Genomic DNA, 72,089 nt, shown 5'->3' on the forward strand with positions numbered 1-72,089 from the left:
ATTAACATGGCTACTTGCTTCCTGGGTGAGTGAATCGCTCAAAGAACCTATCGCTCTCTGACATGCATCACGGGTCGTGATTCGTATTTTCCAGCCTGCACTGTTAAATCTTCTTTTTGTATTACCTGCAAGCCCGTCGGGTACTGCGCAAATCCGACACCAGTCTCACTATGAGATCCCGAGACATCAGATTTAAAGAACAGGATTCCGATAACAGAAATGAGAATTGGAATGTTTCCCCATTACTGGTTTCGCACAATAGGGGTGCGGTAAATCTCTCTCGTGTCACCACTCCTGATGCACCCATTAAGTTCAGGAAGCTTCCGTTCATCTTTATTTGCGTCGACTCTCTGAACTGCCTTGATTTATGAACTGAATATGTTGCCCTTGTATCTTCCAAAAAAGTAAGAGGTGCCCCTTCCACATATAATATAGATGCAAACATTGACTTATATGCATCATCGTTGTACTGAAAATATAGTTCACGCTTCGCAAACTCAGTGCTCAGTATTGGGGTGGGACATGTTTCAGTGCCCATAAGGTTAGTAGTAGAGATGAGCATAAGCGAGTATTCGTTGCCAAGCATAAGGCAAAGAGGCTTACCTGTACCTTGTGGGCTGCCCACCGCCACGTTAGCCTGCCTCCATTAGTCACCCTGCTGCCCAGCCTCCAGGGCTGATTGAGGCTGTCTGGGCGTGCACTGCCTCACTCAGTGGTCCATTGCTCTGCAAACAAAGCACCCGCCAGATTTACCTCTGCCAGCTCTTCTTTTCACGCACCACCTCCTTCCAATGGCTGGGCGACCATTTGCATCATAGTAAGCTGAGCTTTATGTGTTTGCTGTTCCATCTTTAATTTCCGTTTTTCCTTCTCTTGGGCCAGAAAGTTTTCAGCATGTAGCGCGTGGAGTTCCATCAAATTCAGGTTTCCCGTGTCCCCGGTAATACATTGGCAAGACGCCTTATGTAATGGGTGCCTGATAGCTTTCACATATTCCCTTTAAAGTACAATTCGCTTCTTCTTAACAACACTTCAAGGTCAGTGGCCTGAAACATTCGAGTTCCTTTCCAGATATTGAGTTGTTTTTTTCTAATTCCTTGGCTGTTGATATGGTAGTTTGCTGGCCTTATAAGTCTACTATTAGTTCGGTTTAAATAAACATAGATTCTCTTTCTGTCTGCATGACTGGCCCTCTGCAAAGCCAGGCCCTTACTTTTTTTTGTTTCCCTGTGCTTTTATTGGTTTCAAAAGAAATTTTAATTTTCCATTGTATTGGACATCACATTATTTTCACAGGTCGGTGCATAATCGAGGGCCGAAGTGCCTGTACTGCACCGTAACGTTCTATGTGTAAGATACATTTCCTGCTGATTTCCGATGTCTCTCCTCACTGTGGAAACTTCCAGGCACATCTTCCAGTGATCTGTCTGCACTTCATTCAATCCAGAAAACTGTAGTTCCTGCTGAGAAGATCCTGTTGCGATCTCTCGACAATGGAGAGAGGAAAACAGAGTCGGTGACAAAGCTGAGATCACTTACGTTCTGTCCGGAATCAACAAAAATTACCCCGGTCTTCCAGTGTCCTGTCACTTTAACATTGCATTGTGTACCCAAGCCATCACACCAGTCTCTGGTCTGCTGCAGTTCTCCTTCAAGGCACAGCGCAAGCTGGAAGATCGGCAACTCATTTTCCACTGAAAGACCATGCAGATTTCAGGACCCAACATCGAGTTCAATCATTTTGGATCCTGTCCGCCCTCTTCCAAATTTTTCACCCACCCATACATCCCATCAGTTCCGCACACGAATCATTGGACTCGAAGCGTTCACTGTCCTTTCTCATCATAGATGGACAAGAGCTGCTGATTTTGTTCAGACATTTTGGCATTTCTTCAAAGAACATTTCTTTTTCCGTTGTAATCGCAAGACTGCAGGAACCGTCTGGTTGCAGGAGGAGAAGTTCACAGGAGATGAAAATAATGCCAAGGGCTGGACCATTCCCATTGTGAAGGTAGATGAGCTAAGCTGGGGCTGTGTAACTAAGCACAGAGAAGGCTGAGTGAGAAACTGATTAACATGCACATATTATGAAGAGGATAGATATGTATGACAAGGATGAGGCTTTTCGGGAAGGAATAATAACCAGTGATATAGATGAAAAGCAGGAGAAAAGCGGTTTAGAGGAGATTTATGAAGAACGCTTTCACTCATAGAGTGTTGTTAATCTGGAATTTCTTATCTGAACGTGTGGTAATACTAAGTGTTATGAGGACATTTCAGCAGTATATAGCCGAACACTTGAAGATCCAGAGCACACGTGGATAAGGACCAGATACAGGAAAGTGTGACGAGGTCAGACAGACGTGAGATGAGTGTCCCGAACGAAATCCTTCTAAGGCAAACTTTTGTGCTGAAAACTGGGTGAGGCCGCGACTCTGTGGTGCAATGGAAAGCGCGTGGAATTTTTACGCCTTTCTTAATACTGCCATTCAAAAGTTGTGGATGCAAATCTCATCAGAGTCGAGTTTTAGGTTTGGAAGGTGTTCAGACCAGACTCGGCTGCTCATTTGCAAAACCTATAACATTCATGCAGAAACCCAACTGTCTCGAAATGCAACATTTTCCTCTCAGCGATGAATAACTTCGATGTCTATTTATGGTAGAGATCGATAAATATGTGTTCGCCACTTAGCAACACGATGATATGGATACGCTGGAAAAATACATATAAGTTCTGTGTGAGCTATAATGGTACAGAATGGCGTGGCCGGGCAGGAGCGGTGTTAAGAATGGCCTACTTCTGCTCCTTTCTGCTTGAGTCTTTTCTGGCCCAGGTTTTTAATCAATCACAATGAGAACAATGTGAATCTACACCAATTAATATTTTCTGTCTCACCTCCACTTCGCTACCCTCTAAGGTAATGAACGTGAATTTCTGACATTTTGAAACTTACTCTGGATTCTTGCGACTTTACTAATGAAACTAAAATTCAATTTGCCCTTGCATAACATGATTAATTTTTCACAATTTATAAAAAACCATGCCACGTGCCCTTGGATGTAGTAATGCAGAGGATTGTTGACGTTGTGTACAGTGTGGGTCATTGTGCCGTATGAACATTCCAAAGGATGCTGGTGAAGTACCAGTGAATCGAATTCTCTGACGAATTGATACCGATTGAAGGAAAATCCCAGTACAGTGGCGACATAACATTGCCTGTGATCAACGCAGGAAGCCACGGTAAACGAACACAGAATTCAATCATGCCTATTTTCATCACATTTAATATGAACCTGATGCTCCATAATCGATGATCCATTATCAGTATAACCTCCTCTGCGCTGTGTTTCATTTCAGATCTTCAGCAAATAAGGAGGAATTGGTTTGAGGGGCCCAGTGGTAAGATCAGTAGCCATTGGTCATCAGTACACAGCAGCTCCTGGGGTGCAATTCGTCAGTTTGATGTAATTGCACGACAGACTGGAAGTGCGAAAGGTGCCAAAGTTGGACATTCGGTTCTCGCCAGGTGTTGGTTTGACTGATAGTGACCAGAGATGATTGCAACTTCAAACTGAAGAACAGTTCAAACACCGAATATTACACCGCAATAAAGTTCATTTTGGCCCTAACGTTGCACCGACCTGTGATACCAATCTGACTAGTATTTTACCATCATACTCCGCAAGTTTATACAATGACCATTTCATTACCCTGAAAGTTGTTGAGTCTACGAGTGTTGAAGGCAAGGCATTCAGCACCCTTACTACTCACTGATAAAGCATCCTACCTCGGTATCTATCACCCTCAATTTACATCGATGTGCTCTTATGCCAAAATTACCATTTGAAGAAAAATGCCTTCACTGTCCACCTTATGGCAACCTCTGATCATCTTCTATGTCTCTCTAAATTCAGCCTTCAAACTTCTTGTCGCTATCAAAAACCGCCTCAAGTCCCTCAACCTTTCCTCGTAAGACCATCTCTCCATAGAAGGCAACATCCTAGAAAATGTCCTCTGCACCCTTTCCAATGCTTTCACATCCATCGTATAATGTGGCGACCAGAAATGCACGCAACTCTACGTGTGCGGCCACACCAGTTAATTTCTGGAGCTGCAAAGTGATAATTTCGCTCTGAAACTCAATCACTCTCCCAAGAAAAACGAACACACCGTACTACTTGCAAACAAACCTGTCAACGTGGGTGGTAACTTTCCGAGTTTTATATGCATGGGCACCGACATCGCTCTGCACATCTACACTTCCAAGAATATTACAATTAGCCAAAAACTCTTTATTCTTGTTGCTCCTTCCGAAGTAAATTATCTCACACTTTTCCACATTAAAATCCATTTGCCACTTCTGAGGTCATCTCGGGAGATTATCCGTGCCCCTCTGTAACCATCAGCAGATATTGGCACCATTGACAACATCGTCGATCTTAATGTCATCTGAAAACTTACGAATCCATCATTCCATGCCCTAATCCAGGTCATTTATAAAAATGACAAACAACAGCGGACACAAAAAGGAACCTTGTAGTACACCATCAGTTACTGAACTCCATGATTATCATTTCCCGTGAACTGCTACACTCTGTCTTCTTTCAGCCAGCCAATTTCTGATCCAAACCGCGAAACCTTCCTCAATCCCATGACTCTGTATTTCATGCAACAGCCGACAGTGCCTTACTGAAAACCATATCCACCACATCAACCACTTTACTCTCATCCACCTGTTTGCTCACCTTCTCAAAGACCTCAATAAGGTTTTTGAGGCACAACCTGCTATTCATAATATCGTACTCACTATCCCGAATCAACTTCTTCCTTTTTCGATGATCATAAATCCTATCTCTCATAATCTGTTCCAAACAGTTAGCTGCAAGAAAGCTAAGGATCACTGTTCTATAATTACCAGCATCGTCTCTACTCCCCTTCGCGAAGAAGAGGACAATATTTGCTAAACTCGGGTCTTCTCGCACTAATGACATAAATACTGACGAAATAAAGCTTATAGTCAAAAGTTCTGCAATCTCCTCCCACGATTCGCAGAGAATTCTCGGATACATCTATGGGGACAAACCTATTTTTAGACTTTCATGAATTGCTAACAACTCCTCTTTATGAATGTCAATTTCGTTTCTTCTAATAGGTTGCATTTCAATACTCTCTTCGACAACATTGTCTTTTTCATTTTTGATATGATAAAAAATACATTCAGCGTCTCTGCTATCCTTGGACTCCGCTGACAACTTCGTACTTCTGTTCTTGACAGGCCATAATCATATCCTCGACATTCTTTTATTCTTGAACTATTAATTGATAGCTTCAGGATTCTTCCTGCCAGACAAAGACTTCTCATGCCTCCTCTTCCCTCGAAGTAGCTCTTTCTTTAGGCCCTTCCTGGTTAGCTTTTAATTCCCAAGCGTCCTACCTCAGCCTTCATATCTCATGTTATGTACGCCTCCTTCTCCTTGTTCTCAAGAGTTTCAACTTCTTCAGTAAACCCAGCTCCCTGTGTCCACCTCATATTCCCTGCATGACGCATGCATTCCTACCAAGGGCAGGCAGTAGCTTTTCCCTCAACAAGCTCCATATTTCAGGTGTGCACAACCCTTGAAGTTACTTTCCACATCCAGTGCATCTTAACTCTTACCTAATCGTATCATAATGGCCTTTCTCCCCGCGATACCTCATGCTCTACAATAAATACCTATTCCTATCCATCACTAAATAAACATAACCGAATTGTGGTCAGTACCAACAAAGTGCTCACTTACCTCCAAACAGCTGGCTAAAGTTCATACCCATAAGCAAATCCAATGTAGCTTTCCGTCTTGTTGGCCTGTCTGCATGCTGCGTCAGGAAATCCTCCTGCACACATTGGACAAAAACTGCCCGATCCGATATTTGGAAAGTTAAAGCTCCCCATAACAACTACCCTGTCAGTTTTGTTCCTATCCAGAATCATCTTTGCAATCTTTTCCTCCATATATTTAGAACATTTTTGTGGTGACCTCTCCATTCCTGATTCTAATCTCAGTCCATTCTCCCTCAGCAGATTCAGTCGCGTCCTCACCAATATCCTTTTTGATACCATAATACTATCCTTGACGAATAATGCCACATCTCCCCCTCTGAAACGACCCTCCTGTTATGACTGAAAAATCGAAGCTGAGGTATCAGGAACAACCATTCTCTTCAGTCCTCCGTTCATGTCTCTGAAATGGCCACAACATCGAAGTCCCAGTTAACAATCCGTGGCACCTACCTTATCCCAGATGCTTCTGGCGTTGAAGTAAACACACCTCAAGCCACCTTCAGCCTTTCCAGGACACTCTTGTAAACCTGAAACGCTATTTATGCACAAAACCACTCACAACCACCTGCAAACTGGAGCTACAATTCAGCTTCCCACTCCGCGGCTGAATTCGTTGAAACCCTTATGAAGAGCTTTGGCAAATTATCCCCTCAGGGTATTGGTACTCTTCTGGTTCGGGTGAAGACCATCCTGTTTGTAAAGGTTCCTCGACTCCAGTATGAGCCCCAACTATCCAGGTATCGGAATCTCTCCCTCCTGCACCATCCTTGCAACAACATTTTCAAATGCTCTCTCCCTACACTTCACCTCACTACGGCGGAGAATGGGCAACAAATCAGAGAGAACACCTCTGTTTATTCTAGGTTTAAGATGTCACCCTCGATCCCTGAAATTCTGCCATACATCCACATCAGTTTTATTACCGATGTTGTTGGTGCATATGTAGACAATGACTTGGGGTTGCCCAACCTCTCCCTTAAGGATCCTGAAAACACGATGAAAGACATCACAAACCCTGGTAGCTGGGAGACAATACACCAATCATGAGTCTGCCCTATATCCACAGAATCTCAATCTGTTCCCATCGATATGGAGTCCCCAATAACATATGCTCTCCTCCTCTCTCCCCCACCCTTCTGAGAAAAATGGGCAAACCCTGTGCCAAAGACCTATACCCAATGGCTTTCCCCTCGTAAGTCATCCTGCCCAAAAATAAGAAATATGGTGTACATGTTACTGAGGGGCACGGCCATAGCAGATGCCTGCACAGTCTGCGTGTTAGCTTTTCGGCTCCAGACTGTATCCCATCTATCTATCTCTTGTACCTGAAGTGTTACTGCCTCCCTATAACTTTGCTCAATTTCACTCAGACTCCAAATGATCTGACATCAAGCTACAGTTCCCGAACGCACTTGCCGAGGAGCTGGAGTTGGGTGCACTTCCGCAGATGTGGATATCTGGGACATTATTGAAGACCCTTACCTCTCACTTTCTACAGAAAGAAATTTCAAATATCCGGCCATCCATTCCCAATATTGTTCACATACACACACTCACAAACAGACACACACACACATATATATATATGTATATACACACACGAACATATATACATGTATATAAAAATGTGTGTGAACTTGCATGTATGCGTGTGCGCATATATATTTAAAATTTGCAAAACAAAGTTGATTGAAATGGCATTTATTTTAAAAAATGATTTTGTGGAGTGTTCTGCCGTTGGCAAATACCTCAGTAACTTACAACCAGCAGAAATACTCCCTGAGTGAATATTCATCTCTCAATAGAGATACAAAGGTGACGTTTGAAGATGTTGACGTTTCTCATATTGCTGATCCTGTGCTGTGTTAAATTCTGGTAAGGATGTTTAGTTCGTTTCATGTTACTTATTTTGTTGCAACCTCGCACAGGCCATTAAAACAATCCAAAAACTATTAAATTTATCTCATTGGACAATGTTGTCGGCAAAACTGGAACCGAAATGATAAAGATGTTTCAAGTACTGCTTTAAAGAGTATAGGATTCAAACAGGAACATTTTTCGAGTCTTCTCACTGGATATTTTGGGGGAAGATGGGTGAGCAGCAAATGGTCTCACTCCCTTCTCTGTGATTGCAGCCCAATGTCCAAGGCAATAGATGACAAAAACATGGTGCATTCCATCGACAGGTCAGTTCCCACTCACTATAGTATACTTTCGCTTTGATTGTTGCCATCGTATAAAGGGTTAGGTGAGTGGGGAGATCGTGATTCTGGTGGTAAACTGAGACATTGCGATAATTAATCCCACACTGTTGGCATCACTTTATATCATAAACCAATTATCCAGCGGACTGAGCTTACCGACTTCCCTTTAGTGCTGAGCTAACAGAAACAGCTCAGTTCTTTTACAATTTATGGAAGTTCACGTATAACAAGCTGCTAAACCTTTCTTCACAACCAGCACTTTCTACACTTAGTCGTAATCAGTTGGAGGTGATATGTGGTATATTTCCAATTAACCTTAACCAATTAGAAATTGTGCACCTAACGCTTACCCGACCCGGCCGACCAGACTTCCTGTCTTGGTGAAATTCACTCATTATGTTTCTGCACGTATTTTTACAAATACTTTAGAATCAACTTCTGACACATTTTTTCATGAAAAATAATCATTTTCGATTTCAATTACTGTAGAATGAAAAAAAAAGCTCCAAACTTTTCCTTATCATTCATTGCTGGTTTTGAAGTTCGGAAATTTAGTTATAGATCCATCTGAATGAAGGATTTTCCCTCCTGTTTACTCTCAGCAAATTCACCTCATCAGGGAAACTTCCATATGGACGCAACTCAGCTTTACCTGGTTTCACGCCACATGATCTATTCGTCTGTTCCACCACCCCATGAAAGCCCGCCTTGTCTTTTCTAATGGCGTTATGCCTCAGTACCGTTGGTTTCCTTTCCATTCTTTTTTGTTTCCCAGTAGACGCTGTCCATTCTTCCTGACGTCTTTTGATTCCAGTCATCGCCATCCATGTCTTTTATTATCTCTTTTATATTCCAGGGAAGTCCATCTTGAGAAAGAATGTTGTTCCAATGCATCACATGAAAACCCGCTCGAATGGTGTATACTGTCATTACCAGTATAGGGAAGATGGGAGCTAGTACAGTCACAGGTGAATCGGTTGGTTGTCACACAATGGATCAACCACTGACTGGGAAATTACTGTTTTTCTTCACTTTTCTCCCCTCTCTGAACATGTGCTAAAACAACACAGTAAGGTATCATAGAATGCCGACAGTATAGAAACTGGCCATTTGGTGCAACAAATTCACACCGATCCTCCAGGGATTAACCCTCACAGAACAATTCCTTACCCTATTACTCTTCATTTATTCCTGAATAAGGCACCTTACTGACAGTCGACCCATTTGGATTCATGCCATGTCTCAGGCTCTGTGAGGCAGCAGTGCTAACCAGTGAGCCACCTTGCGGCCCTGCAGCAATATTTCAAGGCACATGCGGACGAGTGTAAAATGCGTTTCCTGTCAAAGATGCTCCGATTTTGTTGTTGTCCTTATCAGGAACAATAATCCTGCTTCCCTGACCAGGCATTGAAACCAAACCACAGCGGAGATAGTGCTGAATTGTAACCACTAGCTGACATTTAGGACGGCAGGTGCAATTGCATCTTCTCTTCACAGCATAGTTTTTTTTTCCAGCGATGAGACGTTTCTTCCAAAATACTATTCGTGACACCGAGATTTTACAGCACAGAATAATGCATTATTTCAATGCCAGTCCATCAAACATCCATCCATTCTCATTTCCAGCTTCTAGTAGCCCGCAGCCTGACTTCTGAAGTGTTCATCTCAAAGAGACGTTCCCTGCAAAGGTTTAATCTCAAATGAAGAAGCGAATGAGACTGAAGTAAGATTCCATTAAATTTGATCATGAGCTGCGGGAGAACTGAACCGCATTTTCCACCTAAAGAGGGAAATATACAGACACATCTTGTGAGAATGACAAAGGCCTTAGGAGAGGCCAACATTCAGAAAATGAGGAGTTGAACTGTTTGCCTCTTCTTTCTCCACTTCGGGCTTTAAAACGTAATTCTGTTTGCATAAGCGAAGGGGTAAACAGGCAGGCGACTGTCCTTCGAGGACTGGCACAGTCGTGAATAATTGGTCCATGCTAATCGTTGAATTCTCCACCTGTTGAGGTAGCCTGGCTAGCTATGCTCTTCCAGCCTCCAACCTGTTTCATTTGGATTCCAGCAGATTCCTGCCTCGACATAAGCACTCAGCCGCTTCGCTGTATGTTTTCCTCCCCCACTATTTCACCGTTACTTTACTGCTTCGACTGTATCGCGTTGTTCTTCCCGCTAAACTAGAGCATCTTGGCACCAGATGCTTGTCGTCCGAATGTTCCCAGAAGTAGAAACACAGATGGGGATTTCGAAAGTCAAGCAGATGAAACCTGGTCCGTGGGGGAAATCACTTCACGATGTTCCCTCAGAAATAATTCCAAGCAACACAGAAAGTGCTTTTGAGAAAGATTGTTGCAACCAAATTCAGCAAGGCCCAAGCGAGATTCGAATACACGACCAATGGTTGATAAGACGAATGCACTAGCCTCTGAGCTATGGAGCCACTGGCAAAGAAAATGTTTTTTTCTGACTAGCAGAAAATGATGAACTCTAGCACAGCAAATTCCATCGTCCGAGGTTCGTGATGCAAGGTTCGTTTTCTGTTTTAAAATATGACATGAAACCCATTCCTTTGATCAATTGTTTGACATAACACTTTGTCAGCTTCCCAATATTTCATAATGTGACTGGGATCAAAATTCGATTGAACTCCCTCCAGAGGAACAGCTTTGAAGTTTCCATTATGTGAAAGGCACGATGTAGTATTGATAGCAATTAATTGTCCCTCATTTCAACAAAGATTACAGCTTTCTTCTTCCGTTGTTGACTAATTCGTTTCCTATAGCATTGTGCGATTTACGTAGTGAAGTGATTTCAGAATTTATGACCTTGGTAGATGAAGTTTAGGCACCAAATGTGGAACAGTTCAAATCGAACTGCTCCTGATGCAGTCTACCTATATTGAAGAAACAGGATACCTAATTACAGTTCGCTTCAGAAAACACCCAGAACACCCGTAACAAACAACATCACTGACCAGTGGCCGAACACTTCAGCTCTCCCTCCAAATCAGCCAAGTTCATGCAGGTCCTGGGCTTCCATTGCTCTCATGAACTGTCCTATGTATCACTCTTCCTTCCCACCTATCCGCTCCGCACTGCTCTGCGACCAATCACCACTACACCCACCTCCAACCACCTATCACACTCTCAACTACCTTGCCCCAGCTCCATCCACACCAATTTGTCTCTCTACCCCCTCGGTTTACAAGCTTATTTCCTGATGATAGCTCTTGCCCGAAACGTCGATTCTCCTACTCCTTGAATGCTGCCTGACCTGCTGTGCTTTTCCAGCAGCACACTTCCGACTCAGGAGCGAGGCAGTGGATTTTGATTTCGGGACTGAAGACAGAGGCCTCAGCTTCGCCATGATGCAATTGTGAGAAATGCCTGCTCCAACAGAACTGCATGTCAGACAAGGCAGGACAGCGTTTGACCTGGAAGGAACAGGAAGGTGATCGTGTTGATATCCACCTGCAGATCGATTTGTTCTCTGTGGTGGATGCAGTGTGCATGAAAGATTCTGACGAAATTCTGGTCACATTCTAAGTGTCGAAAATCCCTCACCCTCAGACCATATCTTAGAAAGTATCCAGAGTCTTGTGAAAGTTGCTTTCCCACTCTCATTTTTGGATAACTTCAATTTTGCAGGATATTAGAAGGGGGAGATTTACAAACCAATCTCTCCGCCATGATCTGATAAAGTCGCACGTTTTATCACAAGTATAACTTGCTCAGCGAGAGAACATTAAAGGAAAAAAACCCTCTGGTTACAGTGAGAGAGAAATCGTTCTCTTATTGTGTGTGTGGACAATGGTTCTACCCATCATCAGAGCTCACAAACCACAAATGCAGTCATACTAAGGAAAGTCTATGTAAATGTGCGTATTCATTTCCTTGTCTGAGCTGAATTCCAATGGAGGCAAAGATTCCAGGAAAAAGCGATTCACCTGCTCAGAGTGTGGAAAAGGATTCATTCTGTCTCTGACCAGCTGCAGCACCTGCTCGTTCAAAATGAGGAGAAACCATTTCAAAGTCTGGACTGCCGAAAATGCTTTAAAACGTCCAGCACAACGCTCATACTAATTAGAAATATTTCATCTCGCCAGACCTTGGAAAATATTATCAAACCTCTCTGAACTTCATCTCTGAGAAATATGCTCACATGAATGAGAGACCTTTAAGAATTCTGGAGACGTGACGTCTGATCTACATGCTCACCCGGGAGGAGACATCTTCGTTCCAAATCGATGGGACCTGCTGTAAAAGTACGAGTGACTGGATGGCTCATCACCTTTCTCACAATATTAATGTGTCTTTCTAAATGCCCTGACTGCAGGAAGCGCTGCACAAATTCCTGGAGACGAACGTGTTATCAACGTGTTCACACTGTGGAAAGACATTATTCACTCTAAAAGTTCCAGGGGGCAGTTTATCACTAACGTCTTCACATTGAAGAGAGACCCATCAAATGTATAGTCTGTGGGATGTGCTTAACAGTCACTGTAGAACTGATGTCCCTTCGACATTTTCACAATGTGAGAGACGTTTCAAAGTGTAGCTGTTCTAGGAATAGGTTCAGCGTTCACTTCAACTCTCAGTACACCAGCAAGTTTGCAGTGGGCAGAAAGCATATACTTGCTCCAAGTGAGAAACACAGTTAGCTCACTCATCGACCCTGCTGAGACAAAAGAGGGATCCCACGAAGGGAAAGAATTCACTCACTCATCGACCCTGCTGAGACAATGCAGAGATTACATATCTCAACAGCGATTTAACCTTGTTGTTCATCATATTCAGATCTGAAAGCAAAGTTTTGATATTCTGGAGAAAAATCAAACAAATCAGCTTTGTATTAAATTCATTGTCAAATGTCATTGGAAAGATAGGTTTACCGAGTACTTGAAGCATCAGCACAGGTTCTCAAAGGGAAATAATGTCTGACAAATATATTAGACATCTGTGAGGAGGTAATGAGCAAGTAATACGAAGTCTACCCTGTAGAGGTGACCAGCTGGAATTTCCAAAAGGCATTTGGCGAGGTGCAGTATGACAAACTGCTCAATAATGGGCAACTTCTAATTTAGACGACGGTGTGTTTGGAGTTTCCGCATCCTCTCCGAATCTGCCTGGATTTCCTCCCCAGATGAAAGATGCGTCGGTGACCTTCTTTGGCCATGGGGAATGCAGAGTTACAGGAATTGGGTAGAGGTGTGAGTTTGGGTGTGATGTCCGTTGCAGGATTAAAGGAATCCTCCTGGGCCAAATGGCCTGTTTCCAAGCGAGAATGTCAGATCGCCTTGGCACGTAAAGTTAAGGATATAATCTAAAGAGATTCCACAAGTACATTAAGAACTAGAGACGAAGTAGGACCACTTTAAGATGAAAGAGCTCACTTTTGTTTTTAATCTCAGCAGATGGAGAGATATATAATGTTCACTTCGTGGAGAACGAAATGGACCCTACAACTAAATATTGATGTTTATAAAGTCGTTTCCATTGAAAAGGGCAAGTGCTGGAGGACTTGGAAAATATGAAGATGGATATTTCTCTGGGATTTGATCTCATGTATCCCAGAACTTTGTGGCAAGTTAGGGAATGAAACTGTTGGGCCTTTCGTAGGAATAATTGTGTAAGCTATTAGTATGAGTGAGGCGCCGAAAAATGGGGAGTGGCTAATTTTGTGCTTTTGTTAAGAAAGGGTTACATGGAGAATCCTGAGAACGATAGACCTGTGTTTCTGACGGTGGTCTTAAGTCAGTTGTTGGATGCAATTATAAACGATAGGATTTAAATGCATTTGGAGATACAAGGAATAAATAGGAATAACCAGAATGCTTTTGCGCGAGGGAAGTTGTATCTCACAAACATGACTGAGTTTTCGGGGGCATAACTAATATGATTGATCCGGACAAAGTGGTAGATATTGCTCACTTGAACTTTAATAAAACCTTTTTCAAGGTTCCACATGTTTGCCTGATTCAAAAAGTGAGATCACAGAGAGTTCGGCGAGATTTCCAATTCGATATAAAATTAGATTAACAGCAGGAGGCTGGGAATAGCCGTGGAAAGTAGCTTTCAGATTGGAGGACTATTACCGATGGTGTCCCACGAGGATCGATGCTTAGCCCACATTCATTTTTTCATTTAAATAAATGATTTAGGTGAGAAGATAAAACGCATGGTAAGTAATTTGCAAAATTTGTCGGAAAAGGGACAATAAAAAGATGATGGAAGATTGTGAAGAGATTTTCTCGTCAGGTCAATTTCTCTCTCTGTCCTCGAGTTTTTAAAGCGTGGGGGAGTGGGGTTGGGGCGGGACAGTGAAGGGCCATCCGTCCATCGTACAGAGCAGGTTATCAGACGTCCATCTATTCTCGTCCCAGTTTGCAGCATTTGCCCCATAACTTTGAGTGTTCTGATTTTCCAGGGAAAATGTCAATGAGATTCGCTCTGTGAGCTTAAATGACACAACAATGGTACTGACGATTGACATGGGCATACTGGGTTTCAACACCGTTGAGGAACATATTCTCATGTTCACACACAGAGGCAGACACGCAGGCACATTCCCCGACAGTGATAGAGTCCTCATCATTTTCCACACTCCATGTGCTTTACGTCCGCAAGTTTCTCTGGTGAAAGGCGGCTTTCAGTGGAATACAAGCCACTTCTCCAGAAAATATGAACCGTTGCTGTGAGCTGCGATATGAAATGGATACTGAGCTGAAATAGTCCCACACGCTTCGCATGTGTAACTTTCAGTAACACGAATCCCACTAAATCAAGGCACCTTGCTCCTGGGATCTGACAGGATAGCGCCCAGCAAACATTCCTCACAAAACTACTGACACATGGCAAACTCTAGACACTTTCACGTCTCGTCTCGTCTCGTCTCGTTGTGTTTCTGTCCCTCTCACACCTCCAGATTCCTCTTCATGTCTAGTCCCGAGATCATTGAGCTGTTTGATACAAATACAGACACATTGAGAAAGTGATCTTTGTTTCAAAAGCAGAATCAGGGAATGTAAGCTGCGAGGGCTTGCTCACGGCAGAGCAATAAGGCACCACGGTTTCATGTCCTGATTATCTTTTAGACTGATTCCACCAATGGGCACCATACCAGTTATTACCAATTAAAATCTTACAATGAATACCGTGACTGACAGAAAGTAGCTTCGAACCCTTCCTCGCTGAGGGGCATTTTGCAAACAATGTCCTGTTCCTTCACAAACTGAGTTTTTCTCAGCTGGCCATGGATGCGTCGAGCACAGAAAATACCCTTTAGCCCACTAAGTCTGCACATTCCAATACAATCCCCTGAACTGTTCTTACCCCATTTGGCAGCATTTTGCTCAAAGGCTCAAAGGAATTCAGCAATGTAAGTGTTCGACTATATGGGTCTTTCATGCTTTGGAGGTTTCTGCCTTTTCAATCATGACATGCAGTTGCAGTTTCCCAAGCTTTCTTATCTGGGTTATATGCATTTTACTTCATCGTGCGATTTGAATTTCAAACAAAAAAAAAACAGAGAAAAAACACACTTCTAGTTCACTCTCGACTCTCAATCACAGTCAGCAAAATGCTTAACTGCATGAGGAACTCACAGTGGATTTAACGCCCATCGCCTCAATCACTTGGCCACACCTGCAGAAGTACGCTCCTAAACTAGTTTCAAGTTCTCCCTCCCTGTGGAGTGAGGGACCGGCAATCATTATTAGGTTTGTTTGAATTGAATCACCACAGCTTCGACAGGGTAAAATGTCAGGATATGTTTGGTCTGTGTAATCAATCTCGATATTTCAAATTATCATTCATTTAGAAGCAAAGACAGAGATTGCAGGAGAAACTAAGCATGTCTGGCAGCATCTGGAGATAGAGAAACAGAGACAACCATTCAGAGCTTCTTCAGGAGTTTCTCAGAAGTCTGCTTTTTCTCACAGGGTCTTCCATTCCTGCCGAGTTCCTTGAGCAGTTTTTGTTTTTTGTCAGAGATTCCCAGCATCCGCAACACTTTACTCGCCATTAAACAATAAGGATTTTCTTATCAACCTTAAATTTGGTTTCAGCCATTTTAAAACTAATTATTGCTAATGTCTAACTGGTAATCATTGTTTAAATGCAATATCTCCAGCTGTCGATGTGGAACAATACATCAACTGACAAACAATATTGCACTCTACAATCTCTTAATCTTAGCAAAATAATTTTCAGTGTGGAAGCTTAGTTGGATTGAATTGGCTGTGAGCAAAAATACATTCTGAGGAAGGGTCACTGGACCCAAAGTATTAACACTGAATGCTCCCCACAGATGCTGCCAGACCTGCTGAGTTGGTTTCCAGCAATTACTGATTTTGTTTCTGAGTTCCAGCATCCACAGTTTTTTGCGTTCTTGTACTGATTGTATTTCACTTCAATGCTAACATTTCTATATTTCTGATTATTACAAAAGAGCTAACCATTTTTCACATTAAACATTATTTAAATTTCATGTGTTTCTTGTGTACACAAACCAGAATTAACAACTGTTTGATCTATTCTTTTACAATAAATCTTGAATTCTTAGAAATCACAATTTTGTGAAACGGAGGGAAGTTGTCTTTCGCTGAGTAGTCACATTGAATGACCAACGCTTTATTTCCAAATCATGTGCGTTTACAAAACAGTTTAATTTTAATTTATGTATGTGAATACTGCTTCAAACATATTGAATTAATTGATTATCATGAAACTTATATTTATTTAAGATCATTGTCGCTTCGTTCCATCATTATTAGAAATTACTAATTCTTTTTATCCATTACACACTGGAACTGTCTAATACAATCCTAGTCCAATTATCACAATAAATATCTGAGCAGATTTCCCTGAGAGTAACCACAGTAAGTATGTGATTATAGTCCTGCCCTTCCTGCATGGGAACATTATGGAGGGCTCTGGTAATGACTGTACTAATAGACCAGGAGGCAGGCGTTCAATTCCTACCTTAAACAGAGATGGGTCAAAGCACCTCAGAGTTGATTAGAAAATATCTAAGTGTCAATTGAATTACTTTTCAATCCAATATTTTCTCAACTTGTATCTGTTGTTCATTATAATGATCACAATATCTTGAATTTATTTGCTTGAGGTCACTGATTAAAGTATGAATGTTATTAAGGTGAGGGGGAAAGTTTTAAAAGGGATCTGAGGGGCAACTCTTTTCACAACGCGTGTTTGGCATTTTGAGATGAGCTGTGAGAGGAAAGGCAGCGGCTGGTACGATTACAACATCTAAAAGACATTTGGACAGTTACATGGATAGAAAACATCCAGAGCGGTATGGGACAAACACAGGAAAATGGGACTAGTTTAGTTTCAGAAACCTGGCCGGAATGCCAAGTTGGGCTGAATGGCCTGTTTCCGTGCTGTATCAGTCTAACTTTTTACAATTCAACCTTGACTGTGCTGGGTAAAGGAAAGCAAAAACGGGTGTTAATTCTATTTTCTGTCCATTAAAAAGTGACATAAATTTTAAATAATTGTGTCACATGAAATAGTTCACTCTTATTGTGATTAGAAATACAATGAATCCGAGCATTAAAGTGAAATATAATTAAATTAATTCAACTGTGTTTCCATGGTTAAAATAAAAATTGATATTCACAATGATTGAGAGTGTGCACACTGCAATATATTCACATCAGTTCACGTACTGAGCTATTATTGCACATTTATACCCCTTACTGAACTGAACAATAATTACATATTAGCAACACATAGATTTTTGAAAATGTGTCAGTGCACTTTAAAGAAGGAGATATTTAATGTTACTATGTGACTGTGCAATGTGTAGACATGAACAGCAATCATTGCAGTGAAAAGTAATTACAGTTCTCTGAATTTATGAGGCTGAGATTACTGTGATTATTCAAATGAACAAAAGTCAGTTTTCAAAGTGTGTTGGATGCAAAATCATTGGTTCCACTGTGGGATAGTTGACCTGAAAACAATAGCATTGCTGCAATGGATTAAATGAAACAATGGATTAAATTAAAATATGGATCTGACTATACACGTTAGAAAGACAAACAAATTATTCTGTAATTATTATAAGGATAATGAATTCATAATAAATGTTGTAATCTGAACAAATAAGTTGACTCAATATTTTAAAAGCACTTTGCTCTGATGTTGATTAGACATCATTAAGATCGGTAAACTGAAGACTAAAATATAACAGCTAGATTGATGGATTGAGGACAATAAATGAGCCATTCAGTAATTATTGAAAAGAAATGACTTTTGCTCAAAATGCAGACAATACAGAAGTAATGCATTTCTTTCAATTAGCTTACAAGTAGAAACGTATGTTTTTAATTCAGTTAATTTTATCCTGATCGATGTTCAAACATTTGTGTCTGAATTAGGAAGAAAATAAGGAGATAATGAAAGTGAATATCAGAGTGACCACAAGATACAGTCCATGACATTTGATGGAAAAAGGAATTTGCATGATTTTGTAATTATTGAACGTTGATAAATAATTAACTCCTCAGGTACTGAAGCAGTCCAACCCCAAGAACTACAAAATCTGGACAATATCCAGGTTTGGGCTGACAAGGGGCAAGTAACATACATGCCACACAAATGCAGGCTGCGACCATCACGTATAAGAAATGACCTAACCACCATCACTTGACATTCAATGCTGTTACAATCACTGAACACCCACTATCAACACTATCCTGGGGATAATCATTGATCAGAAATGAATTGGTCTCACCACATAAACACAGTGGCTACAAGAGTAATTCAACTCCTGGCTCCTGAAAGCCTGCCCAACAGCTACCAGGCACAAGTCAGGAGTGTGATGGAATACTCCCCACTTGCCTGGATGAGTGCAGCCCTAACAACACTCAAGGAACCCATGGCCACTTCCATCTCGAAGGACAAGGGCAACAGCTATATGGAAAGACAACTACCTTCAAGTTCCCCTCCAAGGTACTAACCCACCCTGACTTGGGAATATATCGCCATTCCTTCACTGTCGGTGGGTGAATGTCCTGGAAATCCCCACCCCAATGGCATCGTGGGTCATCCCACAGCAGCTAGACTGCAGCGGTTCAAGAAGACAGCTCAGCACCAATTTCTCAAGGGTAACTAGGGATGGGCAATAAATGCTGGGCCCAGCCAGTGACAACCAAATCACATCAAATAAATATTAAAATAATGTCTGCAAGATCAAAACAGCTCCAACTCTGTCCTAGCTGAAATCTCTGCCTCTTCTTATTGACAAAGATAAAGGGTTACCCTGCTCAACTTTCTCATCAGTACAGTATTCACCCCAGCCTTCTCTTATACCAACCAGCAGCATTTCCATCACCAGCAGCAACTCCACTTAAAATATTTTGTCAGTAACTTTTCATTAATTGGTTACTTCAATTACAATGCAATCTCTACAAACAGACCAAGTACCTTTTAGGCGACGACAAATGTTCTAACAACTTTTCTTGATCTCTCTCTGTCATTCGTTTTGGCTATATGAGGTAGGGAGGGATGGGATTACCACAGTGATGTAAGATATATGTAACACAGTGAGACAGGAAAGCTAGTATGGCTCACGTTGACTCTTAGAACCCACAGAGTGGAACAACACAATCACTGCATAATAAACACAACACAACATTTCAACCCGGCGTGACAGTAATGAAATGTGGATCGGTTGGACAGGCTGGATTTGTTTCAGCCGGAGTTTGTGAGAGTGAGGGGTGACATGACTGAAGTGTCTAAGATCCTGAATGGTTTGTTAAGGAGGACGTGGAAAGGATGTTTCCTCTTGTGAGTCATACGTGAACTCGAGAAAAGTGCTTTAAAATTAAATTCACCCTTTCAGGACAGAGATGAGGAGATTTATTTCCTCACAGAGGGCTGTGCAACTTTGGAACTCTCTGCCCCAGAAGGTGGGCTCAATGAATATTTTTAAGACACAGGTTGATAGATTCTTGTTCAGGGAAGATGGAACACAAATCACTAACACATCAGGCCTGGCCTTATTGAATGATGGAGTGGACTTGAGGGGCTGAATAGTCACCTCCTGCTTCTTTCTCACATAACCCAGGACTAAGAGCTTTGTTGAAAATTCATTCACTGGATGTAGGTGCCACTGGCTATGGGAAGCATTTATTACCCAGAGGGCAGGTAAGAGTCAACCATATTGCTGTTGGTCAGGGGTCACATGTAGACTAGATCAGGTAAGGATGGCAGCTTCCTTCCCTAAAGGACATCAGTGACCGAGATGGATTTTTCCTGACAATCGAGAATAATTTCATCAATAGACACATAATTCTAGATGATTATTGAATTCAAACTCCTGAAACTGATTGACCATGTGGCTGTCAGTAAATCCAACACAAGTGAATGGTAACATTGCTCAGTGTCTGGTTCTGGAACATTCAACACAACCAGGAAATGGAAAGTGAATAATTAGCTGAAAACAAGGCCACTGCTCTGTTAGGAAAAAAATCATTCAATGTTCAGTTATTGACCATTATTGACTCTCAGAATATTCTAACCTACAGACTCACAGTAAAAGGGAAAAGTAAACAACATTCTTGGCAAAGACATAATGAACCAACTGCTTGTATAAAACAGCTCTGAAGAAAGGGGCTGAATCCTCCACAAACTGACAAATCAGATTTGTAGATAGAGATTGGAAATCTTTAGAAAAAACCCTTCCCTGCTGATGGTGTGTGCTAGAAACCATTCTCAGAGTGATCTGCCACTTATTTCCTTTGAAGAGAATCTGTTTCCCCTCACAAAAGGAGGTGTGTTGCTCACTTACAGACTGACTTACAGACAAAGGAAACCTGATCAGGGACTCGCAAGTTAATTAAGCTATTAGTGACAGTCCACTGCACACAACAAGAGCTCAGACCACAACAGATTCTAGTGAAACCAACAATGCAATGAAAATGGCGAATTGGTCTTTATAATCATGCAGCCTCTCTCAATCAAATAATCCCAATCAACTTCGAAACATTTTAAAACTATTAATATCAATGAATATATATTTATTTCAATTCCTAATTTCCTCCAAAATGCATCTCATTATTCTCTTCAAAATATATTTTAGATGGTGAATTCCAAATCACAATTCATTTCCAATTATTCTTAGAGCAAAACAACTTGCAAACTAAAATAGTTTTCATGTCAATAATGACACTGGAAACTTTGTTATGTAGTTTAACCGTATGTCCAAATATTGTTTTGGTTCATTATTGCAGTGAAGCTAAAATTAATGTCTATTTATTTTCTCTGATATCCTTCCATTGCTTTATTCCCTAATAACAATGCATGACGTAATGGGTGACAAGTATTAAAATAAAATCGAATTTTCAATGCAAGAACTGGTACAAATAATCACATATTATTCAGTTCATTCATTCTCGTTGATTATCAGTGTTATTTTCATTATATGATCACGTTAAATTCACTTAATCACAGTACAATTTTCATCTCTATAGGTAAGTAAAGTGAATGTCAAATTATTAATATTTCAAGTCAAACCAAATTTACATTTTGTTCTGTTTTATTCAAGGAATGATGGAATATATTACATTATTATGAGAAACAGGAACAAGTGAAGGTGGTGGCTCTCAGATGTGAAGCCTTAAAGCCAAAGGGCCAGGTCGTAGTTACAGTGGGGGAGGTACCTAGTCTCCCGCTCTCCTCAGAAGGCAGTGAGGATGGTGACACTGGCAGGAACGGGTTAGATGACAAAGCGCCTACGTATGGACAGAGAGACGGCAATGGGTGAGATGACCCACAGCCCTATAAGGCCCAGAAGGCCGTGTCTATGGCATCGCTGGGCATCAAAGCTCAAACTTGGACAGACAGGAGGGGGCAACAAAGGGAACTGACAGAAACCAAACCTGAACCGTTTACCCACTGAACGACAGATGTTGGTGAATGAACACACAGCCTGATAGAGAAATGGTAATAATGGGCCTTATTGGGACAATATGGATGAATTAGTAGAGGTACACAGTCTCGCCGAAGATGATGTATGGACCCTCCCTCGGGCCAAGAGGCCCTGAAGTGTACAACAGAAACTGTCCCTGCAATGAGAGGATGGGGTGCGAGCCGGTTCCCCCCAGAGTACAGCTGACCAGTGGCTCCAGACATTTACAGATATTACAGGGACACACTGGGGACGGGACAGGCTGAATGGGCTAGAATAACCTTGGTGACTCAGGGGCCCAAGGGTAATATCGAGGATTATACAGAGAGGAAGCCTGAGGTTTGTAAGTACCATGGGAGATTACCAAACCCCAACCTGTGATGATGAAATAGGTTTGATGTATTTAAAAGATGACATGGGACCCTATTTAACTATAATTATAAACATGGGACTCCCAGTGGGAGATAATTCTAACCACATTTTGATTTGGGCCATGAGAGCTGAGGCAAACTCAGAAACATAGGGGAATAGCTGCAGTACAGGGAGGGTAACCAGACCCACAATGTTACAAGGGAAGCAGAAAAGGGCACATAGACAAAGAACGTATGCACAGAGTGGGAGATAGGTGTTCATGTTGTGAGTGGCCTGTGTTCATGCATAGCCTATGAGTATTCATTGACGCGCTGTTGAGGGACCAACACTGCATGATTCTAACACCGGAGCATCTTTGTCAGTTACCGATAAGCATTTACCCCTCACCACCTCAATTACTAAAATGAGAGCAGTCGGAGAGGGAACCTAGGAAGCTGGATGAAGCAAACCTGCCCCGATGTAGACCGCGAGTATGACAAAACGTATTCAGATATGGAGGTGTGAAACTCAAGAAGGGACCTTTCGGGAGTTGCTCCTATTTATTCTAAAATGGCAACTATTGACATCAACATCTGAATTTAAACATGGGGATGCTCCGGCCAGGACTGGGACAGAAAGAAAAGGAGAGGCAACCTCTCCTGAGTAGCTACATTGCAGGGAGACTGGGACAGTAAAAGAATCTGGTGGGTTATAGCTCGGACGAACTCAGCGGGGTGCGTAACTCAAACAGGAAAGTGGGTTGTTATCTATCGACCCTGTCGAGATCGAGGGCCCTCTCACTCCCCACACAAACAGGATCTCATCAAAGCTGGAGCTGAGGAGGCAGTAATTGTGACAGTGATAGATTGACAGAAGCAGGAAATAGTCTGGGTCCATACCTGTGGACATTGAATGGCAGATGAAAGTGGTGTTTACTGACTGAGAAGAACAGGCCACCAGGATACTATTACCTCAGGGATCCTGCAATATTCCAGTATATCCCACCGATGTGTGTTTGATGGATTTAGTCACACTGATCTTACCAACACCTCATCACCTCAAACAGTGAGAAAGAACATATCCAGATATTATACAGAGTATTGGATCAGGTTAACCAGGCCAGGCTTAAAATTAACGCACAGAGAGTGCAACTGGGAAGGTCGGGAGAGACGGAACTGGGACATCATATTGGGGAGATCAAATCAGGAAGGGAGAGGGAACAGTCCCAGTGGGAACAAAAACTATGATTATAAAACTATCCACCCACACACCGTAAAGGGATCAGGCAAACTTTAGGATTGTTTAATTATTGTGGGAATTTTGTGAGGAATTATCCAGAAATAGAGACCCATCACGAGCCGTGGCAGAAGCGCGTACATTAACCAGGGGTGAGGGAGGCAAAATGCACACAGTCAGCATGCCTTTGGTATAGTTCATAACTGGGCTCGGTGAAGGTATATCACCCTGTCTGGGGGCCACATTGAGCATGGAGAACAGGTCAGAGAGTTAGTGGAAGCATCTAACTTTCCCAGTGAAGCAGCAATAATGAAGATTAGAGCTCACAAGAAAGTAGAAACCCCACACCAACGGGGTATTTGGTGAGCATGGGTGAGCATACTTACTGAAACAGTGCAGACATTTGAGGAGGATGCAGTGGCAGCAGCTTCAGAAGCGAGGAAGGAAAGTTTAAAGACATTTCCAGAAACAGTCACACAGCAGGAGAAACAGGAATGGGAAAAGGGTGAGGCAGTAATAGGACAAGACAGAGACTGGATGATCCAGCAGTGCCACTGTATAAGACAAACATTATGAAAAACATATCATGGGCTGGCCCATATTGAGCAGGATAAAATGCAATATTGGATGATCAACTACAGGGGTGTTCTGGAACAAGAAGGTTTTGTCGAAGGGGTGTAGTCTGTACACAGTGTGAGCCAGGGAAACCAATCAGGATAAAATGGAGGAAGCCACAGGGACCCAGGGGCCCACGGGAACAATTACAGATGGAATTTACGTACTCCCCATCCCAATCCCAGGGAAGGAAATCCTGCTGGGTCTTAATAAACAGGTTTACTCAGTGGGCGGGAGCATTCCCCTGCAGATTCTGACCAACGGACACATGTTCCAGGAAACTAAGTTAAGCAGCTCTGTGGCCTGTTTGGTAGTGAGCAGAAATCCCATCTCACATACCACCCCCAGAGCTCAGGGACAGGAGAAGGAATGAAGCAGACACTGAAAGCTAGTCTGACTAAGGCCCTGACAGAGACAGGCAGGGATGGGTTAGTGTACTCCCCACAATACTAATGAAACTGACGTCAACCCCAGCAAAGGGAACCGAGCAATCCCCCTTTGAATTAGTGACCGGATGGACTATGCAGCTGCCAGAGGGTATGGTAGTGGGAGGGCAGGAGATGTACAATGGCAAGGATAGGGTGAAATAATTTGTGAAAGAACTGACAAAGCAACTGCATGAGCTGAGAGGGGAAGTTGCAGACGGACAGAGAATCAGAGACTGGGAAAGGGAGCTCATAAACATCCGAGCTGACATCCCGAACCCAGGCGATCGGGTCAGGGGGGAAGTATTAGTGGAACGTATGAAAGAAACGCATCAAAATGCTGGACTTGGCTGGGACAACCACAGAATTCCAGAGAGGGAACTCTTCCATCATGCATTAGTAAGGAGCTCTGAATAAACATTGGTCGTGCTGCTCAGCACAGAACTCCATGCTCCTTCTTGATATTTCTCCCAGCAACAGATGTGCAGGGGAATGTTACCGGCTGGAGGTCTGTGATCAGTGCCTCTGTTCTACAAGGGTCAGAGCTGGGACATCTGTTGTTTGTAATACATATAAATGATTAGCCTGAAAATGTAAACGATTTAACTAGCAGGTTTGTAGATGGCACAAAGTGAAGAAGTTGTGAATCGTGAAGAACGTTGTCAAAGGAAACATCAAGGACGAGATCAGTTGGAAGGTTATGCGGAGAAATTGCAGATAGGTTTTAATTCAGACAAGTGTGACGTGATGCGTTTTGGGCGGCTCATTGTAAGAGGAATGTATGCATTAAAATGAAGTGCCCTGAGCAGCATTGATATACAGAGGTACAAGTTCACAGCTCCCTGGATGTGGTGAAGGAGGTGGATGGCAGGCTTACCTTCTTCTGTCAGGGGACTGAATATAAAACTGTCATCAGGCCACCTTTGCAGTATTGTGTGCTGTTTTGAACACCGCATTATAAGGAGGATGTGGAGGCTTTGGAGAGGGTGGAAATGGGTTTACCAGGATGTTGCCTGGATTGGGAGAGGTTGGAAAATCTTGGATTGTTGTCTTTGGAAAGTCAGTGGCTGTGGAGTGATCGGAGAGGCACAGACAGAGTGAGTAATCTGAATCTTTTTCCAAGTGGAAATTACCAATTCCACAGGCCATAGATTTAAGGGGAGAGGGGGCAAGTTTAAAGGAAATCAAAACTGTAAGAACAGCAGATGTTGTAAACCAGAAAGAAAAACAGAAGTTTCTGAAAAAGCTCATCAGTTCTAGCAGCATCTGTAAAGAGAAATTAGTTAACATTTCTGAGGAAGGGGGACCGGACCCGAAACATTAACTGATTTTTCTTCACAGATGCTGCATGACCTGCTGAGCATTTCCAACAACATCTGTGCAAGTTAAAAGGAAGTTGTGTCAGACAAGTTTCTTATGCAGGAGGTGGTCAGTGACTAGAATGTACTTGCCTGAGAGATGGTAAAAGCAGAAACAATCACATAGTTTAAGAGGCATTTGGACAGGCAGATAAGCAGGCATGGGTTGATAGGGATATGGATCATATACAGCCAGATGGAATCAGTTTGGAATGGCATCATGATCCAAACAGACATGGTGGGCCGATTATTCCGGTGCTGTGCTGTGCTGTTTTCCAGGGGGTAGAATGTGTGGAGCGAGAGGTAATCTCTTCTTTAGAACACACAGTAAGTTGATGCTTTTTGACAGAAGCAATGTAGAAAGGGAATATATATTTGAGTGGCACAGACATGGAGAGCAGGACAGCAGGAATGCGGGGCAACGTGTACAAATCATTAAAGGAGAGAGAACATAAAGTGTTTTGAGTAAACGTATAGGATGCTGGGCTTCATTAATAGAGGGAATGATAACATACTCATGGAAAAGATGCTGACTGTTGACAAAGTTCTAGTTAGGTCACAGTCAATCATTGCATCCAATTGTGGTCAACAGATTCCTGGTCAGGATGAGGAAGTTAAAATACCACAGAGGGGGCTGTTCCATACTTTGCTTCTCTTTCAGGATGCATTGGCGACTCAAGGGTTAAACATTCTCCTGCCAAAGGTCTTACTGCCGTATTGTAAGAGTACAAGGCCTGTACTCTTCCAATACAGACTGAACACCTCAGTAGGGGTGAGTCAGACCGTATCTTCGAAATAGAACCTCTTGGAGCCACACATGTGAATTCCACCATAACCTCAGATAAGGCAATTTGCCCTTTCCAGACAAGACTGAGAGCCCTGGGCACAACCCTGTTAAACTGCCTCCTGCTCTCATTGTCTCACTTGGCCTCCATATGAGCATAGGTAAGTGAATCCCCCATTTACTGAAAGAAGAAAACTTCTGCCTTAATCTCTTCCCATCAACATATAATCATGGACAATACGATAATCAGTTTCTGTAATCCATCACACATTATCACAGGACATTGGCATTCATCAAGCTTTGTAAATTCATAATTACCAGCTTTAAACTATGTAATGGCAATCGCTCATGTGACTGCTATGCCCTTGTCTAATTCTTATTAAATATACTATCTCTGTGGGTAAGGCAGAGATTCGTGAAGGTGAGTCTGTACAAGTAGACACTCGGCTACTTTAGAGATGCTTTGAAATTCTTGCCAGCTGTACGATAATAAAGCTAGTGTTGTTGTTCAGAAAACTTGTGTCATCTGGATTTGTGGAACAAAACAGACATTAACAAGGAAAGATATGAGTGATCTTCAGGGTGTGAGTAACAGACTTACTGGAGTGGTTCACTGATGAAGAAAATGCAGTCACTAGATTAATTTGACGAGATTGCTAGTTTCTTTGAAATCAACAAGTTAAATACATTTTTGATAAATGTGTATAAGATTATAACAGACCTAGATATAGCAGACAAAAATATCTGTATGTGATAGGTGATGGCACAAGAATTAAGACCAGATATGAGGTTTTGAGACAATGGGAGATGAGTAAGTGTCTCTGCTGACTGTATTGGCCGGAAATATGCAGAACATGCTGCCTATTACGGTGGTGCAAGCAGAGAAGATGAATGATTGATAAAAACAATTATATAAGATCTGAGGGAAATAAAATCGCAGAGTTTGGGGGACGGATGGGGAATGAGAATGTTAGATTCTGCGACAGAGAGCCAGCTTGGATTTGATGGGCCTCTTTCTGTGCTATAATGCATTTTATTTGGACTTGCTTAACTTGCTGTTGTCACTGATTAAATTGTCATTGAGGTAAATCTGCTCGGTGTTCCCACTCAGACCAATACAGACTGTCCCTCCACAGCAGGAGATAATGTTTACTGCCTTATACTGGATTCTGGGGGTGGTGGGATGGTGCGAACGGTGTGTGTAACAGTCTGCCAGCATTTATCTGAAATGGCAAAACACCAGTGCAGCCACACTAGGGACAGACTCTGGAAATGTGGGGAATGCCAGAAGGGAATTCTTTACCCATCCCACCTGGAAACTGGCCAAACCAGTCAGGCTGGGGACAAGCTGTTCTGTGTGTGTGTGTGTGTGTGTGTGTGTGTGTGTGTGTGTGTGTGTGTGTGTGTGTGTGTGTGTGTGTGTGTGTGTGTGTGTGTGTGTGTGTGTGTGTGTGTGTGTGTGTGTGTGTGTGTGGGGTGGGGAGGGGGGAGGGTTTCACTCAGGTATCCATCTTGCTGAGACACCAGTGAATTTACTCATAACCACAAGTTGAAGGATTTTTTTTTCTCTTCACACCAAGTAATGAAAAATGGTTTTGGCAGTTCATAAAGTTTTGCACATCGAGAACTTAGCTTTGGAAATGTTCACAACATTGTTGAACATGTACAGATTCACACTGGGTAGAAACTTTTATTTTCCTTTATTCATTCACAGGATGGCCCAGAAGCATTTACTGCCCAACCCTAATTGCCCAGAGGGCAGGTAAGAGTCAACCACATTGCTGTGGGTCTGAAGTCACAATGTTGGCCAGACCAGGTAAGGATGGCAGCTTCTTTCCTGAAAGGGCATTACTGAATCAGATGGATTTTTCTGAAAATCGATTAATGGTCATCATTAGACACTTAAATTCCAGAGCTTTTTTTATTGAATTGAAATTTCCCCATCTGCTGCAGCTGGCTTTGAATTCTGGTCTTCAGAACTTTATCTGGGGCTTTGGATTAACTGTCTAGCGACAATACCACTCGGCCAATACTTCCCCACATCACTGTCCATCTGCACAGAGTGAACAGTGATTTTCTGGTTCATCGGAACACGGTAATCACACAAACGTTTGCTCAATGATTGCAGGAGTTGGATGTTGATGGGCTATTGACATCCATCTCTGAACCATGTATTCTGGGGTTTGTTTCTATTGTCTTGTTATCTTTTGGGGATAAAAACAGTTTCAATTAGCTTTCTATTAAATGCATGGCAATCAAGTCAATCCCATAACTCTCAGGCAGATTAGTTTCTTTTGAAGGGCTCTCCATCTCCCCGACCTCTTCCATCCTCACCTCCAACAGTACAATAATCTCACAGAGTCTCTATGTGACTATGAATGAGACAATCTGATTAGTTGCTTCTTTTCCAACTCCTATGTCAAGTTGGCTCCTAATCTCCCCTTGCTGCAGTTGTGAACCTGCATCATTGTACAGAGTTGCTCGTATTTCATGTCTTGGCCGATCAGTGTTCATGATACTGCATGTAGCTTCTTGTGTATGGGGCCGACAGTGTAAGAGTTTAGCTCTTTCCTTCCAACAACAGCAGTAGAATTGTACTCCAGCAAAACTTACAGAATCACGGCCCAACATATTCCCAAATCTACCTCTTACAATCAAACCAGAGTATCAATCCTCATTCAACTGAGAGAATTCAGGAGGGCATGTCAGTAACAGCAGCATGACTATCTAAAAATGAGGTGTTAACCTGATGAAGTTACCAAAGAAGACTACTTGTGTTCCAAACTGCATAAGCAGCAAGTGATAGACAGAGTGAACAATCCGGGAAACAACAGAACAGATCTAAGATCTGCAGTCCAGCCACATCCAGTTGCGAATGAAGTCAGAGCACAGCTGGAGTTCTGAGGACAGTTCTCTTCAAGATATTAACCAACAAGAATGTCAGACTGGGATTAATTATCATAAAACTCAAGTCCGTTTGATATTCATATATTTACAATCAGTGTTCAATTCACCAAATGTAGCTGAACGTAAAGAAAATTGTCAAGTGATTGTAACAGTGAAGACATCTGAATACTTGATCAGCAAATTAAAGCCTGTTGTGTTTAGATAGTAATAAATTTAAAGAGATTTTGAAAAGTAAGGTGACTTGAGTATAATGGAAGAAGTTGATTGGTGGGTAGCTGATAATCTTGTTTTAATCTGAAGTTAATTTAGGATTAGTGAACAAATAAACACATGGTAGGGAATTCCAGCCCCATGGAGTGCACATCCAGTTCCATGTGGGAAAACCAGGACACTTCTTGTCTGAGCGACAACCACAAGAACACGGAGGTGACACGGGAAATGTCAGGAACACTTGTTTGACCACGGCTAAAGTACTGCACTCACTTCTGATCCCCACATTCCAGGGTTGATGTGATCACACCAGAGAGAGTACACAGGAGACTGATCAGAATGTTTCTACAATTGGAGAATTTCTGCTCTGAGGAAAGGTTGGATAGGCTGGGGATGATTTCCGAGAAGGATGAGCTGAGATTTAATTGAAGTGATAAAATGCTGAGGAATCCAGATCGAGTGGATAGGAACGAGCTATTCATTAACAGAAAGGTCACTAACTGGAGGTTTTAGATTGAAACTAATCCTCAGAAAGAAGGAGAGGGGGGAATTCATTTCACTCGGAGATGGTGGGGAGCATGAACCCATTGATGGGATGGAAGAGGCAGTAACCATTAGAATAAAAGGACATAGATGTAACTGAAATGCTGGAACATGCAGGGCTATGGACTAAAGTCTGCAGAATGGGATTATTGCGATTGATTTGACATTTCTCCAGAATATTAAACTCAAGTCCAATTTGAAAATTTATGAGCATCATCAGACTTGAACTGCAAATGTCGGAATAAATTTATCAGAAAGTTGCAGCACAGATACAGGCCACTTGGCCCATTCTGTATGAGTTGGCTGTAATAGAACTATCCAGGCTTTACAGCATTCTGTACTCACCAATGACAGCAACAATTTCAGACTTAGAACTCAGCCCTATGTGTTATAATCTGTTTTTTCATTGACAGCTGTATTCCTTGTTTCCTGGTTTCTTTCCCAGCCATAACTCCATTCCCCGTGGCCTTGAGGGACTACAATTTCTGCTGTTTAATCTCTCCTGCCTTCCCCCGTGTGACAGACATTTTGTCCTTGTCTCACCCCCACCTTACTCACAACCTGTTCCATTTCTTACTCACAACCTGTTCCATTTCTGATGGGTCCCCGGCCTCTGTGACTTTACTGTGCCCCCGGGTCAGTGGCAAGAGTTTTGAATTATATTCCTCCAGAGATAATTGGAAATCTTTCTGGTTCCAGTTTCCCCAGATTTTATTTTTAAAAACAGAGCATTTGTTTCAGAGTCAAATATTCGTGAGTCTTCATCCACAATTCTGAGCATTTGGATGTAATCTGTGACCCTCCCACAGGTTTGCTCTATTGACCATGTTAAAATGGCCTGTAGTGTGCATGTTAGGCAGGTTGGGTTTGTTATGGTTAATGTGGGGTTATGGGGGTGAAGGGTGGGAGAGCAGGTCATTGCAGACTCGATGGGCTGAATAGCCTCTTTCTGCACCTATGGGATTCTGTGATTTTAATTAGTTGTGATTGTCGTCACGTTTTCCTCATGCCATGTTCATTCAGCTCAGGTACACACGCTGCCTTTGTGTTTCTGTTGGTTCTCGCTCAATCCTTTCCGTCTGTTTTACAGCAATTTCACACTGTATGTAAGGGTGAGAATGTATTTGTAAATACAAATACTCCAACCGAAACCCGCACAGGTCAGGAACTGTTTCTATTGATTAGAGTAGATTGCATTACAGTGTGGAAACAGACCCTTCGGCCCAACAAGTCCACACCGACCCGCCGAAGCGCAACCCACCCACACCCCTACATTTGGACTGTGGGAGGAAACCGGAGCACCCGGAGGAAACCCACGCAGACATGGGGAGAACGTGCAAACTCCACACAGTCAGTCGCCTGAGGCGGGAATTGAACCCGGGTCTCTGGCACTGTGAGGCAGCAATGCTAACCACTGTGCCACCGTGCTGCCCACCGTGCTGGCATCACTCACAAGGAACAGAAAAATAATAATGTTTTTGTCACAAATCTTACAGGAACATGGAGGTTATAATCACCAGGAAAGGCTGAACAACTCAAAATGCTTTTCTTTAGGAAAGAGGAGGCTGAGGGACAACCTGGCATAAGTAGGAAACTTTGTTTTTGTGGGTTCAGAGATTTGAGGTTGGAATCATTGGGTCTGAAGCATGGTTCATTGCCCCAGGTCAAAGTTGCTATCTAAATGTGCCTCTTTATTTCAGTCTATCTGTCTGAGTTAACAATCAAATGGACAGGTCAGTGTCTGAGTGTTTTCCCAAATCCCTGATTGAATCGGCCTCCCCAACAATATCAATTGCCTCAGCACACACTGGGTCACAGAGAAACTCTGCTGTTACAATGAGAACTGTTTTTGCTGTCGCCTCTCCTCGTGCTTCCGCCTAATCCCCACTTCCCTTCATTAAATCACAGCTGCCTCTAGTCCACCCACATGGGCATGTTGAAGAGCATGACAGGAGAATGGATTGAAACCGAGTGTTCAATAGCCAGAATGAAAGAGGAAGAAGGAAATAAACTTGGTTTGTGAATCCCAGGGGATGCAGACTCCAGGCTGAGTCCTTTGTTGGCATTCCCGCAGTAATACGAGACAGCATTCCATGATGACAGTTAAACCCGGGTGGCAGGAGAGGGAGCCACTGAACATTAGCAGGTTTAGCTCAAACACAGGAGGTTTGTTCAGTAAGTAACAGTGTGTTAGACATGGATGTGAAGTGAACAGCGAGGGGAAATGTTACCACAAGCTGCATATGGACAACTTTCATTGGAATAGGAGGAGGCCATTCAGCCCCTCAACCCTGCTCTGCCATTCAGGATTATCATGGCTGATTTGTGGCCTAACTTGCAATTTTCAAACCCCTCCAAACTCATCAATAAACTCCTCTGCAACAGACAAGATCAGTATTGAAAAACTAACCATCTGCAAATGCTGGGAAATCAGGAACAAAAACAGACATTGCTAGAGAAAGTCAGCTGATCTGGCAGCATCTGTGGAGAGTGAACCTTTGGGTCCAGTGAGCAGTCAGGTGACCAGCTGCAGCTGACCATTCTGCCTTTTCTGTAACACTCTCTGAACAGGTTCTGGTGCGAGGGAAATGAGACTGTCAATAATAACTAAGAAAACAGGAGGATGTGCTCAATCAGAATAAAACCCATTTTGGTCTTCACTTTTAATTCAACTGCAAGAATTATTCATTATTATTTCCGAAATATGATAATAGACCAGAAATCAACTGTTCATGTCATTGGGCCTGGGAAACTGTTAATTCTGACCTGGTCCAGCCGACATGTGAATCCAGACCCTGAATAATGGGGTTGACTCTGAACCAACTCCTGGGCAGTTAGAATGTATGACAAATGCTGCCCCAGGAAGTGATGCCGTGATCCCATGAACAAAAAAAAACAAATCCAAACGCTGTGGTTACTTGTGAACCCGCCGATGTTTCATCAAGCTGGATATCTGAGTGAACTGCTTCCCACACTCAGAGCAGGTGAATGGCCTCTACCCAGTGTGTATTTACTGGAGTACAGTGAGGCTGGATGATATCCTGAATCCAGTCCCAAAGTGAGAGCACCTGAATGGTCTCGCACTGGTCTCTTGTGACGGTGAGAGATAATATTCACCATCCCAGGGGATACTGGGTAAAGATACCTCCAAAAGGCGTCTCGTGAGAGGGGATCAGGACAAACTGTTCACATTCACGAAAGAATCAATAATGAGGGAGCACCGATTTAAAGGGATTGACAAAGGAAGCACATGTGACATGAGACAAAATGTTTTCATGCAGAGAAATTTTATGGTCAGGAATGCACTGCCAAAGAGTGTGGTGGAGTCAGGTACAATGAAGAGAATCGAATTGAACAGTTATTGGAAGAGGACGAATGGGAAGGTTTATGGGGTAAAGGTATCATGTGATGCTTTGGAGAGCTGATGAGCCAAACAGCCTCCTTTTGTGCAGTAACAATCCTGTAAAAATTTCATTCTGAGCCCTCTGAGGAAATATCAGGACAGGTTTTGTAAAGAGGTCAGATTGAATGAGGGTCTCAGTGAACTAAAATGAAACACAGACAGAGAGGTGTTTTGGGATGGATTGAATCAAATGTTATCAATTTGCATGGCCCCCAACACTACAGCAGTTATAAACGGGAGTGATCAAGAGTGGATTTAGAGCAGCAAATACATCTTAAACATTGATGCAGCTAAATGGGATGCTGGGTAAAGATACCACAGTTAGTGCTGATTTCATTCCAGATACACCAGCCTGGGAGCACATCCTTCATGTATCTGTCCTATCAAGCTCTTGAAGAATTTTGTTCATTTCAAGTGTTTCATTTTAGATACCCCAGAGAAGACAGTTTCATGCTCTGCATCTCTCCTGCCACGGCAATGCTGTCGTCAGAATTCAATTCACTGCGGCATGTTACTGGCTGCTTCATGGACTGGAAATGGCAATTGAGACTGTAAGGTCACTGTATAAAATATCTTCAATTGTATTGCCAGATAGCCAGACGCATGAGGGGCTTTAAGAAAAAAAAACGCAAGTTATGGGCATTGAGTGTCAGAGCATTCCTGCTGTGGGGACATTCTGTTCAGGGACAATCTATTGATAACTGTTAGAATTGACCCGCACTGGCTCCGTAGAAATGGTCAAAGCATTATAACTGTCATTGGAGCAGGTAATCAATTTCCCATGGGTTAAAACATTTAAATGATAGAATAGATGTGTGTTCTTCTGGTAAAGTGTGCAAAGTTATTCAAAATGTTCCTAATTTACTTTCAGAAACAAGTGAGAGAAAGGCACATTACTGAGGTCATTGCGTTTGTCCAAATTTAGAAGTTCAGGAGAACTGACGGGAAAGTTGGTTTTGGGAGGTGTAATAATGATAGAGAAAAATTGTTTTACAGAGAGACAGTTCCCAGATGGGAAACTCAGCTTTAACATCACATCAACTGCAGAGTCATCCAATTCTGCAGGTCCTGATCCTTATCCTTAATAAGGAAGGAGAAAGCAGCATTCCCATGTTTCGCATGGGGTCGACTATTTAACCAGTCATGTGATCTGGGAAGACACCATTATGACGGGACCAGGGCGAGGGTATGCAAAAGTGGGGATTGTGGGAAGAAATTTACCTACCCCTCCCAGTGGGACACTCACCGACACAGTCACACTGCGAAGAGGTCGCTCAACTGCCTCACGTATGGGAAAGGGTTTACTCGAACTTACAATCTGCTGAGGCACCAGAGATGGCACAGTGGATTTAGACCCTTCACCTGCTCAATGTGCGAGAAAATATTCATTCAAATCTCCCACCTGCAGAGACATCAGTGCATTCCCATCGGGGAGAGGCCATTCACCTGCTCAGTGTGTGGGAAAGGATTCACGCAGTGACCTGCTTAAACACCAGCGAGCTCACTCTGGGGAAAGGTCATTCACTTGCTCTCAGTGTGGGGGGAGAATCACTCAAATGCAGCACCTGCTGAGACCCCAGTGAGCCCACACAGGGGAGAGACCATTCAGATGGTCAGTGTGTGAGGGGGGGATTCCGTGACTCATCCCACCCCCTGAGACCCCAGCGAGCCCACACAAGGGGAGAGTGCATTCATATGGTCAGTGTGTGAGAGAGGATTCAGTTATTCATCCTGTCCCCTGAGACCCAAGCGGGTTCACACTGGGTAGGAGCTGTTTACCTCTCTGTGTGACAAAGGATTTGCTGAGTCTTCAACACGACTGAGAGCCCAGTGAGTGGTCACAGGGAAGTGGTCAACCACCTGCTCCATGTGGGATAGAGTTCACACATCACTGCAGGACTCTGATTCTGGAGTTACTGTCCATCAGAATCAGCACAGGACCTTGTATATGACCACACTGTTGGAGTTTTGATGTTGTGGTTGTTCATCACATTAACTGGGCTGGAGTTGACTGAATTTATATTGCCACTTTCTGAACCTCAGGGTGTCTCTCTATGCAGTTAGTCTCCACAAACAACAATGTGACAATAAGCAATGATAATCTGTTTTGATTTAAATTATGATCATAGCACTGCTGCTTCACAGCACCACGTACAAAGTTGGAGTCCAGCCTTAGTCAATGTCGGGTTCCCACATTCTCCCCATGATAATGTGGGTCCCCTCCAGGTGCTTCCTCCCACAGTCCAAAGATATGCAGGTTGGGTGGACCAGTCGTGCTAAATTGTCCACAGTGTCCAGGAATGTGCAGACTAGGTGGATCAGCCATGGGAAATGCACTGTTGTAGGGATGGAGTGCTCTGGCTGGGATGTTCTTCGGATGGTCGGTGGGATTTGATGGGCCAATGCTCTGCTTCCACACTGTCGGGATTCTATTCCATGATTGAGGATAAAGGCTACACAGCAGGGTGTCCTTGGAGAAGGAGCATGTGCTGTGTATCAATGCTCTCGATGCCTTGAGATAGAGGTGGGCACCGCAGGGGATACAGTGCTTTATCTCCACCGCTGCCCCCTCCATACAACTCTACTTTGATTTAGTCCCTTCTCACTTTGTCACTTATAATGGTTGCTTGGCCCGTATTGGGCTTTGTTTGGAAATATTCAATTGGTTACACAAATGATTGGTTACTGCTGGTGATGACATGTCTAGATTAGAGTGGTGCTGGAAAAGAACAGCAAGTTAGGCAGGATCCAAGGAGTAGGAAAAGCAAGGTTTTGGTAAAGTCCCTTTTCTTCACCACTCTAATCTACGCTCTGGCTTCCAGCATCTGCGGACCTCACTTTTGCACTGCTGGTGATTATGTTAACCAAAAGCAAAATGGCGTAATGATGATTTTGATGGTGGGAAGGTTGCTGTGATCACATTTCTGGGTCGGAGAAATGGGGAAAAAGAACGCTTCACAGCTCACAGAACGAGAACTGAAAAGCAGTTAAATCAAACCTAAGGTTCAGACAGGGAGGGAATATTTTCCTGGAGTATGAGTAGCTGGAAAGTGATGGTGTCCGGGAATAGACAGGATTTTTTTTTACAAAGGTTGAAAGTTTTAAAACTGTTATATTCAGACAGTTTACGTTATTTTCGTTAATTTTATTTATTGTGCAAAAAACTTTTACAACATTTTAAAACCAAAATTTACAAACCTTGTGTTAAAGATAAATGTTAAATAAAATCCATCAAACCATCCCTCACTGAAAACTGTTGTGGAAGTGCAATATCCTGAAGAATCCCTGCCCTGCCTACTCCTTCCTACCCGGGCTCCATGACTATATACATACCTGGGAGATAGCAGCAGGAGGAGACCATTCAGCCTTTCAATCGTGCTCCACCATTCAGTGGGAAACAGCTGACCATCCAGCTCAGTCTCCTGTTCCTGCTGCGTTCCAATCCCCTTTCATGACTTTACCTCAAAGAACTATATCTAAGCCCTCCATTGGCTTCACTGCCTTTTGTTCCAGTGATGTTGCTGTGTTACTGTGTGGGTGTCGGTGGGGATAATGTGATGGTGCTGCCTCCTGGAGGATGCACTCAGCATTCCTCATCATCCTGTAGTAACATCAACCGGGGTTCAGCAACTAGAGATAGAAACCGTTTCCAGGATATGGGCATCACTGGCTCAGCCAGCATTTATTCCCCATCTCTAGTTACCCTTGAGAAGATGGTAGTGAGCTGCTGTCTTGTACCATTCACAGTCCATTTGGTGCAGAGAGATCGACAATGCTGGGAGGAGAGGGTGCAGAATTTTGGCCGAGTGATTCTCTATCTTTGCTTCTTCAAATGCTGGTTAACTTAATCACGATCTGCACATGATTTTGAGATTTCAGTCTGCAAATCTTCACCATCTAGCACCCTGTATAAAGGAATATGTACAGATTAGAAATTCAGAACAGACAATTCTAGTTTCTCTGGAATATCTTTTCCCTTTCTTCCCCCACAGCTGTAACCCTCCAGCCCACTTACTCTCTCCCACCATTCTGACTCTGCTACCCCCTAATGTACACCCTCCCCATTCTCATGGAGTTACTGATAAACAGATCCATGCCACCACTTCCCATCCCTGGTTAGATTCTGCACCCTTTCTGGGTTCACTTCCTTTCCCTTCAGTTGTTACAAGTCAATAATGTAACAGCAGAATGAAACAAAAGGGAACAGAAAGGGAGGTGGCAGATCCTGGACAAAAGAGGAACCTTCAGTCTGGGGGAATGGGTCAGATCCTTCTTTGTTTCCCATTAGTTGATTCCCACCATTACAATGAGTTGGGGATGGAGAGTGGTCCCACATGGGTATAGTGACACTTTGACCCCCTCCCCCAACAGATCAATACTATAAGCAGATACATTCCTCCTCCAGCCAATCAGTGTGAAAAACTTTCCGCAAAGTATATTCACCCAAAGCACATGCTCCAAAACCCGCCCACATTCTGTGCATGTACAGTGCTGGGTTTCCCCACACACGTGTGGTCCCTGCCTCAGGGATTGTGGGAGTTGTAGTCCCCAGGAAGCTACTTGAGCCCTGTCTCTGGAAAGTGAATGAAAAGTGTGGACTGGAGGGTGTTGTGTATTGGATCCCCATTCAGACACACAGAACATATAGACTGTCACTGGGCTTTACTGAGACATCTGCTTACACAACCTGATTTCCTGATGTAAGGAATATAGATTCAGCCAACTGGGGTGTGGTGAGGTTAATAGGAGGAGCAGATTTTAAGCAGAGGTGGCTCAATGGTTAGCATTGCTGACTCACAGCGTCAGGGACCTGGATTTGATTCAGCCTTAGGTGACTGTGTGGAGTTTACACGTTCTCCCCGTATCTGTGCGGGTTTCCTCTGGGTGCTCCAGTTTCATCCCACAGTCCAAAGATGTGCAGGTTAATGGATTGGTTATGCGAAATTCCCAGTGTCGATGCCTGTGCAGGTTAAGCCATTAACCATGGGAAATACAGGAAATGGGTGAGTCTGAATGGGATGCTCATCATAGGGTTGGTGTCGACTCAATGGACGATTACCCTGTTTCTGCACTGTAGGGATTCTATGCCATTCTCATGAAGAAGAATGTACCTATCTCAAAGTGCTGTGAATCTGTGGAATTCCCTATTCAAAATGCCGTGGATGCCAGGACAATGAGCAAATTTACTGAAGAGATACAGATGTTGAATTTGCAATGAGATGAAGGGTGAGAGAGCGCAGGCGGGAAAGTCCAGCTGAGACCGAGGTGAGCTCAATCATCATGATATTAAATGGTGGAGCTGGTTCGAAGGGCTGCATTGCCTCTCCTGTGCCCAGTGCTTATCTTCTTACGGTAATAACTGAAAAGCTGAATCCAAAACTCACCACCTTCACCAAAGGAGATTTTTGGAAAAAGCAGGATAGTCAGGTGGATTAGCATTTCAAACTTAGATAGTAAGGAAGCATGTGGGAGATAATGATTTTTCAATTTTAAACTGAGGTGAGTTAAACAGGTTATAGTCCAACAGATATAATTACATAGAACATAGAAGAGTACAGCGCAGTACAGGCCCTTCGGCCCTCGATGTTGCGCCGATTCAAGCCCACCTAACCTACACTAGCCCACTATCCTCCATATGCCTATCCAATGCCCGATTAAATGCCCATAATGAGGGAGAGTCCACCACTGCTACTGGCAGGGCATTCCATGAACTCACGCCTCGCTGAGTAAAGAACCTACCCCTAACATCTGTCCTATACCTACCCCCCCTTAATTTAAAGCTATGCCCCCTTGTAATAGCTGACTCCATACGTGGAAAAAGATTCTCACTGTCGACCCTATCTAAACCCCTAATCATCTTGTACACCTCTATCAAGTCACCCCTAAACCTTCTTTTCTCCAATGAAAACAACACCAAGTGCCTCAGCCTTTCCTCATACGATCTTTCTACCATACCAGGCAACATCCTGGTAAACCTCCTCTGCACCCGTTCCAGTGCCTCCACATCCTTCCTATAGTATGGCGACCAAAACTGCACACAATACTCCAGATGCGGCCGCACCAGAGTCTTATACAACTGCAACATGACCTTAGTACTCCGGAACTCAATTCCTCTACCAATAAAAGCCAGTACGCCACATGCCTTCTTCACCGCACTATTTACCTGGGTGGCAACTTTCAAAGATCTGTGTACATGGACACCAAGATCCCTCTGCTCATCCACACTACCAAGTATCCGAAGATTAGCCCAGTACCCCATCTTTTTATTACTCTTACCAAAGTGAATCACCTCACACTTAGCGACATTGAACTCCATTTGCCACCTTTCTGCCCAGTTCTGCAGCTTATCTATATCCCGCTGTAACCTGCCACATCCTTCCTCACTGTCTACAACTCCTCCGACTTTCTTATCATCCGCAAACTTGCTCACCCAACCTTCTAACCCCTCCTCCAGGTCATTTATAAAAATGACAAACAGCAATGGTCCCAAAACAGATCCTTGCGGAACACCGCTAGTGATGGCACTCCAAGATGAACCTTTGCCATCAACTACTACCCTCTGTCTTCTTCCAGCCAGCCAACTCCTAATCCAAACCTCCAACTCACCCTCAATGCCATACCTCCGTAATTTTTGCAGTAGTCTACCATGGGGAACCTTATCAAACGCCTTACTAAAATCCATATACACCACATCTACCGCTTTCCCCTCGTCCACCTCCTTAGTCACCTTCTCAAAGAATTCAATAAGGTTTGTGAGGCACGACCTGCCCTTCACAAAACCATGCTGACTATCCTTGATCACATTATTCATATCCAGATGTTCATAAATCCTATCCCTTACAATTCTCTCTAAGATTTTGCCCACAACAGAAGTGAGACTCACCGGCCTATAGTTACTCGGTTATCCCTACTCCCCATCTTGAACAAGGAAACCACATTTGCTAGCCTCCAATCTTCTGGCACTACTCCTGTAGACAACGAGTACGTAAAAATCAAGGCCAATGGCTCTGCAATCTCCTCCCTTGCTTCCCAGAGAATCCTAGGATAAATGCCATCAGGCCCAGGGGACTTATCTATTTTCACCCTTTCCAGAATTTCCAACACCTCTTCTCTACATACCTCAAAGCCATCCATTCTACTTAATTGTGACTCAGTACTCACATTGACAACAATGTCCTGTTCCTGATTGAATACTGACGAAAAGTATTCATTCAGTGTCTCCCCAATCTCTTCAGCCTCCACATGCAACTTCCCACGACTATCCTTGACTGGACCTATTCCTACCCTAGTCATTCTTTTATTCCTGACATACCTATAGAAAGCCTTAGGGTTTTCCCTAATCCTACCAACTAAGGACCTTTCATGTCCCCTCCTTGTTGCTCTTAGCTCTCTCTTCAGGTCCTTCCTGGCTACCTTATAACTCTCAATCACCCCAATTGAACCTTCACGCCACATCTTTACATAGGCTGCCCTCTTCCATTTAACAAGGGATTCCAATTCCTTATTAAACCACGGCTCCCTCACACGACCCTTTCCTCCCTGCCTGACGGGTACATACTTATCAAGGACACTCAATAGTTGCTCCTTGAACAAGCTCCACATATCAATTACGCCCTTGCCTTGAAGCTTACTTTTCCAAGCCACACATCCTAAGTCATGCCTCACCACATCATAATTTCCCTGCCCCCAGCTATAACTCTTGCCCTGTAGTGCACACTTATCCCTCTCCATCACTAGAGTAAAAGTCACCGAATTGTGGTCACTGTCCCCAAAGTGATCACCTACCTCTAATTCTAACACCTGGCCTGGTTCATTACCCAGAACCAAATCCAGTATTGCCTCACCTCTTGTTGGACTATCTACATATTGTGTCAGGAAACCCTCCTGCACACATTGGACAAACACTGACCCATCTAACGAACTTGAGCTATAGCTTTCCCAATCAATATCAGGAAAGTTAAAGTCCCCCATAACAACCACCATATTACTTTCACTCTTCTCTTGAATCATCCTCGCAATCCTTTCTTCTACGTTTCTAGGACTATTAGGAGGCTTGTAAAAAACTCCTAATCATGATGAAGGAGCAACGCTCCGAAATCTAGTGTGCTTCCAATTAAACCTGAGGGACTATAACCTGGTGTTGTGAGATTTTTAACTTTATACACCCCACTCCAATACCGGCATATCCAAATCATGTAAACTGAGGGGAGACAGATATTTATGGTTTTAGACTGTGTAGTACATTCACATTGTTTAGAATACTCTGTTGAGAATATCTATCCTGTACTTTATTACAAAGCCAAGGTCTCTGACGATGAAAACCAAGACATCCAGGTAACATCGCCTCACCTCGTAATCTGATAAAAGACTTGTGATAAGTCTGGTTGAACTTAGAACACAGATGGAAAGCTGGAACATTAGATCCACTCCCAAGAGCCTGTGCTTTTTAAACAAAAGGAGACTACAATAGGATGAGGCAGGAGTTGGCTAATGTAGACTGGAAGCAAAGACTTTACGGTGGGACAGTTGACAGACCGTAGAAGACTATCAAAGATTTTTTTCAAACTGCTCAGCAAAAGTATATATCAGTGAAAAGGAAGGACTGTAGGAAAAGGAGTAATCTGCCAAGGGTGGCTAAGGAAATAAGGGAGTCTATCAAATTGAAATTGAAAGCATACAAACTGGCAAAGACCAAGGAGAAACTAGGTGATTAGAAAAAGTTTAAAGATCAACAGAAAGCTAGATGGGATTGGGGGAGAAAAGTGATGAGCAGCTATCCCCAGGGCCAGAATAGCAGTTTACACTGCTAGAGGGGAACCTATTGTGTGGGGAACAAATGGCTTCTGTAATTGTTGAAGCACTTAACTGTTACCATAGAGATAATCCTGATCAAGTTAAAAATCAGAGCACACTCCTAAAGCCTGTACTTCCAAATAAACCTGTTGGACTATAACCTGGTGCTGTGTGGTTTTTAACTTTGCCCACCCCGCTCCAACACCAGTTCTTTCACATCAGAATCCTGACAGACAGCCCCACTGAAACTGAACCGCCTGTCAGGTACCTGACTGAGCCACAGGGGCTGGGGGAGAGGTATGTGTTTTAACCACAAAGTGCTGAGCTGAGCTCGACTTTTTAACTGCCATTGCCATGGAGATAAAATTGAGAGACAGCGCTCATTCAAAACAACAAACCACAAAGGTATAAGAATGGGAGCGGCACATCGGACAGGCGGGGAGTTACCTGATGCTGCCTGGAGGTGTTCTGCATGTACACTATCCAGGTAACTGCCATGTCTCATCAATAAAGACTCAAAGAAGACCTCTCAGAGTTCTGTGCCCAGTTATTCCTATCCAGCAGGGTTCAGGAATATGGGTACACAGCAGTAAGTCTTCACAGTGGAGGATGCGAAGAACATGCCAGTAATTGATAAGGAGACTGAGGAAGGTGAGGACCTATAAATAACCATTATCACGAAAGTGTTAGAGCTGGGTAAGCTAATGGAGCTAAAGGTAGACAAGTCTCTTAGCCCCGATGGAATACATCCCAGGGTGCTACCACAGATAGCTACATCCCAGGGTGCTACCACAGATAGCGGGAGAAATAGCAAATATACTTGGAGTTAGAGTCCTACAGCAGAAACAGGCCCTTTGGCCCAAACTGGCCCATACTGACCAGAATGCCCATCCACGCTAACCCCATTTCCCTGCACATGGCCCATTTGCTTCTGACCATTTGTTATCCATGTATTTGTCCAAATACCTTTTACATGTTGTTAATGTACCCACCTCAACAACTTCCACGGGCAGCTCAGTCCATATACATACCACCCTGTGTGTAAAACAGTTGTCCCTCAGGTTCTCTTCCATAATTTCTCCTCTAACCTTAAACTGATGCCCTCCGCTCCTTGATTCCCTGGGCAAAAGACTGAGTGCATTCACCTTACCCAGGCCTCTCATGGTCTTAAACACTTCCAGAAAAGATCCCCCTCTGTTTCCACTGCTCTAAACAAAAAAAAATCTCGCTTGTTCAACCTCTCCCTATAACTCAGTTACCTAAGACCTGGCAAAATTCTTGTAAATTTCTTCTGCACTTTTTCCAGTTTAATAACTGAAACCTACATTACATTCATCATATTTCCAGTATTTCCCTACGGCACTGGATCCGACGTGACAACGCCAATGGATTACAAGCCATGATCGATAATTAACTCCTTTACAACAATCTCATTTTCATAGTTTTTTTTTCCATGGTGCAGGCATTCTTGTGTCTTTCTGGTTGCATGGTTAATTAAAAACTTGTCCTCATACAAGACAAATCTGTAGATTAATTGTTCCTGGGAAATGTGCCATGTTTTTTCAGACATTTTAATAACAAATGAAATCTCTCTCCACAGTCACCACACTAACATGGACGTGGCTGTGTCTCAGTAATGTTTCCAGTCACTCATATTTGAAACATTCGCCCACGGACAGAATACACACATTTCCCTCCACATGAAAAGGCCAATGATATTCAGATCGGCACGGATCAAGTAACTATCAAAACTGAACAAGAAGTTCAATTTGAATTTCTCATCCGCAAATCCGCCCTTTCAGAATCCTACAATAGAGCAAACAGGTCACCACCGTTAATACAGGATGGAAATTCATAAGACAGTGATAGTATTAAATTGTAGTTTCTTTGTTTCCCGCAAAGCTTTAAATTTCAGTCTCACAAATTCTCTCTTCTGTGAACTGAAATCCAAACCAATCTCCTCACTCCTTCCCTCCACACCCAGTTCGAACACTCTCTCCTCTCTTTGAAATCAATTTCCTAGCTCCACAAAAGAACCACAAAAAGGGGCACAGTACGATGGCACAGTAGTTCGCAGCACCAGGGTCCCAGATTCGATTCTAGCCTCGGGCTCATTCTCGCCGTGTCTGCGTGGGTTTCCTCCCACAGTCCAAAGACTGACAGTGCAGGTCAGGTGAATTAGCCACGGTAAATTATCCATAGTGTTAGGTGCTTTAGTCAGAGGGAAATGAGTCTGGGTGGGTTGCTCTTTGGAGGGTCGGTGTGGACTGGTTGGGCCAAAGGGCCTGTTTCCACACTGTAGGAAATCTAATCAAAATCAACGAGTCTGACTCGGATCCTCCGGGGTGTTGATGAAGCCTCCCCCCACCTCCCAGGGTTTCCTTCCTGGTCAGACGCACATTGATTTTTTTCCCCCAATCTGGAACCTCTTACTCATTTCCCCCACTCCAACCTCTGATGAGAACCATCCTGCACACACTGGCCAAATCATATCTGCACTAAAATGAAACAGATTAGAACTCTAAATACAGGCCCACCCCTGTCCCCTCTCCATAACATTCCTGAATCTTCACAAGAGTTCTGATAACTTTCTGCAAAATGCTTCCCCATTGATACTGTGACCACTCGTCAGGATACCAGGGGAGGAGCCATTCCCCTGGGTCCTGTTTTCAGAGGGAGGAAGCTGCCAATGACCGATTAATCCCACACACCCACAGCCTATCTGGCACTGACCCACCCTGCACATACGCCAACAATTGGCCAGCACTGCGCCCGTGCACTTGTCTCCCCTCCTACAGCACATGCTCCAGATCTGGGTGATTGACAGCAGCTGCTGCCCAATAGGGTGGAGGGCGCGGGGCTGGAGGACTGGGACATGGGATTGTAACCAATGAATGAATGTGGAGCACACTGGGGGATGGACAGGTCAGTGAGGGACAGGAGCAGTGCAGCAGGAGGGGGGAATCCTGGACAAACTGAGCAATGGTAGAGTCTGACAGGAGAGAAACTACAGGAAGGTTCTGTAGGGATTCAGGCAGGGACATCTGGGAGACAGTATGGCCTGGTGGCTTGGGCATGGGCATGTTTTCCAATCAGCCTCTTCAAAGTGGGCGGCACGGTGGCACAGTGGTTAGCACTGCTGCCTCACAGCGCCAGAGACCCGGGTTCAATTCCCGCCTCAGGCGACTGACTGTGTGGAGTTTGCACATTCTCCCTGTGTCTGCGTGGGTTTCCTCTGGGAGCTCCGGTTTCCTCCCACAGTCCAAAGATGTGCAGGTCAGGTGAATTGGCCATGCTAAATTGCCCGTACTGTTAGGTAAGGGGTAAATGTAGGGGTATGGGTGGCTTGCGCTTCGGCGTGGCGGTGTGGACTTGTTGGGCCGAAGGGCCTGTTTCCACACTGTAAGTAATGTAATCTAAAAGCTGCTGTTACCCAACTCTGAACCCAATCCTCCTGGTCCAGAGGTAAGGACACTACGATCATTTCTTGGTGGGCTAGTGGAAAGAAGGGAAGATTTTCTCAATCTCACTCACATGGACACTCCATGAGCTCCTCCCACTTACTGTCTATGGTGGGGATGGAGGAGACAGAGCAGGTGGGAGGGGGTTAGGGATATAGGGACTGCCTTTCAAAAGGAACTCACCTGTGTTGGTGATATCAACAAGACTCAAAACACAGTCACGAAGACAAAGCTGGTGTGCTTGAACTTTATCCAGAATATTAGCACCCATAACTGGGTGACACAGACCCCAATGTACAGAGTTAAGTCCTGGCTATTAATAACGGCTTTGTGTGTGAGAAATCAAATCTCATGAACTTGAGTCAATTTTTTTGAAGTAACAACAAGAGGATTGATGAGGGCAAAACGGTGGAAATGATCTACGTGGTTGTCAGTAAGGCGTTCAACAAGGTTCCCCATGGGAGACTAGTTAGCAAGGTTAGATCTCATGGAATACAGAGAGAACTAGCCATTTGGATACAAAACTTGTTCAAAGGTAGAAGACAGAGGGTGGTGTTGGAAGGTTGCTTTTCAGATTGGAGACCTGTGACCAGTGGGGTGTCACAAAGTATCAGTGCTGGATCCACTAATTTTCATAATTTATATAAATGATTTGGATGTGAATATAGGAAGTGATGTTAGTAAGATGACACCAAAATTGGAGGTGTAGTGGACAGTGAAGAGGATTACCTCAGATTACAACAGGATCTTGATCAGATGGTTGAATGTGCTGAGGACTGGCAGATGGAGTTTAAATTAGATAAATGTCAGATGTTGCATTTTGGAAAAGCAAATATTAGCAGGATGTATACACTTAATGGTAAGGTCCTCGGGAGTGCTGCTGAACAAAGAGACCTTGGAGTGCAGGTTCATAGCTCGCTTACTTATCAATGCTGGACCCATGCAATAGCAATAAATTAGTGACTCTGAATTTGGGTTGTAATGTTTTTTCTGTTAATTCCTTTTGGTACTGTGCTATGCATACAACACCAAGTGATCACTCTTAATTGTGAGTAATTTTGAAAATAATATATTTTAAAAATGACATCCCAAAATGCTGCCTCATTATTGTGCAAGGAGGATTTTGCATTCAATAGTTTGCAGATAAAATTGAACAGATTTTTGCTGCAATTTGGCCAGGCTGCAGGTTACACCAAAGTGGCAACTCTGCTCTCAAATTCTTACTGCCCAAGGCGATACTGATGGGTTTTCACTTTGCCATTCTTGTTCACCAGCTTTATTTCCAGGTTTAATTCTATAATCATTCTAGAGCTTGTAATTTTAGACAACTTCTCTTTTAGGTACATAAGTAAATATCATACTGAAATGTTGCACTGAATGGTACCAAATCTGAAATTAGTCTCTAATCTGATAGTAACGTGCTTTGACCCTTCTACGTATGTATTGGCATAAGCCTATGCCAGTTATTTTTCTGAAGCCTGTGATTCCTGATGAAGGGCTTATGCCCGAACCATCAACTCTCCTGCTTCTCGGATGCTGCCTGACTTGCTGTGCTTTTCCAGCATGACATTTTTCGACTCTGATGTCCAGCTTCTTTGGTCGTCACTTTCTCCTTTGAGGAGATTAAACCAAGAATAAGTTTTGCTGATCAAAGTGCAATAGGAACCAATTCATGAAATTCAGATATCTCACATGTACCTTAACTATGTGAAGGCTAAGACATTACTAAATTATTGCCAGTAATTGAAACCGTGCTGACAAACTTGTGCAGTATCAGTGCCTCAACTTTAGAGTGTTCCCAGATATCATGCAGCTGCAGTATTTTGTTTTGCACTCAGCTATATGTTGTTCTCACTTGTTTCTTTGTGAAAGATTACAAAATTAACTTAGATGAATCAACTCATGATTTCTTTAACCAATGTTGGGAGAAACAAAATGTCAGTATTTCAAGTGCTGATAAAGTAACATAAACTGATAATCAGTCGAAAGGGTTTAAGATGGATATGGAACAAATGCTGGCAAATGGGATTAGATTGATTTTTGATATCTGGTCAGCTTGGGCAAGTTGGACTGAAGGGTCTGATTTTGTGTTGTACAACTGTGACTTCATTCTCTCAATTATTCAAGAAGTTAAATACTTCGAGGAGGAAAAGGAGAATTTATGCAGAGAATGCACTTGAAATGATGATTGAGGTATATCAAACTCACATTATTTCATGACCTTTTCCTCTGGGTTCTTCAATGAACAAACTTGTTTTGTTTTCTGAACAACTATGTATCATGTGATTTGTTTTGCACAAAATATTTCGTTCGGATCTAGTGAACTATTAAGAAGTGTTTATTTTTAAAAGTTAGGCAGCTTGATTGTTAAGCAAGAAAATGTTCGCCTTTTACTCCCACTGAATCATTGCTCTATAAAAGATAACAAGCTTTTTATCTTTTCTGGGCACTGAATATATGGAAATCAATTCTGAAGGAAAAAATCCTCGTCGGTAATTGAGTAATTGCTTCTGGTCACTCTTCAGGCTATAGAGGCTCGGAAAGAAATGAGTTGGCCAAAGTTAGCAACATCATTTGGATGGACTATGCTCATTGGGGAAACTTGGAGGATCTGTAGAAGAAACACGTGTTTCAGAGTGTATGCAATAAACCTGAACATTGTTATTTTTTCACAGAGCTTGGGACCCGACTGGAGCAGCAATGAAGCTTGTATTGTTTCTTAAATTTCCGAGCTTGCCAAATTATTGTTGGTAAATGCAGGTGATTTTATCAAAGCACATTTCACTCTCCCCAGCTAGGAATTTGGTCCCAATTCTGTCAGTCCATCCATTCCTATGGATAAGAGGTATTTTAAATGTGAGCACTCCATTTAACTATTTGAATTGAATACTTCAGTGGTAAAGTCCTCTTAGATTCTTAATTTCAAATTACCCAATGTGATTTTTTGTCCCCCCTGAATTTGCCAACCACTGGGCAGTTCTGGAATATTCCAAATATTTACAATAGATGCATTCACACTATTGAAGGCAACCTGGCAGATTTGAACACCATTCGGGTAGTCAACAACAATACATAAGGGACTTTATGAATTGCTTACTGTACACCAACAATGTAAGCCAAGTACTAGTGAAACCACAGATAATCTCCCAAGGATTCCCATATCTAAAAAGTGCATTCCAGATATGCCCACTATCACCATCTGGGAGCAGTCTCCCAAAGTTCTCCCAGAATTTAGAAAGCGCATAAACTGCCCTCCAAAGCTAAATCTGCTGTCACAGGCTTCACTCTTATTGCATACAATGACGTTTATTATCCAGTTCTTTAACGTGACAAATGATTTTACAAACAATTTATAAAATACTTTAAATCCTGAAGAACTGTAATGTCAGCCCTTTGTAGAAGTGAATGGAAAGTGTGATGTTTGCTTGACCTTTGGCTCTATGTATCAGACTGAATTGAATCTTTCGCAAGATGTGGGATGTTTCCCACACACTTTGTTTAAAAAAACAAAGATTATGCTCTGAGATTTAAATGTTCAATCAGGTTTAATAAAACTCCTTCCAAAAATTGAGTTTGACTTCAGCTCCTTTAAAGAGACATGCTCTTGGCCTTCAATTTTGTGACATGTGATCATTCTTTGGTAAAGGTGGCTGTGTGCAACACTGCAGGATGTTGTGCTGAAGTACCTCATTGGGTGGATGAGCTTTATTACTGGTGTAACTCGGCTAATTTTGAGATCGAATATTATTTTGAGTTAAATCTTGTTTTTAAACTGACACGTGCTTGTGTAACTCAAGTGTGGAAACTATGCTCATGTTTGCAATGAACCTTTCACTTTTGGAGATTAGTATTTTCTGATCTGTTTGTAAATAAAGCTCAATATAGTAAGCACAGTGCTGGAGAACCACAGGTCCAGCAGCATCTCTGAGGGGAATTAAACATTGTAAGCTCCAAGTCTCATGACCATTTTTCCGTTCAGACGAAGAGTCAGTGAACTTGAAATGTAACATTATTTTTCTCTTCACCGATGCCCTCAGAACTGCTGAGTTTCTCCAGCATTTTGTTTCTGGGGTTCAGATCTCCAGCACCTGCAGTTTATTGTTTTGTTATCGATCCTGTGGTTTGACTTGGGGAGCGAGAGGCAGCAACTGTGATCAACTAAAATAAAACTCCCCAACCATGAAAAAACACATAGTTCTTTATACTTTGCCAAACATGACTGAAAATAAGAAATGCAATTAAGCTAAGTGCAAGGCGGCATACCACCTGCCTTGTCTCAAACTTGCTACTCATCTTTGAGGACTAATCTGTCAGAATTGTGTTTGCTCCTTTCCTTTGAGATCACAGTCCACAAATGTCCCAGTTCCAATTCCTGGGCCGGGCCCAGTTACCACATTGCAGTGGGTTGGGGAGCTTTGTGTCAGCCTGAAGTTTTTGGTAATAACAACATTGCAGGTTGAAGTTGACGGTTTTGACGAATATTGCGTCATCAAACTTGGAGGAAATCCTTCCGAATGTATTGATTAACTGGTCTGAGCCCGTTTACATGCAGTCCTGTTAGTAGTGCTGTAATATTCTCAGTTAATAATACACAACACCAGGTTAAAGTCCAACAGGTTTAATTGGAAGCACACTAGCTTTCGGAGCACCGCTCCTTCATCAGGTGATTGTGTAGGGCACAATTCTAAGGCACATAATTTATAGCAAAAATTTAGTGTGATATAACTGAAATTATCCATTGAAAACTGCCTTGATTGTCCGTTGAGTCTTTCATCTGTTTGAATACCATGATAGTTTCACTTCTTTCATGTGTAAATCACAAAACCTTTTTTTATAAGTTGCATTCCTGACAGTGGCTCATCAAATCACTCATTGTATTAATCACTGCACAGTCTCAACAAAGGAATGAAACTGGATGGACCACATTACATCTACCGATACACTGGAAAATACAACAACACAATCAGCCCTCTTGACCCTGCGACGTCAGTCTCACTGTGGGCCTAAGCAGCAGCAGAACTGTACTCCAGTCCAATTTGAAATCTCATGGCCTGGTATATCCCCACTCAACCATTAACATCAAGCCAGGGGAATCAACACTACTTCAATGGAGAGTTCCGCAGGGAATGCCAGGAGCAATACCAGGCATACCTAAAAATGTGGTGCCAACCTGGTGAAGCTACCCAACCTGCATGCCAAACAGTGCAAGCAACACCAAATAGAACTATGTGATCCAACAACCAATGGATCAGATCTGAGCTCTGCAGTTCTGCCACACCTAGTCAGGAATGGTGATGGACAATTAAACAACTCAATGCAGGAAGCATCACAGATATCCCCACCCTTACTGATGGAGGGACCTCACACATCCATGCAACAGACAAGGCAACAGCATTTGCGGTAGTCTTCAGCCAGCAGTGCCAAGTGGATGAGCCTTCTACATTGGTCACCTGACATCACAGATGTGAATTGAATTGGTTGAAAACTTTTTCAAATAGATCAAGAAATGGAGAAGTAGTGTAAAGGCTGTCGGCCCTGCCAACCTTGTGGCAATAATACTGATGGCTGTGCTCCAGAAATTGCTGCCCACCAGACAAGTACTGCTCCAGCACTGGCACCTACTGACATTGTGGAACATTGCTCAGGGATGTTCAACACAAAAACGCAGGACAGAGCCAACCCAGCCAATTTCCCTCCATCAGTCCACACTCGCTCAGCAGTGAAGTGATGGAAGATATCATCAACAGTACTGTCACGCAGCTGCTCAGCAATAACCTTCTGTGATACCCAGTTTGGTTTCTGCCAGGGCCACTCAGTTCCTGATCTTGTTACAGACTTGATTCACAAACTGACAAACAGCTGAATTCCAGAGGTGAGGGGAGGGTGATAGCCCAGTCCCACTCCATGACCACTATTTCGACTTCAGTGATATCACCTGACCTCACCACAGTCTCAGCTCATTTACTGAAACTCTCCTTCATTCATTTTGTTAACTATAAATTTCATTATCTAAACCCACTCCTGGAAGCATCCCACAATCACCCTCCCTATAATATCCAGAATATTGAAAACTCTACCGCCCAAGTGTTCACTTGTACCAGAACTTGCTGATCCATCAAAAGACTCCCATTTATAAGCAACAACAATTTACTTTCACACCCTTGACTTAATTCCTGGCTGTAAGCATTCCTATCTCCCTGCATCACACACCCTTTCATATCTCAATAACTCATTTTAGTTTAGACTCCCAATGATGTGTTTATTTTTAAGTTCAGCTGTGTGACTGTTTCTATAGAGTCCAAGGCAACACGGTCTGGAATTCCCACCCTCTAAGATCTGCTTTCTTCCTTTAAGGCATTCCTTAAAAATTGCTTATTTGGCAATGGTTTTGGTCAACGGACATAATATTCTCCAGCTGTGGCCTTATGTCAAAAGTTCTCAATATTGAAATTAAAAACATGTTGATTTGTACAGATATCTTCTACTTTTCACTATCGCTGAGTGAATAATCTGTAATGTCTCTTACCCAACCACGTTGTGGGCACGCCTTCACCATTCAAACTGCAGCTGGACAAGGAAGTCAAACATCACCCTCTCCACAGGCAACACGGCTTTGGCAATGATCACTGGTGTCTGTGGAAGGAGAAATACACATGATGTTTCAGGGAGTGCAATGTGAATTATAGGGAATGAAAATGGTGTAGAATGTGACTGTCAGGAATGGAAGAAAAATCCACTCACTATTGGAAAAAATAATTCTTGACTGTCAAAGATATTGTGGAAAAAATAACCTGATAATGGCGCAGCATACGGTCAGGAGTCGGGCAGCAGTGGACAATTCATTTACAAAAAGATCTGTGAACGTAGTAATAAAATACTAAACATGGCAAAAATACACTCATGCGAGACTGAGGAAGCTAGATAACGAACAAGTGGACATCAAGGAGCCCAGAGATGAATCAGAGCAGTATTCACTTTTATGATCCCACAATCAGAGATGTCTAGCACAAAAACAGACTCTTCAGTCCAACCCATCTATGCAAACCAGATATCTAACCTAAACTATTCCCATTTGCCAGCACTTGACCGACATCCCTCTGAACCCTTCCTATTCAAATGCCTTTTAAATGTTACAATTTTGGTTGCTCTTTAGGCTCCTTTTGAATTTTCCCCTCTCACCCTAAACCTATATCCTCTAGTTCTGGGCTCCACCACCCCAGGGTAAACACCTTGTCTATTTACGCTATCCATGCCACACACGATTTTATAAACCTCTTCAACATCACACCTCAGCCTAAGACACTCCACGGAAAATGGCACCAGCCTATTATGCCTCTCCCTGCAACTCAAATCCTCAAACCCTGGCAACATCCTTAAAAAATCAATTCTCAAACCTTCCATGTTTCAGTGCCTCTTTCTGATAAGAGGGAGACCAGGATTGCGCACCATATTCCAAAAGTGGCCCAACCAATGTCCTGTACGGCTCCTTTACTCAATGCTCTGACCAACAAAGGGAAAAATCCCAAACAATTTCTTCACTATCTGATCTACCTGTGACTCTACTTTCAAGGAACAATGAACATGCACTCCAAGGTCTCTTTGTTTAGCAATACACTCCAAGACCTTACAATTCATTGTGAGTTCTGCTCTGATTTGCTTTTCTAAAATGCAGCACCTCTCATTTATCTAAATTAAACCCTATCTGCCACTCCCCAGCCCATTGGCCCATCTGATCAATATCCCATTGTATTCTGAGACAACCTTTGTCACTGTCCACAATACCTCTAATTTTGGTGTCATCTGCAAACTTATGAACCGTACCAGCTCTATTCACATCCAAATCATTTAAATGGATGAAGAAACAAATCCAGGGAAAAAAAAAACATCCATTTCTCTGGGTTTGAATGTGCTCTGGGTATATCCTGCCCTATGACTCTCTACCAGGGAGGGCTGCACATACACACCTCTGAAATTTGCCTCCGACAAAGTTGGCGGCCGCGCACGTGTCCAATAAATCTTTGCCCCGAATAAAGATGGCGGCGATCACACGATCAGGTTATTTTCCCGTTTACTGCAAAAACGGGACTGTAAGTTTCAAATTTTTATTTTCCGATGTGCACCAAATATATGTAAAACCTCTCAGCCCATACCAACACCATTTCCCTCCCACTTCCTGCTATTTATTTTTTCCTTACCAACAGCTCTCCATCCACACGTCCCGCACATCCGCACCCACCGTGAGGATGATCACGTGGTATAGTCTAGTCCCGTCCCTCATTTACTCTGATTGGTCGGAGGACCAAATGCCCCGCCAGGTCCTCCAGCTTTGCTCCTGCCTTTCCATTGGCCTTCCGCTGACATCAACTACCAGGGGCCCATTGTTGCCTGGAGCATGCGCACTGCTTCGTGGCTTTTGTTGCCGTTTATCAGTTACAAGAGTGAGACACAAAGTTAAAAATCACACAACCACCTGATGAAGAAGCTGCAAAGCGAGTGCTTCCAAATAAACCTGTTGGACTATAACCTGGTGTTGTGAATTTTAATTTTGTTCATCCTAACCCAACACCAGCACCTGAAAGTCAAGAGTGCGTGAGGAATGCAAAATATAACAACAAAACAACTAGGAACAGGAGAAGGCCGTCCTGCCCTTTGAGCTTGCTCTGCCATTCATTAAGATCATGGCTGATCATTTCGTGGACGCAGAACCATTTACCAACGTTCTCACCATATCCCTTAATTAATTAGTTATTTCTTTTAAAAAAAAGTTACCTTAGCTTTATTGAACTAGCATCAACTACGTCCCTGGGCAATGAATTCCACAGAGGTCAAGAAGTTGCTTCTCAATTCAGTCCTAAATTTGCTGCCTGTAATCTTGAGGTGATGCCCTCTTGTCCTGGCTTCATCTGCCAGTGGAAACATTCTCTCTACTTCTGTTTTATCCATTCCATTCATTATTTTATATGTTTCCCATTCTTCTGATTTCCAATGAATATCATCCCAATCTACTCAGTCTCTGTTAAGCCAACCCCCTCAACTCCGGAATCAACCTAGTTAACCTCCTCTGCACCCCCTCTAGTGCCCGTACATCCTTGAGCAAGTAAGGAGACAGAAACTGCATGCAGTACTCCAGATGTGGCCTCATCAGCACCCAATAAAGCTGGAACATAACCTCTGCTTCTAAACACAAACCCTTCAGCAATGAAGGCTAAAATTCCATTTGCTTTCTGAATTGATTGTTGTACCTGGTGACCAACCTTCATGCAGAAGGTTACTCAGGTGACCCCTGCATAGCAAATGATGCAACTTTTAAAAAAATGTTTATTACTTCAATTTTAAATGTTACTCCAACCAAACAGTAGGACTTTACATTTATGCACATTCTATTCCAAATGCCAGACCATTGCCACTCACTCAATGTATTTATGTTCCTCTGCAAAGTTTCACAGTCCTCCGCACACTTTGTTCTGCTACTCATCTTAGTGTCATATGCAAACTTTGACACCCTACATGTGGTCGCCAACTCCAAATCATCTGTATCAATTCTAAATAATCACAGTCCCAACACTGATCCCTGAGGCACACTATTAGTCACTGATTGCCAGCCAGAATAGTACTCATTTATCCTCACACTTTGCTTCCTGTTAGTTAACCAATCTTCTATCCATGCTAATACTCTACTCCTAACACCATGCACCTTTATATTATGCAACAGCCTCTTGCACAGCACCTTGTTGAAGGCCTTTTGGAATACCGGGTACACCACATCCACTGGGTCCCCGTTGTCCACCTTGCTCGAAATGTCTTCATAGAATTCCAAAAGATTTGTGAAGCATGACCTGCCCTACATGAACCCATGCTCTGTCTGTCCAATAGGACAATTTCTATTAAGATTCCCTGCTATTTCTTCCTTGATAATAGACCCAAGCATCTTTCCCACTACAGAGAATAAGCTAACTTGTGTATAATTCCCCACCTTTTGTCCACCTCCTTTTTAAAAACATGGCATCACTTTTGCTGCTTTCCAATCTGCTGGGACTGCCACAGAGTCCAGTAAATTTTGGAAAATTACTGCCAGTGCATTTGCTATTTCTCCTGGCATCTCCTTTAGGGATGCATCCTGGGATGCATTCCTTCAGGGTCAGAAGACTTTTCTGTCATTACCTCAATTAACTCCAACAGTCCAACACTCGCTGTTCCGTAATAATGATAGTTTCCAAATCCTCACCTATCTTTGACTCTTTGCTAATTATTGGCAATATATTAGTTTCCTCCACTGTGATATTCCATAATTAAATGTTCCTTCTTATTTTCGAAAGGATCAACATTTACTTTAGCCACTCTTTTCTCGTTCAATATAAAATTTTGCTATCTGTCTTTATAGTCTGTGCTAGTTTATTTTTCTCATGTTCTATCTTACGTTTCTTTATAGCTCTTCTGTGGCTTTCTGTTGACATTTAAAGTTTTCCCAGTTCTAGTTTCAGGCTGGTTTTGGCCACTTTGCATGCCTTCTCTTTCAATTTGATCGCTTTCCTTAGATACCCATCGCAGAGTATGCCTTTTCTTACAGTCCTTCCTTTTCACTGGAATATACCATTGCTGAGCACTTTGTAAAGTGCCTTTGAAAATCTTCTACTGCTCATCAACTGTCCCACCATAAAACCTTTGTTTCCAGTCTACTTTATCCAGGTTCTCCCTCATTCTATTGTAGTTCCCTGTGTTGAAGCACAGGACGCAGGTATTAGTTTTTATCTTCACACTCTCCATATGTATTCTAAATTCAACCATACAGTGATCACTTCTTTCAAGAGGATCCCTAACTCTGAGGTCATTAATTATTCCTGTCTCATTGCACAGGGCCAGATGCTGGATAGATTGCTCCCTTGTCAGTTCTATTTCATACTGTTCAAGAAAGCTATCATGGATACACTTAATAAACTCAAGGCTACCCTGACTGAGCTGGTTCAACCAATCTACGTGTAGATTACAATCACCCATGATAATAGCCATACCATTTTTACAGGCAATAGATATTTCTTTGTTTATTGCCCATCCCAATGTGATGTTATTATTTGGTGGCCTGCACACTACGCCTATCAGTGACTTGTTAGAATTTTGAATGCATCATTCCTGTTTCTCCTAATGTACAGCAATATCAACAACTACTTGCATTGTATGGAACTTTCACAATGGCAAATCTCCTAAGGTGCTTCATGGATGATCAAAACATTGATTAAAGAGAATGATTTTAAAATACATCTTAAAGGAGGGTAGAGAAGGTTAGGGAGGGTATTCCACAGACTTCTGCCCTTGACAGCACCATTCATGAAGTGATGCAGGTGGGGTGGGTTGGAAAGGAAACATGCAAAGGGGAAATGGAGGAGCACACGCAGTCCATAAGGTCTTAAGGACAGAGGAGGTTCCAGACTGAGTCTATCTGTCAGAGAGTATGGCTGCCTCATGGAGTTTGAAGCTCTGCAATGGGTCCATGCATGTCACCTTAGTCGAGGAGAGTATAACGGTGGCTGAGAGAACTTTTGATGAGGACTAGTCTCCTGAGATAGTGTGGGCTGAGGTTAGAAACAGAAGAGGAGAGGTCACACTGCTTGGAGGTTTTTTTTTTATACGCCTCCGCAGAGTTCCAGGGAGGTGGAAGAGAGGATTAGCAAAATTATTCTGGATAGGAGTGAAAGTTACATAGTGGTCATTATGGGGGACTTTAACTTCCCCAAAATTGACTGGAAATGCTATAACTGTAATACGTTGGATGAATCGGTTTTTATCCAATGTGTACAGGAGGGTTTCCTGACACAGTATGTTGAAGGGCCGACAAGAGGGGTGGCCACATTGGATCTGGTCCTTGGTAATGAACCAGACTAGGTGTTTGATTTAGTTGTAGGTGAGCACTTTGGAGAGAGTGACCATAATTCAGTTAAGTTTAGTTTAGCGATGGAAAGGAATAAGTACATGCCACAGATCAAGAGTTATTGATGGGGCAACGGCAATTATAATGCTATTAGGAAAGAATTAGATGCACAGAATGGGGTAGCAAAATGCAGGGGATGCAGAGAATGGAAATGTGGAGCTGGTTTAAGGAACAGATATTGCGTTTCCTTGATAGGTATGACCCTGTCAGGCAGGAGGAAGTGATAAGGTAAGGGAACCTTGGTTTACTGCGGAAACTGCATCTCTTGTTACGAAGAAGAAAGAGGCTTAGGTGGTGATGAGGCAAGATTGTTTAGATGAAGCGATGGAGAATTACAGATCAGCTAATAAGGATTTAAAGAGAGAGTTAAAAAGAGCAAAGAGTGGACACGAGCAGTCTTTAACAAATAGAATAAAGGAGAACCCTAAAGCTTTCTATAGGTATGTGAGGAATAAAAAGATGATTAGGGTAGGAATAGGACTAATCACAGACAGAATGGGAAGATGAGTGTTGACCCTGTGGAGATCGGAGAGATGCTAAATGAACATTTCTCATCGGGTTTCACTCACGAAAAGGAGAATATTGTAGTGGAGGAGAATGAGGTATGAGATATTAGACTAGAAAGGATCGAGGTTAGTTACGAACAGGTGTTATCAGTGCTGGAAGGAGTGAAAATAGACAAGTCCCCTGGGCTGGATGGGATTTATCCAAAGATTTTCTGGGAAGCTAGGGAGAAGGTAGCATAGCCTTTGGCTTGGATATTTGAGTTGTCATTGTCTGCAGATTTGGTACCAGAGCACTAGAAGATTTCAAATGTTGTGCCCTTGTTCAAGAAGGGCAATGACCCAGGTAATTATAGACCAGTGAACATTACTTCTCTTGTAGGAAAGGTTTAGGAAAGGATTAGGAAAGGATTATGAGAGATAAGATTTATAATCATCTGGCGAACATCAATTTGATTTCAGATAGTCAACTTGGTTTTGTCAAGGGCAGGTCATGTCTCACAAATCTCATTGAGTTTTTTGAGAAGGTCACCAAGCTTGTAGTTGAGGGTAGGGCATTTGACGTGGTACACATGGACAAAAGTAATGCCTTTGACAAGGTTCCACATGGTAGGCTGTTGGAGGCATAGAATTGAGGGTGATTTAGCAGTTTGGATTAGAAACTTGCTTTCTGAAAGAAGGCAGCGAGTGGTGGTTGATGGAAAATATTCAGCCTGGAGTCCAGTTACTAATCACGTGCCACCAGAATCTGTTTTGGGACCACTGCAGGTATAGGAGAATGGATTAGGAAATTTGCAGACGACATTAAAGTCAGTGTAGTAGTGGACAGTGTGGAAGAATGTTAAAGGTTGCAAGGGGATTTGGATAAACTGCAGAACTGTGCTGAGAGGTGGCAAATAGAGTTCAATGCAATTAAATGTGAGGTGATGCACTTTGAGAAGAATAACAGGAAGGCTGAATACTGGGTCAATGGAAAAATTATTGACAGTGTGGTGTGCAGAGGGTCCATGTACATAGATCCCTGAAAGTTGCCACCCAGGTTGATAGTGCTGTTAAGAAGGCAAACGGTGTGTTAGGTTTCATTCGTGGAGGGATTGAGTTCCGAAGTTGAAATACCATACAGCAACTATACAAAATGCTGGTGCAGCCACACTTGGAATATTGTGTTCAGTTCTGGTGCCCATATTTCCAGCAGGATTAGATTACATTAGATTAGATTAGATTAGATTACATTACAGTGTGGAAACAGGCCCTTCGCCCCAAGAAGTCTTCACCGACCCGCCGAAGCGAAACCCACCCATACCCCTACATTTACCCCTTACCTAACACTACGGGCAATTTAGTATACCCAATTCACCTGGCCCTGCACATCTTTGGACTGTGGGAGGAAACCGGAGCACCCAGAGGAAACCCACGCAGACACGGGGAGAACCCCGTTTATCCTTCCTGTATAAATGGTGAAATATATCCAGTATATCCAGTTCACAGTCTTCGTCAGTTTGCAGCTGCATCTTTATAAACCCAGCTACTACTGACCTGGTTCATCCTATTTAAAGCTATTATTTCATTGGCCTTGTTGAAAAGTTAGGAAGGAATTCAGGGATGGCAGCAAGTGCCAGAGACAAGGCTGGCTGTAGCATCCAGAGGAGGTTACAGAGATAGGAAGCTGTGTGAAAGCTGGGGGATATTACAGGGATATGGATTGTTCCAGGGGCTGAAGGTGATTACAAATTGAAGAAAAGTTTTAGGTTTTGTTTGAAGTGAAAATGGAGCTGGAACAGCCAGACTAATATTTTGGCGACATTAGAGTGAAACCTTGCACAAACCCTGACGAAAATGATACCTGAAGAAATTGTCACATGATGCAGCCCTGCATCTATCGGCACCAGAAATAAATATAACAGGAACAGACACAGGGGCAGGGACAGGGGACTCAGACACATCAGGCCTGGAGAGGGAGCTAACACTGTGATAGGAGAAGTGAAATGTTGATCTACACAGATTATGGTCAATGATGCAGAATCAATTCACTCCAGTTGAAAAGGTTCCTTCAATTGTAATATGCCAGGAAGTGACAACGTATTTTGCTTTGAGGCTCTATTTAACTCATTGCTTGTCAAGATTCGATACCTAGGAGTTGGTGTTTCGGGAAGTATTTTTTTATTATTGTTGTAATTATTTCAGTTCAGCATCACGTGGAGACACAGACACAGCATACGTAAATACATTCAGAACTGAACAAGCCCGAGTGCATTAAGTATTTATAGCTTCTTATATCCATTCCAGAAAGCAGTCTGATTATGAGATCAGGAAGGTCCCATGGTCCATCTCTTGATGAACATTGTCAGCTTCTCTCATCCATCCTGGAACTGAGCTCCAAAATTACTTCAGGAAGATCACAGACATTCTCCTCAGACTGTGCAGAGTCATGCTCTGGCCCCTATTTCAGCCCGAGTGTCACAGTCAGAACAAGTACATTACAGGCTCAATAATGGGCCTATGAAATTGCAGCTCAATAACATTTTTTTTCTTCAAACGGGCAAACAATCAGGTAAAAACCTGACACATTCCTCTCTGCCTACAAATTGTCAATCTCTATAACATCATTTATGATCGATAACCATTACCACCTCTGTCAATTCTCTAGTTCCTCCCAACATTCCTGCATTTACAACATCCCTCACATTGTCTTCTGTCACAATAATCATCCAATTCCCTTTTGAATGTTTCAGTAAACATGCAGCTGAAACTCATTCAAGTATATCCTAACTACTCGCAGATAACCTATTCACATTTAAACCCCTTTCTAGTCTCGAAACAGCTGCATTCCCCTTTTAACATGCTCACTCTGAGGTGTCCACAGAGGATTGTGGGACAACTCTATGATTGTTCTCGGTTTTCTCATAAATTAAACTAGCTCTACTCTCTACTCTCTGAGCCTTTAGCATTCGTTTTGCTTCCCAATTCGATTCTCCCTCTGACACCGATTATATTATTCTTCCCCAACATCCAGGGAACGTTGGGGTTTGTTTCTCCTGGCTATCCTATTTGAGGGACCATTCCTTGACTGGAATGAGTGGAGGAAGAGACCGTGATATGGAGAGTTGGAGTGATTTGGAGGAGGTGATAGTGATAAGGCATCTTGGAGTGACCGGAGGAAGTGACAACGATAGGTAGGGGTGGAGTGACGGGAAGAGGTGACAGCAACAAGGAGGTTTGTGTGACTGGAGGAGGCGAAAGCAACAGTGAAAGTTGGAGGGACTGGAGGCAGTGACAGCGATAGGAAGGATTGGAGTGAATGTGAGAGTTGATGGTGATAATGAGGGATAGACTGAATGGAGGAGGTGCCAATGATAGGGAGGGCTGCAGTGACTGGAGTTGACAGCTATCGGAAGGTTTGGAGGGACTGGAGGAGATGGCAACGTTAGAAGGAGTTTATAGTGACTGCAGGAGCTGACAGTGATGGGGAGTTGCATTAGATGGAGTAGTTCACCGCGATAGGGAGAGATGCAGTTGCATGGAAGAGGTTAAAACAATCGAAGGGTTTGTGTTACTGGAGAAGTTTACATAGATAGAGAGTGTGGTGTTCGAGGAGATGCTTAAAGCGATAGGAAGGAGTGATGGGAGAAAGTGAAATGATATGGAGGATAAGAGTGACTGGAGGAGGTGACAGCAATCGTGAGGGTTGGAGTGATTAGAGGAGGTGTCATTGATAAGGGGGTGTAGAGTGACTGGAGGACGCGATAGCATTTAGAGTTTGAAGTGACAGGAGTAGTTAACAACAATGGGGATAATTGGAATGACTGGAGGAGGTGACAGGAATATGGAGCGTTGAGTGACTTAAATAATTGATAGTGATAGGTTAGATTGGAGTGACTGGAGGGTATGACAGTGATAGGGAAGGGTAGAGTGGCTGAAAGACTTGTCAGCGATATTGAACATTGGAGTGATTGGAGAAGATTAAAGTGATAGGGTGGGTTGGAGTGACTGGAGCAGGAGACAGCAATCAGGGAGTTGCAGTGATGGCATTAGCTGATAATGATAGCGAGAGTTGGAGTGACTGGAGGAGGAGAATCGATAGGCAGGGGAGGAGTGAATGGAGGAGGTGGCTGATCAGGAGCGTAGGAGTGATTGGAGGAGGTGTCAATGATAGGGAGGTTTCCAGTGACTGGACGAGGTGACAGCGTTGGGAGGTTTGGAGTGATGAGAGGAGGTGTCAGTGACAGAAAGGAGTCGAGTGACTCGAGGAGACGATAACAACAGGGAGACTAAATTGACTGGATGAGGTGACAGCGATAGGAAGAGTTGGAGTGACAGAAGGATGTGACAATGATGGGAAGGTTGAGTGAGTGGAGGGGGTGACAGCAATCAGGAGTGTGCGGTTGACTGGCTGAATTGACAGTGAGAGGGAGGGTTGGAGTGACTGGAGGATATGACATCGATAGAGAGGGTTCGAGTGACTGGAGGATGAGGCACTGTTAGAGATGTTTGAGCGATCGTAGTTGTCAGTGATAGGGCGCTGTTCAGTGTCTGGAGGAGTTGATAGTGATAGGGAGGACTGACGTGACTGGAGGAGGCGAGAGCGCCAGGGAGGGTGGAGTGACAGGAGAATGTGACAGTGATAGGGAGTGTTGAAGTGACTGGAGGAGGTGTCAGCGATAGGTTGTGTTGGAGTGACTTGGAGGAGGTGAAAGCGATGGGGAGCTATGGAGCATGTGACTGTGGTTGGGTGGGTTAGAGTGACTGGAGGTGGTTACAGTGATATTGAGCATTGGAGTGAAGGGATGAGGTGATGGCAATAGGGACGTTTGGAGGTGTTGATTGTGATAGGGTGTGCAGTAGTGACAGGACGAGGCGACAGAGATAGGGAGGATTGGAGAGAGTGGAAGAGATGACAGCTACGGGGAGGGTTGGCGTGACTGGAGAATGTATGGCGATAGGGAGGGATGGAGTGACTGAAAGCGGTGACAGCGATGGGAAATCTTGGAGTGACTGTAGGAGATGACAGTGATTAGGATGGTTGGAGTGAATTGAGGAGGTGTCAGCGATAGGGAGGTATGGAGAGACTGGAGGAGGTGACAGTGATGGGGAGGAATGGGATGACTGGAGGATGTGACAGCGATGGGAAGGGTTAGAGTGAATGGGAGAGTTGAAGGTGATAGCAAGGTTAGGGGAGAATGGAGGATGTTACAATGATGGGGAGAGTTATAGTGACCGGAGGTGCTAGTCATCAGGAGGGTTGAAGTGGTTGCAAGAAGTGACAGTGTTATGGCGACTTGGAATGACTGGAGGAGATGGCAACGATAGAGGAGGTGACAATAACAGGAGGAGCTGAGTGTGTTAGGGAGGATTGGATTGAAAGTAATAGGTCACTGTGATAGGGAGGATTTGCAAGTGACTGAAATGAGGCTAAAGCAATCGGGACGGCTGGAGTGACCAGAGAAGGTTACATAGATATTACTTGGCTTCAGTGAGCTGTGCGGCAAGAATATCCTTTACAAGTACTGCTGTGAAGTTCCCCCAGTCAAACCAACGAGCACTCCTCCTCTCTTGTCTCCTGTTCTGTCCTTCGTGTAGCATCTGTCCCGGGAACATTGAGCTGCCAGTCTTAACATTTCCTCAGCAGTGTTCCTGTGATATTCCAATCTCATGTTTCCATCCATGCCCTGAGTTCAGCTGCCTCAGCTGTCAGGCCCTTTTCATTGAAATCAATGCAGTTTAATTCATCAGTTTTCCCTCATTGCCCTCTGTGTTTTTGCCTGCCTTGTCTATTGAAATTGGTCTCTTTCATCTCTGTCCCAGCCTCAACCTTCATTCTGGCCTTATGAATGATGGGGGTCCCACAGTCCTGCGAGACTAATATAAAACCACTCAAGTACATCCTCTCGAGAAGCTCTTGCAATTCTCACGACCAGGACATGGATCCTCCATCACCGCCCCCAATTCAAGTGTCTTCCTCACCATGTCTACCTGTGCTGGCACGTTCAGGAATCTATGGACATTTCCCCTGAGGTTTCTTTGTTCCTTTTTACTCATCAAAGATCGATCGTTCATTACGTCTGTCCTTTGCTATTCATACCTCCCACAGGCTATTACCTCACAATGATTAGAAATAAACTCCATCTGTCATTAGGTTGCTCAGGGAATCATTTCATTGATTTTAGGCTGTAGCCTGAGACCATCTCCCTCACTGTGTACAACAACTTAATCTTTCATGCCATCGACCACCGATAAAAGATACCTTCTGCTTTCACATCCAAGTCATCAATATACATAATAATTAGAAGTGGCTTCTGAACAGATCTCTACGGCACACCCGCTGGTGAAATGCTTCCAGTAACAAAAATAACCGTTCACCAATTTTCAATTTAATTTGCCAACTTGCCTTGGATCCAATGGGCTCTTCCCTCTTGAACCAGCCTTCCATGTGGAATTTTGTCAAATGCCTTACTGAACTCCACGTAAGCCACATAATCTGCACTGCACTCATTAATATTTTTGGACACCATTTCAAAAACATTAACTGAATTCATCAGACAAGATCTTTCACGACCAAACCTGTGCTGACTGTCTCTACTCGATTCCAGTGTTTCCGAATGTTGAGTCATTGCGTCCCTCAGAAGCGTTTCCAATAATTTCCCTCCCACTGATATCAGCCGTTTGGTCTGCAATTACCTGGCCTATCCCTGCTGAACAAAGCAACCACATTAGCTATCCTCTAGTCATTCAACACTGCACCTGTGGCCAGCCAATTATTAAGTATAGCTGTCAAGGTCAAAGCAATGTCCTCCCTTAACTCTCATTGCAACCTGGGATACATTTCATTGGGCCCTGGGTATTTCTACACCTCCATGCTTGTGAAAACACTTAAGAGTCCTCGATACTGATCTAAACAGGTTTTAGAAACTCACGATCCCAGCTGAAGTTCCAGACCACAACATCTAACTGAATCCAGATAAGAAATATTCATTTCAAACCTCACCAACTTCCTCTGGTTCCATGCACATATTTTCCCTTCGATTTCTAACAGGCCCCTCTCTTTCGTCTGAGGCTGGCCGGGACCTGGTACAGATATGTAACATCAGCAGAGGCGTGGATCGTGCGGATAGCCAGAATCTCATTTCGAATTTGTAAATGTCATATCGTAGGTTGTAAAGGTCTGAGGTGAGAAAGAGAAATTTCAAAAGAGACCTGAGAAGCAAGATCTTTTGCCAAGAGAGTGTTATGTTTTCCGGGAGATTTTAGAAGCACAAATATTCATAAAATCTTAAAAGAGCGTTTTGAAAAACGCAAGGAGAGGCGGAGAATATAATGATATAATTGTATAAAGAAATCGAACGAGTGTGTTGTCGTAAGACAGAAAGTGCAGGCTGCTAGTCGTAGTCGTAGTAATATTAATAATTAGTAATATTACTACTAATAATAAAAGAAACGTGGTCGTTGCAACTAGCGTGGACCGAAGGCTTGTTGCTGTGCTATTTTCTAACTTCCATGCACCTACCTCAGAATTTGTAATGTTTCAAAAGTTTCTCTTTCATTCTTCTCGACTCCGATGAGTTCAAACACCATCTAATCTATCTCTTCCCATCAGAAAATCCCCCCATTCACAAGAGCAGCTTAGTAAACCTTCTCTGTCCTGCCTGCAATAGAAGAATATCATTTCTTAAGGCACTTATGTTGTATGTAACATTCCATGTGTGGTTTGCCTCTTATGTTGCACTTCTTTAGCTATACCTCCCTATTATTAGACTTCCTCCCCTTTGTAATAGATGCTGTCTTTCGATGTTCCTTCTCTATTACCTTCTGACACTGTAAGCTACGTTTGTCAGATTGATACACATGGACTCCCAAAACTCTTCAGTCTGAATCCAAATTGTGTTAGCCTGACAGTAAGTTTGAAAAATACCTTAATGTATTGTAAAGGATATGTCAAACAATAACTGGACCCTTAGAAATAATGAGAGACACATGAGTTGATAAAAGTGAGATTTTTTTTTGATGAACCTTTTAGATTTTATGTTTTCGAGTGGCTACAAATGGCAGATGTGTTAAGGGTGATGGAGAGTGATGTGACTTAATCTAAATTTTAGAAGTCGTTTTGCAAGGTTCCACAAGGGCTAAAGAATAACTAGGGAGAGAATAGGTCCCCTTAATGATCAGCGAGGCACTCTGTGTAAGACCACAGGAAATGGTGGAGATCTGAATTAAATGTTTTTGCTTGGTATTTGCTGTAAAGAATTACGTTGAACTTCAGGAACTTGGGGAAATAAATATTGACGTATTGGAAAGGTCACCAAGAGAGAAAAGGAAGTGCTGAAGGCCAGAAGGCACTGAAAGATAAATAATCCTCACCACTGATCTTGTGCATACATGAATTCAGCAAGAAGCTGGAGAAAAGATTCCAGGTCGCCTTGCAGAGATATTAGTATCATCGACAGCCACGGTGAGTTGCTGGAAGACTGGAGGTTGGATAATGCTGTTCCATCAGTTTAGGGCCACACGTTAACTCCAGAAAACTACAGAGCAGTAACAAAAACATCACTGTTGGTTACATTATTGGAAAAGATGCTAAGCGAAAGGATATTCATGCATTTGGAAAAACAAGGGCTGATTAATGACAATTAGCATGGTTTTGTGCATTTGAAATTGTATCTCACAAACCTGATTGATTTGTGGATGTCGCGGATAGTAAGAAGAGTGGTAGATATTATCTATAGCAAAGTCTTTGAGAACGTTCCGCATTGCCGACTGTGGATCCAGGGAGATAAGCTGGGATCCAGGGAGAGCTGGATATTTGGATACAACATTGGCTGAATGGTAGAAGACAGGGGTTGTTGGTCGAGATTTTTTGTTCTGACTGGAGGCCTGGGAACAGGAGTGCGTGCCAATGATCGGGACTGTGTCTGCTGCTTTCCTTCATTTATATAAACGATTTGGAGGAGAATATAGTACACAGGTTTAGCAAGTTAATGGGTGACCATAAAATTGCTGAGAGAGTGGAGAGTGAAGACGTTTGTCCAAGATTACCTTGGGATGTTGGTGAGCGGGGTCAGTGGGCTGAGGAGCAGAAATGTAGTTTATTTTAAACAAACACGACTTGTTGCATTTTAGCGTTGCGAATCAGAACAGCGCATTCAGAATTAATCGTGGGCGCCTGGGTAGCATTTCAAAGAGCAAGATTTAAAGGTGAAGGAACGCATTTCCTTCAAATTGATACCATAGTTAGACAGGTTTGGTGAAGAAGGCACTTGGCATGTTTGCCTTCATTAGTCAGAGCATTGAGTGGAAGAGTTTGAATGTCACATTATGGCTATAGAGTACATTGGTGACTCCAAGCATTGTAATCTATGACCATAAATGCATTGTTGATCATCAAAAAAAAAACTTATCTGGTTCACTTATATCATTAAGGGAAAACATTTGATGTTCATACATGGTTTGGCCTAGATGTGTCTCCAAACACACAGAAATATGACTGACGCTGAACTGCTCTCTTGCAATCAGCAGTGCGTAATGAAAGCTGTTCTAGCCCGTGACACCACATCCCATGAATGCATCAAGAAAAGTACATATTTCCCTCACAACTTCACACACACCTGACACCAATGTGGAATTGATCTCTGTCCTCCAGGTTGTGAATGCGTGCGTATCTTGGCATCTCTTCGCCAAGCAGCAGAACGCTTGTAACTGCCTATAGGCAGTTCCTACAGCTCCTCCCATTGTCGCACATCCTTATGAACTTACTGTCCTGTTAATGTCCGGTCAAAACGGACACATTCTATCTTAACAAATTGTTTTGGGGCCCGCAGCATGCTCTGAACTTGTATTTCTTTCCATGTCTCGTAAACCTCCACATCTCTTAAACCAACTCCATCACATATTGCCCTTCCTAACTCTGTGAATTCCTCCTGCCACAACAATTAATACAGACTTTATATCGTCATTCAGACCCTTATCAGACTTCGTATGTCTGCCAGGACTTCCACCGCATTCCTTGATCATCTCATCAAAGACCAACAATGTTTGGCTTCATACAACTTTCCTCTTGCTAGGAGAACCGTTCCTCTTTCAGTAACACCTGTTTGAACATTTTGATAGACCTTTAATCAGTTTCTAAGACACTCTGTTTTCAGAGCTGTTACCTTTTACTGAATGTTATTGAAGACTCATTTAATCTAAAATAATCCTTAAATGACCCGACGAAGTCACTGATTGGTCTTTCCTGCCGAGGTTTTGTCTGTGTCAATGGAATGCCGTTTTGTTGAATATTTCCTTCCTGTTACATTCGAGTCATTTCAGTCTGTTTTCCAGGTTATCCTTGGGAGGTTCTCGTCTCATTCCGATGTAGTTTGATTTGTTTCAATGTTATACTGTCAGTTGTGCGTGGATAGCCATTGTTAAACTTCAAGATCCATTTGAATTCCATCTTATCACCAACACCCCCAAAGAACCACCCCACTGTTGGCCATGGACGAGTGACTCTTTTCAAAGACAAAAAAAGCCATCGAACAACGCTGGGGAGAGCACTTCAGCGACCTCCTCAACCATAGGCCCTGCCATCGATCCGTGTCATTGATCATATCCAACAGCATGCGGCACACCATAGGTCGAGGAAAGCCCCAATCCCAGACGAAGTAGAGACGGCTGCCCGCCAGCTCAGGAGCAAGACTGTTGGAGCTGACGGTACATTCCCTGATAGAATTAAATTGAGGATGCAGAGACCTCCCAGTGCAGCTCCATGCTCTTGCCTCCTTTACCTGGAAGGAGGTGAGTATTCCGGGATAGCTCTGAAATTTCACCGTCGTGAACATTATCAGAATAAGGAACAGTTCTGACTGTGGGAACTGCAGGGGAATCTCTCTGCGGTCGACAACTAGAAAAGACCTCGTCAAGGTCCAGGTCCTACTCACTTGTCTCCTCCCAGTAGCTGAGGAACACCTCTCAGAATCTCAGTGTGACTTCCGGCTATGGAGGGGCAGAACTGACATGATTTTCAGTGTGTGCCAGTTGCAGAAGAAATGTAGAGAACAGAACCTCCCCGCGTACATGGCCGCGTTCGACCTGACAAAAGCCTTTGATACCGTCACTCGGGAAACATAATGGAGCATCCTTCTCTGTGTTGGCTGCCCCATGAAGTTTGTTCTCATCCTTTGCCTGCTCCACGATGACATGGAAATCATGGTAATGAAAAATGGTGCCATCACTGACCCATTCCCTGTTCGGATCGGTGTCGTTGCCCCAACACTGTGCCCGATCTATCTCGCTGCAATGTTTCAATTCATCGTTGACAAGCTCTCCACTGGATTGGGACTCACCTTCAGAACCGACAGAAAATTATTCAATCCCCACTACCTCCAATCAAGACAAAATTCAACCCACCCCATTGTCATTGAGATGCAGTACGTGGATGGTGATTGTGTCTGTGCAATTGCAGAGGATGTACTCCCGCACATTGTCAGCACTTTACAGAGACTTACGAGAGCACGGGTCGCACATGAACATCCGCAAGATGAAGGCCTTTCACCAACCTCGCCCTGCCATTGCAGAGTGAATCCCCAATCGTTAAGGTCTGGGGGGGGGGGGGGGGTGGGGTTGGGGTCTTCTCCGATTTTTCAATCGCTCAGGAATGTCCTGTTGACGATAGCAGACTTTGAGTAAGAGATCCAGCACTGCCTCCAGTATGCGAGCACAACCTTCGACCGTCTGAGGGAAAGGGTGTTCTCGGACAATAACAATAATTCCAAAAGTAAGCTCATGACATAACGACGTGTGTTGGGTTCCACCCTCCGACATGGCTCTGAGACATGGACTGTCTACACCAGGGACCGCACAGTGCTGGAGCAGACCCACCAACGCTGCCCGTGGAAGATACTGTGAATCCGCTGGGAGGACAGACTCAACAAAAGCTACATCCTCGACAAGGCTAACATTCCCAGAATCGAGGCACTGACACTCCCTTTCATCAGCTGCGATGGGTTGGGCACATCATCCCCATGACGGCCTTGGGATTCCCCAATCAGGTGTTCTACTCACAGCTATGAAACGGCAGGCGAGCCTCAGCTGGGCAGAGGAAGTGCTTCAGGGATTCCTTCAAGGCCTCACTGTGGTAGTGCAACATTCCCAGCAATTCAATGAGAATTATTGGACCAAGACTGTCCAACGTTGGGGAGGATCATTGGGAAGGTGTCACACACCTCGAGTCTTGCTGTGGGGAAAAGGGAATCCAGGAGAAAATAGCACAAGGAGCAGACTGCCACCCCAACGGCACACACACGCCCTGTCCCACAGCCACCTTTTGCCCCAAGTGTAACAGAGCCTGTGGAATGTTTGAGAAGACTTGTAGCTCAGGTTGTGGTTTTGGTGTAGGTTTGCCCGCTGAACTGAAAGGTTCATTCCCAGACGTTTCGTTACCATACACTGTAACATCTTCAGTGGACCTCAGGTGAAGCAATGCTGAAAATTCCTACTTTCTATTTATATATTTGGGTTTCTCTGGGTTGGTGATGTAATTTCTTGTGATGATGTTATTTCCCATGAGAAACTCTATTAACAGACACATAGAGTTAGACCCTATCAAAGGAACAGGATGAAAAGGAACAGGAAGTGACTTCATCACAGGAAATAACATCACCACAGGAAATGACATCACCAACCCAAAGAAACTCAACTATATAAATAGAATTGAAGAATTTTCAGTATAGCTACGCCTGTTGTCCACTGAAGGTGTTACCTAGTAAGGTAACAAAACATATGGAAATGAACCTATCGGCTCAGCGAGCAAACCTACATCTGGAGTGTGTGGAAGGTCACGTCCGTTTGTAGAGCCTCCGTCAGACTCCGCTCTGTGAGTGGGAGAGATTCTGGCTCGTCTGAGACTCACCATCAATGAGATGATGGGTAAGGAAGATTCATCGCCTCACAATTATACCAGTGCTTCGTAACAAATTCCAATAATAATCTGTCTAATGCATTAGCTACCAATGTAAGACTATTGGAGCGCATTATAACTTTTTTGTCCTTCCACTTTCGTGTACTGATTCTTATTCCCTAGAATTTTCATTCATACTCATTTATAATCTGAGGACGCTGAGGATACCCTTGTTATCTCTGACTATGAGAGTCCCCCATCCTGCTTCCTATTCGGCCGGACTTTCCACAATGCTGTGTAACTGTTAAAAGCAATGCCCCAGCGTTTTGGTCACTCTGTGGCCACATCTTCCTGGTTGTGTTTAGATAGAAATTATTTATCAATCTGCGTCACAAGAGCATATATGTTATTAGTAATGCTTTGTGCATTCAAACCAAGAAACTGTAATTGATTATTTTAAAACCATGATTTCCTTTCCCCAAATGGATTTGCTGATGTACTATTTCAGTTAAAATTAGACACTTGTTGTTCCTTTGTGCTTGTCTTCAGCGACATCCACATTGTGTTCCAGTTTTTCAGTCTTTCTCTTTGGGATTGGAAATTTTATTTCACCTGCTGTTGTTCTAGTCCTTCCTGATTTATGTCAGGTTAATGCATTCTGCATAATGCTTGACGAGTGCACTGGTCCCAGCACCGTATCAGCAGAGGCCATCCCAAAACAATAGCTCTCTCCCCGTAAG

This window comes from Chiloscyllium plagiosum, unplaced genomic scaffold, assembly GCF_037043375.1.
Source record: "Chiloscyllium plagiosum isolate Xiang-an unplaced genomic scaffold, Cpla_swu_hap1 HiC_scaffold_13, whole genome shotgun sequence".
Taxonomy (NCBI): Eukaryota; Metazoa; Chordata; class Chondrichthyes; order Orectolobiformes; family Hemiscylliidae; genus Chiloscyllium; species Chiloscyllium plagiosum.